Raw genomic sequence first — 72,089 nt, 5'->3', positions numbered from 1 at the left:
GTTGAAAAGGACCACAATGATCATCTAGTTTCAACACACCACTCAGCTTGGTGTCATCTGCAAATTTGCTGAGGGTGCACTCGATGCCATCGTCTATGTCATTGATGAAGATGTTGAAGAGCACCTCCCCTAAAAAGACACACTGAGGAAGCTGGGCTTGTTCAGCCTGACAGAGGTGGCCTCCTTGCCCCCTTCCAGAATTTAAAAGGGAGGGGAATCAACTTTTTATTCAGGTACATAGTAATAGGACATGGAGGAATGGTTTTGAGCTCAAGGAGGGAAGATTTAGATTGGATGTCAGGGGGAAGTTTTTTACAGAGAGAATGGTGAAACGCTGGAACAGGCTGCCCAGATGCCTGATCCTGCTGTGGATGCCCTGTTCCTGGAAGCATTCAAGACCAGGCCCCATCTGGTTCTAGTAACAGACCTGGAAGTTGCTGGCCCTGCCTGTGGTAGGTCAGCTGGAACTCGATTATCCTTGGGGTCCCTTCCAACCCAAGCCATTCTATGATTCTGTGATTCTATGATTCTATGATATACTACTCCAAAGAATCAGATTATATTTTGGGATACCTATGAACTTTTTTTCTTAAAAACAGAGCCAATAAGATGTTACGTTTATGTGATGTGAATTTCTTAGACTTCTAATAATATAAAAAATAGAACTAAGTTAAAGGTACAAAAGTACCAAAAGAGGATTTTTATTTTAGAAGTTAGGACTAGATTATGTTAGACAGCACTGACTTAGTGTATGCAGCAAGTCTGTTCCTTTCATCACTGTTTTCAGTCAAAATGAAGTGGGTCGCAATCTTTAGTTTAGAGCAAAGTAGCAGATCAACATGAGCCTGGTCACAAGTTTAAATGGGCAGAGCTCCCATTCCAGCAGAGAAAGCCAGAAAAGAGTTGAAAGTTGTATCCAAGTGGAGCTCTCAGCTGGGTAAGTGTGGCTGGTTTCCAGGTTCATTTCAATTTGTTTCTCAGAGAGTCTGGAGAATGAGTTTGTGTTGTCAGCATGCTCTGACTTGGACAAGTATGGAAAAATTGGTTTAATCAATTAAAACTAGACTAGAGCCTTCAAAAACTCTTGCTACAATTCTGGGTGTGATTCCAGTTGCAAATTAGCTCTTGTTCCCTACAAAACGCAATTACAGTTTGAGAAGAACCAAATTCCCAAGAAGGTTTACTGAGTGATGAGCAAAATGAAACTCAATAGTTATCTCCCCTTACAGCTGCAGTATCTTAGTCATCCCTGATTGCTGAAAAAGTAGATTGCATTTATTTCTTTGTATTTATTTTTGTATTTATTTCTTTGTATTAATTTTAGTATTTATTTATTTTTGTCTTTGCTTATTTATTTATTTTTGGGATGTTACTGGAGATTTTGGGCCCAATCTTGCATCATTAAATGCTGGAAATGCTGGTGGTGGGCACCTGGGCCACACTAATTCTAGGTAGCAGCCAAGAAAAGTGGAGAGGGATACATTGCAGCTTCAAGGGAGAGTTGCCGTATTTTACTGATCTGCATTGGTCAGGACTGGCATCACTACAGTGGAAAGAGCTTTAGTCATTGATTAGCATCTGTAAAATAACTAGATTGTTACTTTCTAAGCATGCTTTTGGAAAAGTGTCTGTAGTGCCATCTGCTGACTACTAATGGTCAAAATATTTCCCAGATTTTTCTCCAGAGTTAGGGATTGGCTACTACAGTGCACGTTACTGAAGCTCACTGGGAAATCTGGGCTGGTGTGATTTAAAAGCTGAAGGGATTAGAGCTTTTTTGTCTGTTTCATTTTCTGTAATTCAGAGTTTAATATGAAAATCATAACAGGACCTTGAAGTTGAGAATCACATTGAGCACATCCAGTACAATGATCCTGCCCATTTTGTGCCCTTCTTGATTATCTGCATTTCTGAACTTCTTACAACTGCCTTTGAGTTTTACTCTTTAGAACTGAAAATAAGTGAAATCAAAGTAGCCTTGGAGAACTATGGAAAAAATATAGAAGGAAGAAGAAATCTCCAGTATAGAAACACTGAGAAAAGAGACATGGCAAATTTATGAGAGGCTACAAATATGAAATTGAACCATTGACATTTCATTAGCAGAAAGAAATATGAAATTGCTTGCAGTGAATATATTAATATTTTTACTCCTCAGATTAAGACAAACCTGAAAGATAGTTTTGGCCTGTGAAGTTAAACAACAAACTTTTGGCCCAAGATGCACACTCTTATTTGGAAGAGGAAGTAAACTGGGGACACAACATGGGTTTTGACGGATTTGACTCTCAGCTGTTGGCTTCTATCAATCATCAGAATGTAGGTGTGTTATAGATTGTTTCTGTGTCAGCCAGCACTTTTCCAGGAAATGGCTATGCATGTTTAGGACAGCATATCTAGAGTTCATCCAAAAAAAGAACAATTTTATTATTGTTTGAGGGAAAGAGACTTAAACCATGTGGATGTGAAATCTTCTATATCAGGTGGTCATGGGCCAATGAGTGGTCTCTAGACCGTTTTCTAAACAAGTCCAGAACAAAATCTGTTTGTTTTGTTTTTAATTGTATTTGATACAATTGGGACTGTGGATATTTCTAACACTGAGAAATAACTGTCCATGACAGATTTAGAGTGAAAGAAAATATAAAGAATGGAAAGAACTTGGTGACTATTAGTATAGCCTTCTGAGTTTCTCTTGATGGTCTCAAGATGTCTATATTAAGACAAACAAATAAACAAACAAACAAACAAAAATCAACATTTTCTTGGTATCCAGTACATATAATGCAGAGAAAATTCTTTGATGATAAAAAGGAATAAGGAAAGTATTAAAGTTACAGGGTTATTCACTGAAATTTAAACTAAGATGCTGATTAGTGAACAAGTTTATCTTATGTTACATAGTTTATCTACAGTTATATTCTTGAAATAGTTTTGCTACTGTCAGTTTAGTTTGGTGTTATAACTTTATGCTCTTTAGTATTGTCTACCCTAACTGCTCATGACAAGGATAATTAGATAAGAAACCATTGCTGGGCTCCATTTCATGCAGTACACCAGTTTGGGCTTTATATACAACATCCAGAAATAAACCACAGCAGAAAATTAATACCAGATAACTTTAAAGAAGCATAACTAGAAGTAAAGTCTCTCTGGTGTTACCTGCTGTTTGGGGATTCAGGCTGTTCCATATTACATGAGGTTTTATTTTCTTTTTTGCTGATCCCCAGCCTGCTTCACTTTGAAGAAATCTGTTTTTCAGAAGTTTGTTTTCCTTTTTGCTGTTGTTTTATTTTTATTTTATTTGTTTAATGATTACATCTAATAGACCTGAATAACATACGGAAACAACATAGAGTGCTCACTTTTCCAGTACCAGCTGACAATATTGAAGGGTTTTTTTTTCGGAAGGTCTTATTATTCTGTAGACTCAAGTAAGCCTACAGGTTCCATGTGGTTTTGGGGTAGATAAAAAGTGACTCATGGTTAGGCTGTATTGTAGAAATCCAGGGTAGGCTCTTTGCAACTATCTGGATAGCTGGATGCCTTGCCTTGACCTTTCCTAAGCAGAAACTTAAATTCCCTTCTTCAGTATTTATTGAATGTACCCTCTAGAGAGCCTCAAAAGCATGGCTCAGTGTCCATAAAATGCAGATAAGATATGACTGTGGACTAAAGCTCAGGCTTGTAGTGGGAAAATGCTGTAGACAGTCTCACTTTTCTTGATGCCTGTATAAAACAAACTCTTTTAACAATGTGCACTTCTTTGTTCGAGATTTTCTAGATTTATTTATTAATGTTATATTTTTGGAGGTTTCGATTGGTGTTTATTTATTAGATTTTAATGGTCTTGCCAAGGTTATGAGTGCTCCAGCAGGGGGACTCATAAATTATTTTCTTGCTATTGCTGGCTTAGTGTGGCTCAGTTGAATAAATTTGAACATGATAGTGACATCTGGCAATTTTGCAAAATAGAGCCCATTAGAAGTCACTTCTTTTTAAACTCTGCCTCCCCAGAACAAACAATTGCACTATTTAGATCTTTTTAGCATATTCATAAACAAGGTTCACAATAATATTGTAATATTTATCCTAAAATGAGGTGGCATGTGCGTGAACGCATATAGAGTATGCATGCATATTTGTACATTCATAATTTTGTTTGAGGAGTTAGGATAGTTTATTGTCTTCTATTTGTGCTGCAAATATTACTTATTATTTCTTGGTTTCAGATTTTCAAAATTGCTAACATCAGTGCTATACATTATTTGGATAGATTAATATTTCAAACATCCAGAGCCATATTAAAACTAAACGTTCTCCATTATATTGTGACAAATCATGCTTGTATTAAACCAACAATAAAAAGAGGAACTGCACAGCTAATGACATACATGTGCCATGAACTATGACTTAATGTCTTATATAAGGAAATTTGTAAGATACATCTATCAAAACTGGCAAAACACAACCAGAGTATTATGCCAACATTACTTCTATTTCCTTTTTTTTTTTTTTTTTTTTTAATTAAACAAAATGTTTGTTTATTTGCATGATTTTTTTGTTTGTTTGTTTGTTTGTTTGTTTGGGGGGGGAGGGGTGAGGTTGGTGTTCTTTTATAATTCTATTTCATTATTTTTTATTTATTTTTACATCCCGAAATCATCTTCCTGTCCCTTGCAATCAACAGGACTTCTATCTTTCTAGAATTTGGTGTGCAGTTACTCATCAATACCTTTTGAATATCTTTAAGGTTCTTGACCATGCTGTCTCCCTCAGTGTGAAAGAGGACTGTATAACAGCATACCTAAAACCTTTTTCAAGTATACAATTATGCAATCAATACTAAAGAAATGCATAATGGAAGTGATGCTTACACCCAGTTCCTGATCAAAATAAATAATTTTCCTGATCTTGGTAATTTTTACACAGGACTTACTCTAACATCAGCTATAAGTTCAAAGGATCGGAGCCTGTTCTGTTCACTGTCTTTATTGACGACCCAGATTGAGGGCATCATGTGCACCTTCAGTAAGTTTGTCGATGACACAAGTTGGCAGAAAGTGTCCATCTGCTGGGGGAGTAGAAAGGCCCTACAGAGTGATCTGGATGGACTGGATCATTGGGTTGAGGCCAGTGGGATAAGGTTCAACAAGATTGAGTGCTGAGTCTTGCACTTTGGCTTGGGGCTACAGATTTGGGGCAGAGTGGCTGGAAGATGTGCAGAGAAAACAGATTAGGGGTACTGGTCGATGCTTGGCTGAAGATAAGCCAGCAGGGAGGTACAGATTGCCCTTCTGTGCTCAGCACTGGTGAGTACCTCAAGTACTGCGTTCAGTTTCAGGCCCCTTGCTACAAGAAAGACATTGAGGCCCTGGAGTGTGTTCAGAGTAGGGCAACTAAGCCGGTGAGGGCTCTGGAGCACAGGTCTGATGAGTAGCACCTGAGTGAACTGGGATCGTTTAGTCTGGAGAAGAGGAGGCTAAGAGGAGACCTTATTGCCCTCTACAAACACCTGAAGGAAGAATGTGGTGTGGTGTTGATTGGCCTCTTCTCCCACATAACTAGTGATAGGACTAGAAGGAATGGCCTCAAGTTGAGTCACTGAAGATTCAGGTTGGATGTTAGGAAAAACACTAGGCAGGTGCTGGTATACGCTGCCCAGGGAGGTGGTGGAGTCACCATCCCTAGAGGTATAAGAAATGTTTAGGTGTTGTACTGAGGAAAGTGTTTTAGTGGGAAATATTGTTGGTAGATGGAAGATTGGAGTGGATGATTTTGAAGCTCTTTTCCAACCTTGGTGATTCTATGATTCTGTGTGGTGTTTAGCTGCCTACTTTGAAGCTATAATATCCCTTGGGTTTGTGCACAGTAAGAGTAATTTCTAAAATATCTAGCTAAATTAGATATTAGTGCTAGAACTCTATGTTTGCATGAATGCTGTAGATTATCACTTGTCCCCTAATTATACTAACCATAGAACATTGCAGTACTTCTTAGTGAGCTAGATTTAAAAGTTGTACAGGAGGTGCAATGAAATTCTGAATATGAAAACTCAAACTATCCAAGGTAACTGCCCACAGGTTGCAAGCTATTTTCACAGCATCCCAATGGCTAACTGAAAATATAGGTTTTTCTATATGCCATATGTTAAAATCTTCTCAAAATTCTTAAATGCACTTCCTGATCAAAATGATTCAGCTGCAGTTCTCATGTCTTTTCTCTTCTTGACACATATGGGAAAAAGCAGCTAAAATAAAAATTGGCTGGAAATTCTATGCTTCTGTTTTTTTTTTAGCAGAAAAATAAAAAATACTAAAAATGCAAAATGCCATGAATTTGAATGAAACACTGCACTTCGGTGTAAAATTACAGCTTTTCCAGAAATGTATGTGGAACTGTTCAGTCAGTTGAAAGACTGATACATCTACTTGTTCTTTTCTCTGAAACAAAAATAAATGTTGAAATGCTTGAAATACGTTATTTTAGCATAAGATTAACAATGCTAAATACATTTCCTATAAGGATATTATATATTTTCTATATGCTAGCATGATAATGCTAGGAATGCAAGGAAATATCATAAAAAAGAGTATTACTTTGGGGAAAATGAAACTTTTTATAGGAATACAGATATTAGTTCAACAAAAACAGAATCATCACCCAAAAGTAAATCAAGAGGAATAATGCCCCATAGTAACCACTGTCATAAGAGACTGAATATTCCCTTCCAATATAGTGTTAAGACTTTGCTTCATTCCAATAAAATTTTTGACTCTTCATTCCTCTGTCTTTCGGGAGCATGTTATAGTATATAAAAAGTTTTTCTCCTGCTAGGTCCAGGTGGAAAAGTGGCAGTAGGTGGTGCTTGGCTTGACCGTATTGCCATTCATGCATGGAACAATAGCCTAAGGACAGACAGATTTTTCATAAGTTCATTTAGTGCTAGATTTTATAACAAGCTGTTATCTGTCTTTTAAAGATTGGCTGCTGTTTAGAACTCAGACTGTCCTTAGTTTATGGCATAATAAGACAATGGAAAAGGTTGTCTTTAAAAATCATTTTTCTAGGATGTTGATGTAACACTGCAGGTTACCACCTCCAAAAATAATCTTACAACACAGATAATTTTCTAGAAATCATCCCACTTCACCAAAGAGATGTGAATCCACCTTACTGTGCCATGGTTCCAATAGTATATTATTATAAAAGCACAGCTTGCTGTCATTACCTGAGATAGAAGATGGAGAGTCTGATGTTGAATCAGTTTACGCTTGGAGCAACTTTACACAGGCTTCCAAATATTATTAGGACATACATAAACATCAGTATCTAGCTCTTTGCAGTTGTTTTAGGGATTGTTATACTGCTCTGCTATACCTTTTGAATTTCAAGAAAAAAAAATCTGCTAAGCAAGGTTGGAGTTAGTAGAAATGGCACAAATCACACAGCAGTAGGTGAAATCCTACAGTCCTCAAATCTTATGGACAACATATATAGATAGAAGATAATACTCAATATGGAATTACTTAGTACAGAAATTTCTTGAAGGATTATGCTGCACAAAATGTGTATCAGCCAATTATTAGATAGCTTAAATCTAGGTCCTGGAAATCTCTGATGTCCATACAGCAAAAACGAAAAAGTTTCAAATAACATTTCTTCTGTAGATTGTAAAACACCCTTTCCATTTTTTAGTGCTAGTGGTGGCAATGGTGATGAGGAGACGGTTGGACTAGATGATCTTGTAGGTCGTTTCCAACCTTGTGATTCTATGATTCTATGATCGCTGTGCCTTAAGAGAAAACGGAAGCCGAATCAAAAATCGCAAATTTACAACTGCAGCATCATTAAAAAGAATCTCAAAATATGTGATCATTAGGTTTTCCTTGCCTTATTGCTAGGTATCTGCTCTTAATTAATTTCACTGCCCATTCAGAAGTATTTCATTTATACTCCTAAAATAAGATTGAGCCCATTACTACACTCGTAGAAACATGTTGAGCCTCAGCAATCTGATCCATCCTTTAAATTTACAGAATATGGAGTTTTCTTAATGCACTGCGGAGAGTATGGATGGCCTTTCTAGGTATTCTCCTAGCATTAGTGGCAGGCCTTTAATTTTTATTTGGGTACTCTCCTGGGATGAGCTGCCTCAAGCCTGCGTCTTTATTTAGGCTTTCTGTGAAATGTCACTAGAGAAATATTTGCTTGTTGAGAGAATCCATATTTCTTGACATACTCTGAAAGAAGAAAATGAATATAAATTCAGAGGCTTTGACATCTGCACACTTCCATTTGCAGACCACCATTAGTTCAGAGATTTCCTCAGAATACAGGCATCAGTCACTTCCAAAACCCACTTCCAATAACTATATCTCAAAAAGAGATGTGAAATTCACAGAAATGAAAAGTCATTTCCAAGTCTGATAAGATATAGTTTAGACTAAAGTCATATATATAGAATATGTTCTACATATGTATGTCCTTTATATGAATGTGGGTGACACTGCACGATTACGTATGGTGTATTTTACCCTACAGGTTAGGTAAAGCCTCATCACATTTTCCTCTATGTCTTAAATCCCTGAGTGCAGGATTTTTTTTCTCAGCAGAAAATGCTAAAGACAATAGTTGTTTTTGTTTGTTTGTTGTTACTGTTTTGTTCTTGTTGTTGTCATTTGTTTATTTGTTGGTTTAGTGTCTTGTTTCCAACTGTGAATCAGAAGAAATTAAAATTGCAGTATCATACCAGATTGCCCACATTCTGGGCTATTTATTTTCATCACCAGTACAGGTTGGGGGATGAGCTGCTGGAGAGGAGCTCTGCGGAGAGGGACCTGGGTGTCCTGGTGGATGACAGGTTGGCCATGAGCCAGCAGTGTGCCCTTGTGGCCAAGAGGGCCAATGGCATCCTGGGGTGCATTAAAAAGAGCGTGGCCAGCAGGTCGAGGGAGGTGATCCTCCCCCTCTACTCTGCCCTGGTGAGGCCTCATCTGGAGTACTGCGTCCGGTTCTGGGTTCCCCAGTACAAAAAAGACAAGGATCTCTTGGAAAGAGTCCAGCGGAGGGCCACGAAGATGGTGAAGGGCCTGGAGCATCTCCCTTATGAAGAAAGGCTGAGTGAACTGGGTCTGTTCAGCCTTGAGAAAAGGAGACTGAGAGGGGACCTGATCCAGGTCTATAAATATCTAAGGTGTGGGGGACAGAATGGTGAGGCCAGACTGTTTTCGGCAGTGTGTAGAGACAGGACAAGGGGAAACGGCCAGAAACTGCAGCATAGGAAGTTCCGCACAAACATGCGCAAGAACTTCTTTACAGTGAGGTGACGGAGCACTGGAACAGGCTGCCCAGGGAGGTGGTGGAGTCTCCTTCTCTGGAGATGTTCAAGACCTGCCTGGATGCCGACCTGTGCGACCTGGTGTAGGGAACCTGCTTTGGCAGGGGGGTTGGACTCGATGATCTCTGGAGGTCCCTTCCAACCCCTACAGTTCTGTGATTCTATGATTCTGTGATCAGGAAGTACCAGCTGGCTGTCTATGCTACCAGCTACACAATGAAAATGTCCTAGACACAAGTCCATGAGAGGCCCAGATCTAACTTGAGCTTTTCAGTTATAAATGAGATACATGAATTCAATGTGGATCACTCTCAATCCAAGCAATTGCCATGATCATTTCTTAACTGGGGTCACCCACGAGAAACAGCCTTCGTTCCATTGCAAAGAAAAATAATGATGCTTCAAAGGATGGGAAAGACATTTTCTTACTGATCTGCTTTTACAAAAGCTTGATTCTTAATGTTTTTAGTAGTATTTGTTTAAGGTTTGTATTTCTATAAAAATACACATGCAGATATTGTGCCTTTATACTATTTAATCGTAGTATTCCTTCTGTTAACCTGCACTCATATATGTGTATCTTTTGAATAGAAACACACATAACTCTAAACTAATTTTTATTAATTTTATTAATCATGCCATCAACGCACTGCCTAAAAAAAAAAAAAAAATTTTTTTGGAAAAACTGTTTTTGGGACTGTTTCTCAACAGTTTTCCAGCCAGAATCGTATCTGTACAAAAAGTTCATGTGACAGATAGATTGATGTAATAAGTAATAAGTAACTGTAATTAAGTATTTATAATATCATAGAACTACATCAGGAGAGATTTAGATTGGATATGAGGAAAAAGTTCTTCACCAGAGGGTGGTGGGCATGGAGCAGGCTCGTCAGGGCAGTGGGCCCCCAGCTGCTGCAGTTCAAGAAGTGTTTGGACAATGCTCTCAGTCATAGGATTTGATTTTTGTGTGGTCCTTTGTGGGTCCAGGTGTTGGACTCAGTGATCCTTGTGAGGCCTTCCAGCTCAGGCTATTCTATGACTCTGATTCTATGATTCTACATTTTCTATAACCAGCCTCTTCAAAGGTACTTTAAAGCATTCACAAACAGTTCAGCAGCCAAATATTTGCCAATGTTTTACACTGAATTTATCACTTTTGTTTCTTAAATGTGTCTTGGAATGATAACAAAGGAAATTGTGTCAACTGAAGTTACAGCATCCCTACATGCTCCATATTGTTCTGGTTCATATCTTGTTGCTCCGTTGCTGTTCAATGCTGGGGAGTTAGATTAATATGGAGGAAAAACAAAGCAAAACAAAAATGCAGGATATTAAGCTCCTTGGAAGCTCCCTATACCACATTAAACTAATTACCAGTTCAAATGATAATTAATTCCTGATGCCAAACTTTTAATATACAAGTACAAAGCATCTCATGACATAAGAAACATTGTCATGGTAGAACAGACTCAGCTTGGGGCATTTAAATACTAGCATAATTGCTGATTCAGATATTGAGAAACAAAAAAGACAGACTCTTATACACGTGGGGAAAACACCTTTCCTTTCTTTTCCCCACGCTGTACATATCTCTGTACTCTCCTCCTCTCTACTTCCTTGCCTTTACTTAACTTGTCCTCTCTGTAGGCTATGCTCAGGCCCACCAGAGGAGGGGTGCAGGAGGCTGTGGTCAGTACGTATTCCTTCCCCTTTTCTTCCTCTGCCCCTTTCTTCATCCTTCTGCTTTCTAAGTGAATATCCTTAAATAAGAGAAAGTGGGAAGAATTGTTAAGAAGTCCATAACTAACTCTACTAACTGCTGTTGCTAGTCAATATCTTTTGTTGTGCACTTAAAACACGTATGGTGAACAGGAAAACAAAGGATTTTATTAGGCTACAGAAGAAGAATTGGTCGTACTGGGTGGGAAAAAATATTAATATGGTCCGCATTGAAGGTACTGCTTACAGGTTAAAGGTTATCTGGAAGGTGTCTTGTTGTTAACTGATACCTATACACAATATATAAAAATCATAAACATTCAAGTTCTGTTAAACATTTCCCTTTCCAAAAAATAAAAGAAATAAAAAATATATATTAAAAAGGAAAGCAAAATGAACAGGATAATTCTATAAAAATCTGAAAATCTGATCCTTTTGTTTGGTTGCATGAATTGGCTAAATACAAGAAAAACAGATTTTCCCCACTGAGATTTTTAAACACTCTGAAGTTGCATACACAATTTCACAACACAGTGCATCTTCAGGACCTGTGAAATAAATTCCCTAACAGCTGATTTGTGGTAGAATGGATGTATGTTTCAGATAAGAACAACCAAGATTTTTATGACAAACATTAAGTTTTCCAATTGTGGAACAAAAAATGCCAAGTTCCTGTGCTTCTAATTAATGACCAATTAAATGATCATCAGTGTTTACATAGAAAATTCTAAAATGCTGGCATGTATTAGAAATAGAGTGTTCTTTATTCATATATTTTATGCACCCTGGGGGACTTGCGTTGGCATAGTGTAAATAAGGCTCACTGCAGTGTAGCGCTCCAAAGCGCTCGTTTGTGTGGCTGAGACAGGAGCTGCGGGTGGCTGCTCATCCCACAGAGCAGAGCAGGCAGCAGCAGGAGGGAAGGCTACCTTTGTGTGACAGTACCCTTAGCCACATCAACTAGCTTTTTATTGTCTTTATTTCCTCATTTTGAGACCAAAGGTGCCCTCTAAGTACTGAGCCGTTGATTTTTGGCCTCCAGAAGTTTTCCCTGTGGACACAAAGAATTAATGAATGGGAAAGTTCTGTTGAGTAGTCAGATAATAAAGGTTTTCATGAAGACACTTGAGCTGGGGTCATCTTGTGTCACAAGGGACACCACTCAAATTTTTGCCCTGGTTAAATTATTCACAGAAAGATTATTTGCACACGTATTTCAGTATTTTCCATCAGCAGCAGCCCAGTGCTACAGTTTCAGTCAGTATTCTTTTTGTAGATTGCTTGACTTCAGTGTACTTTGGGAAGCATTTAAGCTTATGAATGGAGTTTTATTTTATGATGTTCATCATAGAAAGGTGAAAAGTATGTTGGATAAAGACAGCAAGCAGTTAGAACAGAAAGTTATAGAGGAGGAGTTAGAACATATAACAAGGTATAATTCAGGATCATTGCTCAAGCTGATGATGCTTATGATAAGGTATAATATAATCACTCAGCAGGCTAAATGCAATAATGTAATAACTCAGCAAACCTAAGCATGGAGATCATAATCTTCCTGTTTCATATAGCTAATTGTATTCATAGTGCTATTCACTGTGCTAGTTAATGCACCCTGGACTCCACCGATAGCTGTCCAGACATCCAGACATAAAGTATGTATCTTGAATATTATCCATATATAGATGTCCAGGGAAGAGAAAGAACAGAGCAAGCATATATATTTCCTCCTATGGCTTTTTCAACAAAAATAATTTTAAGCTCAGGTCAGCTGTGAATTTAGGACCTGATACAGAGATCCTAGAGATAAAAAATTCCACTAATTGGAAGTAATACTGCTGAGACTTCTGGAGAATTTTAGTCTCCATTTAATTCTCTTATTCCATTAAAGGTGATTTAGTAATTAATGAGTAGTTCTCGATAACTGTTTTTGTAGGTCCTGATCCTGTAAGTACTTTGAAGGTCAGCATATTTTTAAAAGGCTATTTCAAAGTCCTTTCCCTTGAGAAAGATATTGTTTAAACAGTGATCCATTCTATTAGGCTCAGAGAACAACTTCATTAGATCCTTTGGTAGAGCAGCCACAGAAATATTAACTTAAAAATGCAGTGTATCATAATTATATTTTTATGGGGAACATCCATTAATTTGATATCTTTTCTATGTATTTGTCACATCATTAGGACATCTAGTTCCAAAGCCAGCCACATCTAAGCCAAAGATTTTTTAAAACTTCACATACACTTTAAAGCCATTCCCCCTTGCCCTACTGCTATCAGATCCTGTGGAAAGTTGATCTTCCTCCTGTTTATAACCTCCTTTTAGGTACTGAAAGGCCACGATGAGGCGTCTCTGGAGTCTTCTCTTCCTGAGACTGAATAAGCCCAATGTCCTCAACCTTTCTTCATAGGAGAGGTGCTTCAGCTCTCTGAACATGTTTGTGGCACTCCTCTGGCCTCACTCCAACAGCTCTATCAGCTTTGATGCAATAAATGAGAGCCACGGACCATCACAGTTCTAGTTTCAGAATCCAGGAATTTAACCAGCTGCTTTGCAGGCCACTCTGGTGGCATGAAATATGGAACTAGCTTGAAGCTTCAGATATGTTTCCATATTTTTAGCTGCTTGCTGTAATCACTTTGGTATTATACATCTTACAGCTCAGACAACAAGATTTTCATTCAGAAATGAATTATTTTCAGGCACTCAGTATACAGGTGGTGGGAAGACAGAGGCTGCTCTTGGTGCCATGGATAAACCAGCAGCACTGGACTTTTCAGGGTTCTGGTGCAAGTAGCATTTAGTTTGCACATCCACATGCAGCAAGTTGCCACTCAGTAAGCAGAGAGCTAGGCATTGCTTGAAACAGGGCAGTAAGGCACTATGCCATGGGTGTCCAGCCTTTTGGCTTGCTTGGGCTGCATAGGGTGAAGAAGAATTGTCTTAGGCTGCATACAAAATATATAATGTAATTAATGTATATAAATAAAAGACCATTTTTTATAAAAAAAGTAGTTTTGATTAAAACATAAAAAAAGAGAGCAAGAGAGCATAAAACTAGCAGGTTGAACATGTATGCTACAGTGCTACTCAGTGTGGTTCAAGATCAAAAGTAATTGTTTTGCATTTATAAAACACTGGTTGTGCATTTCAGTGCTGGTTAGGAGGATTATGGTACTTCGTTAAGTATTTTAGCTTTCTTTTTGTCTTTTGGAAATGTAAAGGAAATTAAAACTCCAAAATAAAAAGTATTTCCTTGTACAAAACTTATAACACAACCTTCAGTCATTGTCTTGATAGAAAACATAGATAACACTTGATATAAAGCAGCTGAGAACACTTCCAATCACAGGAAGCAGCAACAAACTGTGCCATCAATTCTGACATGCTGTCATATTATTCTTCCAGTACATTTTAGTAACAAAGTTCTCAGATTATAATTTTTTCTTCTAACCCTGTGAGTGCTGTCTTTCACAAAAATAATTAAGCAGCAGTCTTGTTTGGAACCACTTGTATTATCCTGATTCATTTTCTTCTCAATATCAGTGAAAAGTAAAGACCAGCTGTTAGCTTCATTCTGCAAAGCAGCCAGCCATCTGCCATCTTCACTGTAATAACAAAACTTATCTGCCTCCAGGTACATTTTCCCTAATGAGAAAAATTCAATTGTGGACTTTTACTGTGTGATATCTAAGTCAGGAAGACTATGACCTCATATTGGCTTTGAAGGTGCTGTTACAATTAAATAATAAATACCATCTTAACATCCCTAGTGTACATTTTGCTAAGTAAAAAACAGCCCTATCAGATGGTCCACAGGCTTCGCCCTGAAGAATTTTCTATCTAGAGACATAAAGTAATCATGGATATGGAAGATGACAGAAAACTCAAGCAGTGCTGTTGGGATATGATTTCTTTGGATTTGTTCACTTTGATATTTAAATACAAATACCCCGTGTTTATCCTTATTTTATCTTTATTTATCTAACCCAGATAAACGGAATTTCTTAATCGTAATGGTTCTGATGCTAGTGGTCACATAACAGAGTACTTTCCCTTCATTGTCAACTTTCTTTGACGTTTCCAGAAAATGTCCTTTGTACAATTGTAGCATTAATGAAGTAGTGGAAAAGAGCAAACATCAGGGTTCATATTACTAATTCCATAGGAATTAGATGCTCTTTATGCAGTGGGATCAGACAATTGCTGTGTTATACCAGAATGCTCATAAAATTCACAGTTTCAGAAAGAAATGAAGTACAAAGAAATACCTCATCTATTGCTCCACCAAAAAAGGGTCCTGAATTCTTCATGCTGCAACTCAGATGCATAATGACAAAATTCCAATGTGTAAATGCATAATAATTTTGTTTAGCCAGCTAATTTTTTTTTTTAATGTTTATAAATCAAGTGACAGCAGGAGGCAACAGCACATTCCAGAGAAAATGCAATTGCCACAGATAAATGTTCTCTTCAGAAACTGCCTTTTACCTGAAATGCCAAGACTGTATTTGTAAATTGTGGCAGCTTAATTAAAAAGGTTGGAGTTGAAATCCTTTGCAAACTTATATCTTTTCATATTGACTCAAGTGCATCTTTCATAGAAATCAGTGCAAGTTACATGCCTAAAAACTGTTTCAGGATATGAATCCAAGTCTTAAACATCATAGAAACTTGACTTTTTCCATTACCTACTGAATACTTTCATTTTTACTCCTCTGGCCTAGATGTAATTTCACCCACTACTTCTATCCCTTCTCTAAAAACCTGTGACAGAGCAACCCTGACGTGGTCTGTATGGGCAATTTCAGACGTCTTTTTGCCTTAGCCATGACACAATGCTACTAAAGAAAACAGAAGTCTCTATTATCAAGGGAAACTCATATTTCTCCTATGGAATCACCATTTTGTTCATTTAAAAGTGGACTGAATAATAGGTTTTTTTGGTGCTGAGAAATGTTTTAAATTCTATCGTCTTCAGGTTGGATGCTAGCAAGCCTTAAAGAATTTGCTGCTTAAAGTTAGCGCAGAAATGTTCATTTTCCCCCTCCAATGATTTTCCCACGTTCTAGGAACCTTGATCACTCCTTTTTTCAATACTCTGAGATGTAGCCTTCAACTTTCACTAAGGCTTGTAAAATCATTTATAGCTGGACAATAAGGAATCAGAAAAACATGTATCAAAAAGATACAGCAGTATTAGCCACAAATCTTCAAGGAAATCCACAGAAGTGAAAACATTTTAAAAGTGCTTTGGTTTGCCTAGCTACTTAAAAGTGCAGAATGCTTTGGGTTTCCAAGGAACTTTGAAAGTCATCTCATCATGAGTCATGCTCAAATAAAAAATGATGTTAGACCAGGTTTGTGGGCGTCCTCTCTCTGCTCTCCCCATTCTCCCTCTAGCCCTTAAACTACGCTGATACCTCTATTGCAGTCATTCTAATACGCTGATAGGCTTTTTGCACTTGGGAGCCCCAAAATGCTAGTGTTGTCTTAACTTGACTGCTAATCTATGCGTCAGATATTAAGTAATTAATAACTTTCATCTTCTACTAAAAAAATAAATAATTTTATGCCAATTTCTATTACTTGAACTTCATATTCATAAAGAAAATATCAATTATATTTTGTGAAATAGTTCCTCTTTGTAGGTGAAAAACGGTCTGTTATCACATTTTCCCTCTCTGTGTGGACTGCATGGCGGAAGAAATCTGGAGTATTGTTCTAAACAGATATTAGAAATTAAAAGACAAGATTACTAATGAAGTAGACAAGTAGCGTGACTTAATTTGTGGGACAGATTTTATAGATAGATCACAACAGATGCCAAATTTCTACATGTCTTATAAATCATTCAAGGAACATTCTTAGAGAAATCCAATTAATTTCTAGAAAACAAAAAAAAGCATCACTTTTATAAATGCAAATTAATGAGATTCCTGTAAGCAGAGATCAAATAAAATCATTCCAGTGTAGGAGGCTTCATAAGAAAATCCCACCTGGCAACTGCATTAAAAAGCAGAATGGAGTACTATTTAAAGACAGGTTGTGCAGTGTTGATCTGCCTAGTTGGGTTAAACCACAACATCTACTTGAAAGATGAAGCTGAAGAAGACCTTTCTTCCTTGTTAGCCTCAATTCAAACTATTGTCATGTACCAAGGCAGCAGTTGGGCAGATAGCCCAACTGATAATATTTTGCCCATGGATCATTGGATGTGAAACCATGCTTCAAAATCATTGCTTCAAATATTTGACAATTATGAGCAAAGTGAACAGCACTGCCTATAATGCCATGCAATTCATTTCAATAAAGCTAGTCTCCGTGTGGAGACTTTCATAGTTACTATCTTAAATAAAATGCTCTGTGAAAACTGAAAATTTTTTAACTTGCATTGTTCAACTCACTAAATTTTTGCAGTATGTTGCTGTCACAGGATCTCTTTGTGCATCAATCTAGCTAAGATGTACTGAATTATTTCCTTTATTTATAATCAGTGTCAGAACTGCTGTCACTTATTATCACTTGGAATTTCTCTATGCCATTTTATTTGTTATACCTAGCAGCTTCCCTTAGAATACCCACTGATTATTTTTGTCGTGCCTGCCATTTCTTCAGTACTACAACAATTGTCCTGGTTTTGCAATATTTTATCATAAAATGCTTGTATTTCCCACATTGTTTTTTCCCCTCACAATATTCTTTTTCACTATGAGCTCAGATTTGTAAATGACTATATCTAACACACAATTTATCCACTGTAACATTATATACTCTGCACTCCGATAGAAGTAATTAATGGAGCCAAAACTATCATTAAATTGAGCTGTAGAACCAACATTTGCAAGTGCTGAAATTAACTGTTTTGTACATGGTAGGTAGCTAATGCTGTCTTCTACACTTTTATTCCTCCCAGTCTCAATTTCATTGTTAATAATGTGGACAAGGATCATGGAGAGCCTTTGAGACTGAAGGAAGAACTGAGGTACACACAATGGAGCTCAGTTGGATTTCTGATGCCTTATGCTTGATGGTTTGTCTTATTTGTCTGTCTTTTTCAACAAGAGGTTCAAGCTATACATTGAAAATTATGTCATGAGTGGCTGAAATGCTCAAGGAACCACAAAGCAGACTCATACTCTGCTAGGACGTTCGCCTCTGATGCTGGGCTGGGAAAACATATTAATAGTGTAATACGGATCATGTATGCTAATATAATCTCTTCTCTAGTGCTTGTTTGTGTAAAAATGTTTTGACATTCTCTCCTTCAGATTATGAAATTACCTTGGCGAGATCCAGGATATCAAGGCAAAAACAAAATGTGTATTGATTCATAAATTTCAGCCAGTAGTCAGGTCTTGATTTTCACGTTAAAATTTCCTTCCTAAATTCACCTGGAACAAATCTCTACCACTAGAAACTGAAAGATGAAGCACTGATACAATTTATATCTTAAAATGTCTTCTCTGACAAGCTGGAACCAAATTCATGCCCAATTAAGTCTTTCCATGGGGAGACATAAAAGATTAGTTCTTCTTTTTACACAGCTGGCACCAACTGCTATTGCAGATTACTGGGAACAACTGTACTCTTGTCCAATACCAGTAATTTGTGACCATCTCCCACTGGCCCAAAGACTTTAAAAAAGTTGGTTCTTCAAATATCATTAATTAAGTTAATTCTTCACAGTGTAAGGAAAAAAATCAACAGTCTATTCTAGGGAAGAAAAACAACAACGAAAACAAATGTCAGAAAAATGCATTCAATTCTTTCTTTAATTGATCTTTCTCAGACAAGCCCACATGAAATTCATAGCCTCCATTAATATTGCATTGTTTTTGACTGATTCCACTTAAGCATCTCATTCTATTTTACTTTTACTTTACTTATTACTTTTTTCCCTGAATTAAAATCATCTATCTGTTTTCAATTTCTCCTATAATTTCTCACTAGAAACCACACTTCATTTTCCTACTGTCTGCTATTACAACTACAGAATGAAAAGTCACTGAAGCTGGTCTGGCCTTTCTGTATCCATTGCTTCAGAACAGAATTGGGCCTATAATCCTTCAGGAGCTGCACCAGCACAGGTCCCCAAGGGCTGCAGCTCCGGCCCAGAGCCTGCCACTGTGGGGGCTCTCTCTAGGGTTTGGCTTCCTTCAGGGCACAGCCACTGTTGTACCATGGGCTCCTCCAAAGGATGCACATGATCAACAGGATCATGTTTATTTCTTGTATCTTCTTAATAATTATTCCTGTTTCTCTTTCTTTTTATCCCTTGCTTGAAGGACCTCCTCGGATGTGATATTTCCATTAGTTTGGTGAAAGGCAACTTCCACACAACAAGGAAAAAGCAGAACTCCCTTTAGGATCAAGTCAGTTTAATTAGGTTGCAACTTTAATTATGAATATGATTCAGTGAGCAATTATGAAGATTTTAGGATTAGGTTCCACCCAGAGTCAGGTCTAGGTCAGTGCAGAAGTACCTGAAAGTACCTGACTTGTCATTCCACCTGCCAAGGCACAGACACTGGCAGTGCATGCATGATGCCTAGTAGACCATTTGCAAAAAATAAAAAAAAAATAATAAAAAAAAAAAAATTGAAAATACTGAACATTTTATTATTTTATTTTCAGAATAAATGTGGAGACTATCCTCTAGACATGTTTTTCACAGCAATGCTCTGGTTCAATACATCTCTCACAGAAGATATCCCAGTCCTTGGAAATGTCATTAAAAGTGAGAAAGAGATACAGGCAGAGATCATTCTCTCTTGTTACAGTTTTCTACTCCAACAGAACAAACACCCAGGAGAATAATGGGTGTGGACATAATGATTTGAAGCAGAGTTGCAATTAAAGAAGCAATGAACTGAGTGCTCTGTTAAGAACACATTTTTTGTTTGCTTGTTGGTTTGTGGGTTTGTTTTGTTGTTTTCAATATTTTTTTGTTGATACCAAATGACCATCTATGAAGTAACTTGAGCAGAGGGTTGGCCTCTTCTCCCAAGCAGCAAGAGATAGGACAACAGGGAATGGCCTCAAGTTGTGCCAGGAAGTTCAGGATGTATATTAGAAATAATTTATTCTAGAAAGCATGGTCAGGCATTGGCACAGGCTGCCCAAGGAGGTGGTGGAGTTACCATCTCTGGAGGTGTTTAAGGAAAGGGCAGATGTAGTACTGAGGGACATGTTTTAGTAGGTAATATTGGTGGTACATGGATGGATGATTGGACTAGATGATATTACAGGTCTTTTCCCAACCTTAATGATTCTATGGTTCTATGAACTATGACCATTAACTTTTGATATGAAAGGTCCAAGGTTATAGCAAAATGTATTCTGTAAATTTTTGACGTAGTCTAAAGCAGAAAGTGATTCTTTTTACCTAAAGAATGCTTAATATTTCATTCATAGTACGTCAAATTATGAGATTTGCAAATACAAGGGATCTTGTCCTGCCACACTACTGTTTAGGCATTAGCCCATAGAATCATAGAATGGCTTGGGTTGGAAGGGACCCCAAGGATCATTGAGTTCCAACTCCACTGCCACAGGCAGAGCAGACCTCCAGGTCTGGTACTAGACAAGGCTACTCAGGGCCCCATCCAACCTGGTCTTGAACACCTCCAAGGATGGGGCATCCAGCTTTCTGGGCAGCCTGTTCCAGCACCTCACAATTTTCTCCAGGAAGTACTTCCCCCTAACATCCCATCTAAATGTTCCCTCCTTGAGCTTAAAACCATTCCCCCTCATCCTATTATTTTACCTCTCTTTATATTGCATTTTGCCCAATTTAGTGACAAAAGTCAGAAAAATTTTTTGTATCAGGTTGTAGTAAAAATCCTACAGTGAAATTTCAATTGAGTATTAGGCTCTTCACTTCTCACAAAATAACATTTAAACTAAGCAATATATTGTGATTCAATACATTATTTATGTTTGGTGCCAAATTTTTTTAAAAACAAAATCTTTTGAGCAAATGAGCATTCCCTGTAGTGTAGAAAATACCTCATGAGTACTTTATACTGTCAAAAGTTCAGTACTAAAATTTCATTTTATTTCATAAATTTCCTTAATAACATCTCTCCATCTCAGAATATCTCCAGTCTCAGATATTTGATGCCTTTCTACTCAGCTTTAGTATGGGTCTTGTCTTGTCATTCCTCTGATTTCCCCTCCAGGGACTTGGTAAAAGGAGCTAGAGACAGTGTTTCTCCGTATTTTCCACTAGTCACATAGGCTTTTTTTCTTTTATGTTTTTGGAGTTTTGTTCATTTATTATGTTAATAACTTATGTTAATAAGTTATTAATGTAGAAAGAAACTTTCCTGAAGACAAGTGCAAGTTAGATTTATCAGTAAGGCAAATAGATTTTTATCCTGTTTGCTTTGAAAATGGCAATCATTAATACTAGTTATCATAAAATTATATTGCTGAAAATTGATGTCAAGTAATTCTTTAATTGGAACCATAAAGCATCCTCATAAATCTCAGAGAAAATCAAATTGCAGTCATTGATTTCCATCTCTCTGAAACATAATATTGTAATTCAGCAGATCGTTTTTGATTGTAGAACAGTAGTTAATTTAAATACTATTAAATCTAGGAGTCTTTGTATAATACAGTTAATGTTTCACAAAAGCAAAATCTACTCTAGGAAAGCCATTAACCTCAGAACCATTGTCCTTAAGTGATCAAAGCATATAATTGCAAAGTCTTTTTCACTAATTGTAACATTTTTTCTCTGTAGATGAAGGGGTACTGTTTTATATGACTCCTAGCTGAGGTGAACGCGCTGTCTCTGATAAATATTAATGAATATCCACAATATTTTTCATTTCTTTCACTGTCATTTCACCATATAAACACTGAAGTAGACTATAGATTAATGCCTAATCGTATCTATACCAATAATTTGTAGCATCTGTTTAAAAAAATAAAAACAAAAACAAGAAAAAAAAACCAATAATGATTTAGTAGAGCTTCTAGAAGAATTTAACATTCCATGGAAGATGCATAGGAGAAGAGGGGACAGCATGGCTAAATATAAATCCCCTTGGCACACAGGCCACTGGAGGCTTCACACTGCAGTGTACAGTACTCACTTGTACAGTACAGTCATGTCTTTCCTTCACGCTTTGGGCACTGTGATTCTTCTTTTTCTAGAAGTTTAGAGGTTTGTACAGCTGCAATTTAGCATTTGAGTAATATTTCAGACACACATAAAAGATCCAGGCCCTTAGCTGCCGGAGAAACACGTGCTATTTGAATGAGATCACTGTTGCCCATCAGTAGATGCCAACAGAGGACATCTGGACTATCAGTAGGTTGAAAAGTTGGTGAAAATTCCGTCACTGTTTCAGAAGCCCACCCAGAGTGCTTTATGGAGTAACACATGCCTCTCCATTATGGCAATATCACTGCAGCAGGTCACGAACAGCCATCCAGTGGGACATGATGAAATGCTGGCTTTGCAAATAACAGAAGAAACTGAAAAGCAAATCTGCCTTTCTGCCTTTTTTTTTTTTTTTTTTTTCATGACTATACCAGGAACTAGCCTGTTTGTTTGCCCCATCCTCAGTTTGGTAGTTGACTGTGATCCACAAAAAGCTACAAATCTTTAGAAATCATTTATGAAGACTAGAAAATCCCCATTTCTCTCGGGTACTACTGTGTTTATGTCCCAGCCTCACTGCTGTTTTATGTTTCATGTTCCACTTGGAGCTCATCAGTTATTGATGAGAATAATTTATATCCGTTTTCTGTGCTTACACACAGCACCTCGATTCTGAAATGTACTTGAAGATCTACAGATGAGAAGAAAGCAGTTTCAAAAGTACAAATTAGATTTTACTAGCAGTCATTCATGTGATGAACCAAAGAAGCAGGTTGTTGGATAGCCTGAATTATTGTAAGAAAAAAGTACTATTTTTTCTTACCTCCCTTTATACTTAGGCCTAATCTTATATTTTGCCATGTACTTCTCTGTGCCATATAATTATCAACCAGACAGGGGAACAATATTTAAGTGACACAGGTAACTATCATTAGAGGCACCACAACAATCTGACTTTCAGTTATTTTTATCATTTACACAATTCTGCTGCCTTTTAGTAAGTTAATAACCTTGTGAGCTTTTTAAATTTACCTCTTGCTGTTACCACTGATAGTGAAATGATTATTCTAACCAAATTTATGAAGCTGGGAACTTTGACTTACCTATATGCTGCTTTTCATCATGTCATTGAAATTTTGGTAGCAAGTTTGGCTGTGTGTCAGTTGGCATCAATAGCATAACTCATTCATCAAGCTGCAGAGATTAAGAGAAGTGAAAACATAATTTAAATGTTTAGAAATATAGCAAGAACAGAAAAAGTGTCTGCTTTCATATTCTGGGAACAGTGAGAGATTAAGAACTGTAGGATGATCATTCATGTCAACGACAGATGAGTTACACTCTGGTGACTCCCATGAGATCTATTTCTGCTTCAGAAGCTTTGGAACAAACCAGTTCCTGTGGGCAAACTTGCTTGTTCAATATATATGAAAGCTGAGGGGTCTATTTACTGCTCAGATGAGCTCATGTTGCCTTGGCTTCACTAGAGCAGAAAAAGGAGAATCTATACCTCTATGGCAGCTATTCCAACAGCTTGTTCTGTTATAAATTCTTCTGTAAGTTGCACAAAAAAGCTATTTTGGCATCAGGGCATCTAATAAGTAAATGGGACACATAATAAATAAATGAAACTTTAAACTTTACTTGAGGAAAAGAAGAATTTCTTCAACACAGCCTATTCAGACAGGTAGATAATTCATCTAAATTCATCATGCTGTCAGCTAGTAGAAGACTATTACCTTCTCTCCTAGAAGGTAACACATGGAAATATTTGTTGTTCAAAGGACGCATTAAGGAAAAGAGGTGACTCAGGACATTCTCTCACTTATCACAAGTTAGTCTTGACTAGCCCCTGAGGGTAATAAGCGTCATCACTAGACTCTTTCTACTTGTGTCTCACTCTCAGTGAGCCTCTAAACATCGTGCTTTCTCTTACAAAGTGAGCACTAGACTAAACTCTCTTTCTCATTAAAGTAGGATTTCACTAGAGAGTACTACAGGTAGTGATGCTTGGAAGACAAAGATGTTTTCTACCCCTTTCAAGTATGTTTCTATACAGCTGAGAAACACAGAGAATTAAACTTAGATGTAGAAGCAGAATTTCTATTTTAGACTCTTTTCAGAGTTCATCAAAGTTAAGGAGGTACACTGCTATGACACCAGCGAGATGTATTTTCCACAAGACTTTCACAGTATTTACTCTGTCTACTGGCTGGCAGCTTTATTATGTCAGAACACAGCTTTGATTCTTGAATGGAGTGACTAGCATCAGCCCATGGGCAGCCCAGGCACTCAAAATCCTGCTCAGCAGAGCCAATGGAAATTCACTGCTGCACATCAAAGCAATTTGGCCTGAGGGAGCTGGGTAATATGCTGGCTTATCTTACCTTTTGATGTAATTAAAAATCACACTTCTGAGAATGCATTAATGACACAACAGAGATCCCAAAGGATGGAAGTCATTATACGTATGAATTACGCTCTGTCATCCCCAACTTCAGCTATCATTAAAAAGACTTCTTGGATCTTCAGAAGATTCAGACCACAGTGTGACTCTCTTCAGTCACAATCCATTTCCTAAGCGTGCCCTAAGGAAGGACTTTTCCACAGTAGTCCAAACATTAAGCTAACCATAAAGCAATTATTTTGTACTTGGAGAAGCCAAACATTGCCTTGATTTACAACTTGTTGAACTAAACTAATTTCTCACTAATTTTCATTTTCTATGATGAGATTTTATGGCCAAAGTTGCTGCAGATATACAGTTGGAGAGTAAATAAAAAGGAAGGGAAAATAGGAAATATCTTAAAAACTAATAGAGAATTTTTCTGGAAAGTGAAAGGAAACAGACAAAAACTCAATCAACCAGACCTGCTACCAAAACTGCAGTTGAAAGATACATCAATGATTAGGAGAACAGCTCAAGATCAGAGTCTAAAATTTTATTCTACACACCTAGCCAAGATTATTGTTCTCTGTTTAAATATTCAGAGTTTAATAATTAACCTCTGTTAATTATTTCTAGTGTTTTCCTTCTATCCGCATCCCTCTTTGAATGATTTTATGTCCAGCAGACAGAAAACCCAAACTTCATGTTATGGTTTATTTAGCAGTTTTCTGAACTTCACTAGAAGTTTAGACAAGATTATAAAACAGACTTCCACTTAAGTAACGATGTATATAGAAACCACATTTGGCTCAGAAGGATCCTAAAGTACAAATGTTTGGATACTGAATATGAAGGGTAAGATATATGTCCATGTTTGCATTCTTCCTTAGACAACCAATTCAACCATTATCATTTTTGAATGGACTGATATTTGTCTTGATCTGATAGAACTTTTCTCTGATAACAGGGAGCCCAGAATCACTTTATTAGTAAAGCTATGAACTATAGTGGATGCCTAAATATTGCTATTGAGAGATAGGCCTATTTTAATCTGTTATTTCACTTCAACTCCCTTTGAAAGTTGTCTTTGCCTTAGCATGCATTTAGGCACTACCTGGGAGTCCTAAACAGTATTAAAAAAATGCTAACCAGGAATAATATTTGCCTTAAGCCAACATATATTTAATATCAATCTTTAAATCTAATTGCACAAATATAACATAAAAACATTCTTAATTAAGCATGCAGGCTATAATGCAGTAAAACAAATTTAAAATGGCTTCTTCTGCATGACTCATCAATAATACCTGTTCTGGAGAGGCCGCTGTGCAGGGTCGCCAACCAGCAGACCAGGCTGCCCAGAGTTACATCCAGCCTGGCCTTGAATGCCTCCAGGGATGGGGCATCCACAACCTCCTTGGGCAACCTGATCGAGTGTGTCACCACCCTCTGAGTGAAAAACTTCCTCCTAAACCTTCACTTATAGGCACTGTGATGAGCATAACTGGAGCTGATCACTTTAGCAGTGAGGCCAAGAGTTTAATGGATTGAGAAGATTCCTCTTCAGCCCCTGCCATGATCTGCAAGGCTCATTGAAGAAGACTGCAGTCAGACAACTGCTGCTTTCACTTCCTTCATTCTGAGAACATGCAGAGAATTTCTGTCTCCAGAGATATCCAAGTGACATTAAAAATCAGGACTAAGACAAACAAACTCTGTGTGCCCTCCAGGAATCCAAATTGAGTGATTAAATCTACTGAGAATCTGGACAGACTGTAGATCTGATAGATTTGGGCTTTGAAGGGGATTCAAACAGTGGTCTCTGTAAAACTTGGAAGAGGAGCTGACCAGAAAGAACAATTTATTGTTTTGCTAACTTGAGATCTTGAAGGATAAATCCAAACACACAACACAGTGAGTTGTCAGCTCATCAATATATGTAATAAATCTGGAATGGTTCAGATTCCAGATTTTGCAGGGGAAATGTATTAGCCATTTCTCTGCAGTAAATATGTCAGTGGCACAACAGTGAGAATTAAAAAAGATTCAGTATTTGTCTCAAATAGGAATGATGCTGCCCAAAAAAAAGCAGCACACATCACTCTTCCCTCATGACCAGAACTCACATTATCATTCTGGAGTACCTCAGAGACCCTTGTTTCATTATTCTTTTTTTTTTTTTTTTTTTTTTTTTAATGGGAGGAAGCACAAGAATACAATCATCTCTCATGAATAAGAAATGGCACTTAGAATTAACCTTAAATGATTTACTTCAGTGGAAGTTTTAAAATATTCTTCCCACCCCCCAGCCCCCCCCCAAAAAAAAACAACAACACTTCAAATGCATTTTCTTACAGTGAGTAGAATCACTGAATCACAGAATGGCCAGGGTTGGAAGGGACCTCGAGAATCATGAAGGTCCAACCCCCTGCCACATGCAGGGCCACCAACCTCCACACCAGGCTGCCCAAGGCTCCATCTAACCTGGTCTTGACACACTTGAACACCTCCAGGGACGGGGCATCCACAACCTCTCTGGGCAGCTGTTCCAGCACCTCACCACTCTCTGTAAAGAACTTCCCCTTGACATCCAACTTCCATCTTCCGTCCCTCAACTTAAAATCATTTCCCCTTGTCCTGCAGTTATCAACCCTTTCAAAGAGTTGGTTCCTCTCCTGTTTGTAGGCTCCCTTTATGTACTGAAAGGCTGCAATGAGGTCACCCCGCAGCCTTCTTTTCTCCAGGCTGAATAAGCCCAGCTCCCTCAGCCTGTCTTTGAAGGGGAGGTGCTCCCCTAAACAAATACACAACAGGGATTTAGTGGAACTTATGTGAGCCAGAGCTCACACCTTTTATTTTTTATTTTATTATTACTATTATTTTCTGTTAAGTGATGCAAAGGGTAAATGTAAAATTAGAATTTTCTTACCATGTTTTTAATTCTAACTTCTCCCCCGAGGACAGTATCTCCCATACCTTTTTATTCAGAAATTACTAACTACAACTAAATGACTTTTCCCCTCATCCACCAAACTTGGAATGAAAAAAGAATACTGAAAAACCCATCTAGTGCTGAAAGCATATTTGAAAAGGATGAAACTGAGAGAGCTCTGGAGTGAGAGCTGTATTCTGCTGCCCTCTCCTGTCACTGTATATCATTGCATTATAGGTTAATGGATAAATACATAAATGCATAAAACATCTCTCTGTTTATGGAGCTGTGCAGCTTGTTTCAAAAGGTCCTGTGAAATCAGACCTTTCACAAGGTTATTTTGATTTAAATAGTAGATTAATTAAAGCTATGAATCTGTGTGTGGTTCTATGCTTCTGTATTTTGAAGAGCATTTAGATTATGAAGTCTTTGAAAAACTTCAGGTTAAAAGCCTCTAGATGTAAAGCCTCTTCATAAAAATAAATGGGACTTCTGAAGACTCCAAGGAGTCCACAGTTTAACCTTCTCTGTAAATAGCATCTTAATTACATTAAAAAATGATGAAGTATTCCCATTGATTGATTCTTAAAGAAGCAATGAGAGTCTCTGAATATTGGAAGCCTAAAATATATCACCACTTTAAAATCCTTTCAAGATCCTTTTACCTTGAAGCTAACAAAAGAAAATTGACTTGCTGGTTTTCTGCTAACCACATGAAAAAACTCAATACCTCACCCCCCCAAAATCCTACCAATATACTGTCTGGGAGTCCTCGGTAAAATAACACAACTTAGAATCTGTAAGGTCTCAGATATGGCTGTCTAGATTTTCAAAAAAGAAATGAATTTCTTTATTTTCATTTAAATTCTCTTGTGATATATAAATATATATATATATTGCAGCTCTTTAGTAATGGGAGAAAAACTCAGGAATCACTCTGCTAAGAAACAATCTGTTCTTCTATAAGCTATATTTCTGCTGTATTTCTGATCATAGAATCATAGGATGGTTTGGATTGGAAGGAACCTTGAAGATCATGCAGTTCTAACTATAGCAGGGACACCTCCTGATAGACCAGGTTGCTCACAACCCTATCCAGCCTGGTCTTGAATGCTTCCAGGGAGGGGGCACTTACAGCCTCTCTGGGCAATCTATTCCAGTGTCTCACCACATTCACAATAAAGAATTTCTTCCTGATATTGTCTAAATCTGCTCTCTTCCAGTTTAAAGCTATTTCCCCTCACCGTGTTGCTACGTGCCCTTTAAAAATGTCCCTTCCTAGCTTTCCTGTAGGCCCCCTTCCGGTACTGCAAGGCTACTATAAGGTCTCCGTGGAGTCTTCTGTTCTCCAGGCTGAAGGACCCCAGCTCTCTCAGCCTGTCCTTATAGCAGAGGTGCTCCAGCCTTCTGATCATCTTCATGGTCCTCCTCTGGACCCACTCCAACAGCTCTGTGCCCTTCTTGTGCTGGAGGCTCCTGAAATGGACATAGTATATCAGGTGGGATTCTCACCTGGTAGAGCAAAGTAGAGGAGCAGAATAACTTCCCTCAGCGTTCTGGTCACACTTCTCTTGCTACGACCCAGGACACAGTTGACCTTCTGGGCTTCAACTGCACACTGATGGAGCATGTTGAGTCTTTCATGTACCAGCACCCATAAATCCTTCTCAGGGCTGCTCTCAAGTCATTCTCCATCCAACCTGTATCTGCTTGGGATTGCCCCAGCTGAGGTGCAGGTCCTTGCACTTGGCCCTTGTTGGGCATGAGCCCGCCTCTCAAGCCTGCCCAGGTTCCTCTGCATAGCAACCCTTCCCTCTAGCATGTCAATTGCACCGCTCAGCTTGGTGTTGTCTGCAAATTTGCTGAGAGTGCACTCGATCTCACTGTCCATGTTGCCTACGAAGATGTTAAATAACACTGATCCCAACACCAATCCTTGAGGAACGCCACTCATCACCAGTCTCCACTTGGACATTAAGGCATTGACTGCAACTTTCTGAGTGCAACCATCCAGCCAATTCCTTATCTAGTGAGTAGTCCATCCATCAAATCCATTTTTCTCCAACTTGGCAATGAGAATGTCATGTGAGACCATGTCAAATGGCTTGCACAAGTCTAGGCAGATAATGTCAGTTTCTCTTCCTTTATCTATTGACCCTGTAACTCATAAAGAGCAAATGAACCCCACTTGAACTAGCTTTTTGGTACATGGTTATAGTTAGCTTGACTTTACCCAGAGTGAATTACATACATAGTTTGGCAGTTATCTGTTCTCCAGTGTACATGAGAAAAGAAACTCAGGTTAAGTCTATTAACTTCGGGACTCTGTTCCAGAAGCATAGTAGTAGATAATGACTCAGATTTCAGATTTTGTGCTCAGACTATTGGATTGCAATGACTAATACAATTATCTCCCATGCAAAAGTAGGATAAGAAAAAGGCTTTCCCTTTTCATCATCAAATGTGCTAGTATAGACAACATCTATATTCCTGCATGAAATTCACAGGTTTAAGAAAATAATTATATTTTACATACAATGTGTTATTTACTTGTAATGTAAGCTTTTGGAAAGTACATCCTCTTTAGATTCATAAATTTAATCCACTGATAATCTTAGAGCTTATAAATAATCCTCCTGAAAGTAAACCCCATCATAAACTATGTATATTGCACAAAAAACCCACATGAATAATGAAACCAGCGAGGCTAACAAAACCAAGAAAAGAGTTCATTATGTTTTTACATAATTATTTTTAATCCCACTAAAGGAATTATTCAGAAACAGTAAGTACTGAAAATATCTACAAACTGAAAATGAGAAGAGCATGGGAGGAGTTACACAGCGCAAGACTACCTTTGCTTCTGAATGTCCTTCTTGACTGTGACTTATTCTGACTGTAAGAAGTTGGATAGTGATAGGACAAGGGGGAATGGTCTTAAACTGAGACAGGGGAGATTTAGGTTAGATTTGAGGAGGAAGTTTTTCATACAGAGGGTGGTGACACACTGAAACAAGTTGTCCAAGGAGGTTGTGGATGCCCCATCCCTGGAGGCATTTAAGGCCAGGCTGGATGTGGCTCTGAGCAGCCTGGTCTGGTGGTTGGTGACCCTGCACGTACCAGGGGGTGTTGAAATAGATGATCATTGTGGTCCTTTTCAATCCAGGCCATTCTATGATTCTATGAACCCTCCTCTTTAGTTTGCACCTCATTTTCTGAGTTTTATGAGTGCTCTCACGCTGTGGAATTGAGATGACTTGATTTTCTCCACTACTGTTTATGAAGATTTCTTTACTTCTAGAATAGATAATTCTTTCTCCCTGCATATGAAGAGATTATATAGTTATATTTGTGTAACAGTCATGGAAAAAAAACTGAAGCACTGCATCTTAATTCATAAGAGGAAGGCAGAAAGATATTTATTGATAAAAATAGATATAATATGGTAATCTTAACAACAATGACAGTGACTTAACAAGATTTGAAATGGCCAGATATACTTGGCCATTTGCTACACAGAGGGTGAGGGTACAAAATAAATCAAAGATGAATTCATAGCGAAGCTGGTATGGATTAAAAACAATAAATCACTTACTGAGGATCTGTCAGCAAGGCATCACCACATTCCAGGTGAATTTCTGTGCAGGCATTAAGTAAGAATGTGTCCCTTCTCAAGGGGAGATTCTGGTGTGCAGCCAGCTGCTTGCCAGGAGAACTCTCAAAGGGACTCTGAGGCTGCTTACTATCTATGGGGTAAGATGGCTGACTCATCATCATATGACTTAGAATTAAATCTATTGAACCAGGTGTCTTAGCATCCAGTTTGAGGCAATATGGTGGTCATTAACTGTCTCTGGTGAAAGCCTGATTGCTGTCAATCCCAAGGACAAGGTCTTTTGCACCTCCTTATATATGCTATGCCTGGGGGAAAGCAACCAGTCTGAATGGGGGAGGAAGGAGTGCTCTGTCACAGTAACCAGGATAACTTCTAGTAGCAAAGGATAGATTTTGGTCCTGCTTACCTTAAAGAAAAATCCAGTGGAATTATGTTGGTCATGTTTCCTCTATGCCATGTCATCTGTACAGAAAAGCAGAGAATATTTCCTCCTGTTCCTATTGGCTTCCTATTGTGGAAAAAGAGCTGGACACCCACCTGCAGGATAAAAGTGCTTAATTCATTTAAGGAAATGAAACCCATCCTCTGGTCTCAAGTTTCTGGTTTGTGGACTTCAGAAATACCCACACTACTGAACTTTGTTGCTTTCCAAGCATCCCAACTAATAGAGAATGTCTCTAGCCTATACTGATTTCCAAAATGTGATGAGCCTATGTCTCAGAAGATGCTAACAAATAGGTGAAAGCCAGTGTGCAGAATTAACAGAATTCTCATTCCTACTATGATCTTCAGATGAAGGAAAGCCACATAATACACTGTATCTTCCTTTAATTCTTCTTGCATTTATAATTTGTGCCTTCTAAATAAGACAATTTATTCTGATTAAACTAGATTTACTCATGTGCTGAGTTTCTACATATTAATACCAGTGTAAAAGAGAGAAAAGGCCAGTTTCTCAAACACTTCTTTTTTGGGGAAATCTGCCAGAATTTCCTCTGTGAACTGAAATCAGGATGAGGTCTGTTGAAGGCAATCCAAATACCTCAGTGGGACAGCAGTGGAACATGAGAACAGAGTTTGTTAAATGTGTTTGTTTGTACCTGAAGGGATGCATTGTAATGAGCAGTTTTAGAATGTTAGTTTTCAATTCTTTGAAATGGATTTTTCTTATGTAAGAAAACCTTTCCAGTTGTGCCAGAACGGTTATACTACTGCTAACACTGTCTAACTCATTATTTCTGAATTAGATACAAGAACTTGGGGACTGGCCTATGTACAACCATGGTTTTCAGTCCCTAGTAACAATGGCACACATGTTCAGTACTGAGTATCCATGGAGCGCTTCAACATTGTGATATGAGAGGATTCCCTGCGCTAGAGTCGTTCTGTGTGTGACAAGATCAATGCTGTGAAGTGTGACCAGCCCACTTCCTACAGAAACCCCACTGCTGGCTTGTGGATCTCATAAGAAAAGAGGAGACCCTTGCTCTAAAACTGCACTGCTGTTTCAACTTACACCGTTAGGACTTTGGTAAGAGAACAACCTCAGGCAAACACCACTAGATGGAGATGTTTTCTCACGTTGTCCTCATTTGCTTGCAGTACCAGGGGCTTTGCAATTTCTTAGTGTATTTCTATTTTTCATGGCTGCACGTTGAGAAAGGAAAACGAGTAACTTTTGTATATAAGAAAGCCCCATGTGTTTGAAGTGTTTGCGCATCACATTGCACACAGGAATTAATGATGTCTAAAATGTAGTTGTTTTGTCTGAAGGTACTGAACAGATGTTTTTACACAAGTAGGAAAAAATATATGTGTCAAACTATGAGTTTCTAAAGCTTTAGATTGTCTTGTCATCAGTTAGAAGCAGATATATACACAGGTATACACAGGTATAGTTGTATCTTTGTGACAGAACATCAGAGAACACAATATTCAGTCTTTTTTACGAGTTTTACTGTCTCTCCCAAACTTCAATGTCAGGGCTTGTTTGTGCCAGTAATGAGAAAGAAGGGTGTGTATCTAACTCCACGTGGAGAAATCATCTGCAAATCCTTGCTGGCTCAGAAGCAAATTGGAAGTGTAGACGGCAAATTTGTTTAAATATCTATGGAAAAAGTCTTTATTCAGTAGTAGGTAAAAAGTAGCATTTTACAATGTAGATGCTTCCACTCTCTTCTTAAAAGAACTTGAAACGTCTTTACTACAATGCTGTGGTTGAATTCTCTAATTCTCATTATGACTTTTAAAATACATTCCATTATATTAAAGACTATGAAATAGTAAAACAAAACAAAAAGAGGGACAAGAACTGTATTGTACATTTGCTCATTTGTAATTTTCCTGAAATCAGTTAAATGTTAAGCTACTAAAAACTTGTTTATAATGTGTTGTCCTAAGTCAGCAATTCCAGCTGAGTCAGAGGCTTATAAAGCTGAGCTTAAACACGGGAGAGTAAATCTGGGCAATATATAAAAATTCTGGAGTTAGCACATTCGAAACAGAAGCTTTAAAAGTAAATGTTTATAAATCAACTGTCTAAGTCAAAGCAAAAACAATGATTTTTATTTGCCTTGTAGAACAGGGAAAGTTACTCCCCAACCAACTTGCACAAAGGCAATTTTTTAATATAGGTCATTGTATTTATGCATGGAAAAACTGCAGACCAAAGTTAAGCAAGTAACATAAAAACTCCTAAGTACCAATTCAGAAATACTTTGACACCATGTAGTTTAACAGTTGGATAATTCAGAAGCATGTTTGGACAAACACAAGGTAGGGAATGACCACACAGAGAACAACAACCAGCCAGGGGAATTTTCATCTGCTGTAAATTATGCACAATTTAATTAGAGAAAAATTATGAGGTCTAAAATGAACATTTTGTACCAATTTACACGATGTTTATTAAGCTTTCAGCATCAAAGACTGCACATTCATCTTTTGCAGGGACACTTGTCTTGTTTGTAAGTGTTTATTGAGGTATACGTCTGTGCTGCGATTAAACTCTAGCTTTGCTGAGTCTACTATGGCTTGTATTGCATTAGAGGTCAGGTAAAAATGCAGGGAGTGTCCTGGCAAATGAGGTGTTAGTGTTCAGATGGTACATAAAGGTAAACAACTGACACATCACATTATTTTGCAAATAACTTTCTCCAATTTTGAAAATTCTTTTTAAACTCTCAGTTTTTTAGGGCCAGAAATTTGTTCTGAAAGTAACCAGACTTCCACCTATTGTTAGCATCAGTATCTGAGGAAAATAATTGTGAAAGAAGTATAGAGGGATTGTGGTAAAATGATGTAGCTGATAGGTAGCAACAGGGTAGAAGACATTATTGTAAAGGGTCTCAGAAAAGAAAATCTTTCAGTAGTTCCTTACATTTTATAGTAGCAAGCTGGACAAATACGCTTCTTTTAAATTTGAGTTTAGGTTCCAGGATTGGCTCCATCCCTGAAGAACTGCAATATTTGTAAGGAGTGTATGCATATATATATATACACACACACACATATATATATATATCTAGGTGTGTACATGAGGATATATGTTTATATATATCTGACTACACAGGCCATATATTAATAGGCCAATCTGTTGAAACAACACAAACATTTCAATTCTATTTATATTATACATCAAACTTTATCTTCAGTGTGAATTACTGCCTTTCTGCAGTTCCCAGATGTAACCTTCTTTCTCTCAAAACCAGTGATGAACCAGGTCTAAGCTTCATTTAAGATTGCATTTCCATCAAGGACCCGTTGTGCTTGTCAGAGACCAGGCATATAACGGAGTCCAGAAGGAACCATAAGAGACCAAAGGACAGAGTATACTCATTTGAGTGTATCTGGCTACAGCATGAACTTTCAGAGAAGATTAATTGAATCTGGAATCTGCCTGTCTTTTAGAGGAAAAAAACAACTGCAAACCTTTCCTCTGTGATAAAGACTTTGCTGTAACTGGTGTTATACATACAGTATAAATCACAACTCCACTATACTTTCTTTTTTTTTTTTTAAATCCCATTCCAACATGTTCTGTATCCTAGTAAGGGAGAAGAGCAAATGCCCAAGAAATTCTGTAGACGTTTTGGTATTACCCTGTTTTATATGGCAATTTCTGAGTAGAAGATCGACTTCCATACTACAGAAACTTTGTTTTGTCTGTTTGAAAGCATGTATTGGTCACATACACAAAGGTGTAATGTGAGGCACAACTAAAGCTGTGTATCTGAATCTAATATAGAATAATTTGGCACATTCATTGCTCTGGGAGGAATACTGAATGTCGTTTTAAATTGAGTGACTTGATAGCATAGATATGTATGTGTATATATCCCTAATCTGTAGCACATTATATACAGACTTCGGAATAAAGGTAAAAGATGAAACATGAAAGTGCATTTATAAAATGTAAAAACACAAATACAGAAATAATGCACTTTTTTTTCTTATTATTTTCATCTCACCTATGTTTGAACTGTACAATCTACACAGAAATGATCAGCACAGAACTCCTAAGCTTGAAGATAATTTCCTCAATTCATATCTGGTTAATTTCTCCTCTTTCTACAGAAGGTCACAAAACTGGACGATTGTTTCAAATTGTTCCTCTTGTTATGACCCCATCAGGATACTGAGAATTTGACAAGGCCCCAGATATTCATTTTGGTTAAACTGCCTTTCCTTCTGGCTTGTTCCTTCTCTTGTAATGGATCTGCCCACATTGGCCAACTGTAGCAGAGGTTCAGGATATTAGCTTACCCGCTGGCATGTGATGGATCAGATCAGCTAACTATTTAATGCCCCTTACCAATGTGGTTGACTTTACCATTCCTGCTTCATTCTTTATTTCATTCATTTTATGTACACTATTTTCTACCTTTTCTTTGGATCACGGTTCATTTTCTCATCTGATTAAAAATGTGCATAGCACACTATATTTCATGTTTGACCGAAGATTTTGGACTTCTTCTTCATACAAACAACACTGATCAATTAATTGCTTGTGACACAAGATTACCAGATTGCAAATTAACCTTTGATTGCTGTTTCTGCTTGTTCTGTTTCTCCCATATAATCAGATATAAACTTATTCTCACAGCTATGTAAGAAGTTTCTCTTTTTATGCTTTTTCTAAATAAATGTAGAAGCAGATAAATTTTAATCTCTAAGTAAAGAATATTTGATGACCCTTGAGAAATAGAAAGAAAACATCCTTGACACCAGGACCTGAGTCTATGTCATTGAATGATTTATGGCAAAGGGAATTCACTTCTGGAAACTTTGAATCCATTTCAATGTTCTAAATTTCTACTGTCCCATTGGAGCTGACCTATTAACTTTCCTGCTCCTCTGACATACTTTGGTGCAATCATTCTACTCACCCAGCCAGAGGGAGTCTGGGCAGCACTTTGTTCACCCGGGTACAGCCCTTCTCTACAACTGTACTAGCAGGACTGTTGTTATGTGTCAGAAAAAATTTACTGGGTGGTGAGTGGAAAGAAGACATCAAGCTAAAGAAGTAGAATAATGTAGAAATTTTTTCTTATACTAGTGAATTAAACAGGAACATTTTTTTGGTCTGAAGTTTTTGGACTTGTCTTAGCAACAACTAAATGACCAAATGGGGTTACTCTATTTAAAAATTGGTGTATTCATATGCCATCACAAAATAAATTGACAAGCTATCGAAAAATATTGATGAGTTTCTGAAGAAAAATGTCGCTGAAAGGTTGTTTACTCTTCTGAATAGGATTCAAAAGATGGGATTAAGAAAATGGGATTCTCTTCATCTAGTCTTTAAAGCCTTAACCTGGCCCAAGATTTAAAGGTCTGACTCTAGAAAGGTGCCTCTTCCTCTATCAATCTTGATCCAAAAAGAAGCTACAAAGGAGGGGAAAGCAGGAACTATATAAATCCAGCTAGAATTGCAGTGAACCAGAGATTTCATGTTATGTCTTGTCCACATTAAATTTCCACTTCTATAAACTGAGGACTCAGCAGGTATGTCAGGCAGCCAGATTTCTGAGTGTTTTATCAGAGATGAACATTCAGACATTTGGGGATCCACCCTTCATAACCCAATATACAAAACTGCTGGATGCTATTGTAACCAGAGAAATATATTTTGTACCACTGAAAACAATGCAACTGAAATTAAACCCAGACATTTTTGCTTAGATAATTTATCTTTATGAAGAACAATCAATTTGATGGAATCCAGTGGAAAAAATATCAGCTATATGCACAGACCAGGCCTTTCCAGTCATTTTTGCAGCTGAAACATGATACAGAGTATGAAAATTCTAATCACTTCTAGAAATTTAGATGGAATATAATGTAGCAGAATAAGATGCAAAAAGATACTTGATGTCCTAGAATTTTCCTATTCTGTTCAGCACAAAGAAAAGCTGCCAAAAATGAGTAGAAGAGTTCATAAAACATTCAGGTTGCTAAAAGCACATATGTTATTGATGAATACTCATAAGAGCCTAAAGGAAGATAACAAAGCAAGCTCCCAAGAGGAGACTGGCACAGTGATGATGGCACATGCATTTGAAATACAATTTTCTCTTCTAATTTCTCCAAATGTTTTATTCCACAGTGACTTTTCTTCCACAGGTTTTGCTTTACCAGGCAAAGGTTCTTCTTACAAAAATGCTTATGCTATTAAATGTATCTGATCAGGTAAATATAGATAGATAGATAGATAGATAGATAGATAGATAGATAGATAGATAGATAGATAGATAGATAGATTATCCTGAGGAACATTTCACAGAATCACAGAATAGTTGAGGTTGGAAGGAACCTCTGGAGATCAAGCCCAACCCTCTACTAAAGCAGGCTCCCTACAGCAGGTCGCACAGGAGAGTGTTCAGATGAGTCTTGAACATTTCCAGAGAAGGACACTCCACAACCTTTCTGGACAGTGTACTGCTGTGTTCTGTCACTCTCACAGTAAAGAAGTTCTTCCTTGTGTAAGGAACTTCTGGGAGGGCGAGCAGTAAGGCAGCGCAGTGTGCCTCTGTGGAGGAGGACAGCAGCCTTGTAGCTCCTGGATGGTCTCTGAGAACTTCTTGTAGGAGGCCAGAACCTTCTTTGGTACCACTGTATCTGTATTTTTACCATGTGCTGCTCCAGCTGCCTTTTCACAACCTCATCCAAGAACAGCAGCTTCCGCACCCTGGGCCCCCGCTCCACATGGGGCTCTGATGGTTGCTGAGGCATCTGAGGAGCCGAGCTTTCTTACAGAGGTCCCACTCCACACATTGGAAGGCCCACTTCCTCCTCTGCTTTCCTTCTTGGGATGACAAAGTCCAAGATCTCCTGGACTTTTTGAGGCTCGAGAGCATTGGAAAGAATGCTCTAATGGCTAAGCCATGGCAGCATGATGCAAATCTGCTCCATGCAGACGATTGCTGAGAGTCAGCTGTGAAATGCAGCTGCCTTCATCTGTCTTGTATGCAGAAGCTTTGCCTGGGAGGGGGCAGAAGGGGCCCTCAAAGAGTAGCCAGATTCTGTTGCCACAATGGCAGTACAGGAACACTTTTCCACTGCCACAATGGAAGTGAGAGTTGTCACTCTAAGAGAACAGAGTGGGGATCTCTGGTGATGAGCTGGTCTCCACAGCTTTGTTGGAAGTTAGGGAGTCATTGGCATCCTCCGACATCTCCATGATTGACCTGTGGAAGAAGGAGGTGAGGGAAAACTTTGGTTAAGGACTCCTGAGCAAGTCAGGACTCTTTTTCAAAGGAGATGATAGACTGTGTTACTGAGGAGACTACCTGCTGCAGTCAGAACCTTAGGAGAAATGGGCAGCACTGTGAGGCTCTGCTGCATCTTTGTAGTAAATTCATTGCTTATGCAATGGCATTACCCCATTGCAGACTTCTAGGTCTGCAGATTTTGCCATGCCTGCCCTCATCATTTTCCCTTGTCAGTGCCCCCTGCCCTATTCTCATCTCCATCCCCAACCCAAACCTATCTCCACTGCCATCCTCTCCTCAGTGGTCTCACATTTCCATACATCTGCATCATTCCTTAAGTCTCCTGTCAAGCTGATAGAGTGCTTCATGTGTATCTTCCCTCTTGGATCAGGGAGTACTGCACAGGGGCAGATGGTAGTGTTAGTGGGATCTCCCTGGTGGGAGTCAAGCTCCTGTCTCCAGTCAGCTCATGGGCAAAGTGGCATCCAGCCTCTCTCTATCCTAAATTTGTGGTTTTCCCCTGTGTGATGTGAGTTGCTGAAATTACGGTTGTGATTGCCTGGCTCTGGCTGGGCAGCTATGCACCTATATAGCTCATTCCTCTATATCTTACTCCAGCTGGGGTGTGGGAGAGAGTAAGAATGAATAGAATGAAAAAACTCATGGACTGAAATCGCAGAATCAGAGAACTGTAGTGGTTGGAAGAAACCTGTGGAGATTATCAAGTCCAACTTCCCTGCTAAAGCAGGTTCCCTGCAGTTGCTTATCCAGACGTGAGCAGTGGGGAAGATAGGAAAATGATCTCATTCTTTTCTCTGTAGATTGGTGTATGTGGAACCAGAGTGCTGTGGTAGTGCTGGCACTGGTGATTTTGCTCTGGAATCAATGACGATTATTTTTTGGTGTATTCTCTGCCATGAAGCCCTGATATCTAGGGCTATGTTGTTCTCTTTTGCTAGGCAGGGGAAGTTTAGATATCAGCTACTTTATTCTATTGAGTAGGAAGCCAGAGTGGGAATGTGCAGACAATGACTTGCTCTTCATCTTAGAAAAAAAGGGGGCATCCAGGTGATCCAAACATGTTCTTATAATCTTTGGTGTGATTTGTTATCTTTGGGTCTACATCAGCAGGCTAATGCTGCTTCAGTTTATCAATAATGCTAGAAGGCAATAACTAGAAGTGGAGAGTATGTTTAATGACAAACCACGGAAAGGCAAAATTCAGGGTGATACACATACTACATATACTAGATAGTAAATATATATTTTTTAATATCAATGAAGAAATCTGAAAAGATTTGGATAAACATTACCAAAAAGTTTGGATTGTCATCCTGATCTTATTTGAGTCTTAAGACTTAGCTGGAAATCTCACAAGAATTGGTTTTCTCACAGTATTTCATAAACCTCCAGACAGATCGTAAATACTTATGGTATATCAGCAATTTTAGTTACAGCTCTGGCTTTAACCTGGCATTGTCAGTGTAGAGAGGCACAACATGAAAACTGAGGAGATAGCAGGGGGAAAGAAAAGATATTTTTCCTAAGATTAATAATTCTAAGATATCTAACTCAAGGAAACAGTGGCTGAAAGTGTATTCTAAGGATAAATATGGTTCATTAAAATGGAGTAAATAGGTAGAATCAGTAGGTAAAAAAACTAGATTAAGAATAACAACTTTTAAGAGAAAAATGAGTGCCAGGAAAATAACTTCCTGATAACACTTTCTGTTTAGGTGAAGGGTTTTCTCTCAAAGGAAATAGCAAAGGTTTTACAGATTAGGACTTTCAGGGCATAAACCCAAACCCTTTGAAGTTAACAAAGGTCCCATGATATGTAAATGCAATATATACTGGTTGCTGAATGTAATCAGTGTTGCTTAGTACTAGAGAAACTAGACAGATGGCTTCCTTTAGAGAGCAGACATAATTACATTGCATATTTCTTCCCTGCTTTTAGCAACCAAAGGTATGGTTTTAATGGTTTCCATTCTAACTCCTTGCTTGGAGTCACCGACAGCTGTTATGGGCTGAAATTTACTGTGTTAGCCTCTTATGCAATAAGGTTACTTAGTTGATAGCTGTTAGTTAGAAATTTCCTAACATTCAAATACCAGAATGGTGGGAAGGGTTTTTTTCCTAAATTTCTAGAACAAGAATGACTTGAACAATATACAGGACTGGAGAGATTTTGAGGCTTTCAACTTAAGGCCCATGAAGCACTGTGGCTTTGACCACAGTGGCTTTGCTTTCATTTGTGAGCCTCTAGTCCTGTGGAGTTAAAGAGTCCATCAGGATTTACACTTCAGTTCTGAAGAGCTCCGATCAAGCTGGACCGAGATTTGCCAACACGAGCAGATGCGATGGCTAGCATTAAAAGTGTGCAGATGTCTGTAAATACTGCTGCAGACTCATGCTTTTCCTGACCCTTAGAAAAGTTAATTTTTTATCAGAGTTAACTGTGAGAAAAACATCACACAATTTCAGAAGTTTATTTCCTTCACTCTTTGAAAGCTCTTTTAGGCAAGTAATAGCTCAGCAGTGTGTATGTGTTATCCAAGGGCATTCATTCAGTTAAAGGTATAGCTGAATGGCAACTGATTTACCACTTTTGTTTCTTCATCACACAACTCATCTCCAACTCATCATAAGTCAAATGAGTGGCTTATGGTATGTTCTGCAGATGAATCAGCACTAGTGATCTTACAGCTGGTTCGTGTTTGACATACAGGTACAGCATGTTTGCATGTAATTACTAGCTAGTCAGCCAACAATGCATTTTTGGCGGGAGCTTTATGCAGTTGTTTTATAGTCAGACAGTGGTTTTCATAAATTTAGCTGTCCATATTGCCTTCCAGGTCATTCTTATCTGCTGTGTCTAGCTATAATGGACAGAGACATATTTAAGATACTATGAGCATACAAAAAGGAAAGGGAAAGGGAAAAGGGAGGGAAAAGGGAAAGGGAAAGAGAAAGAAGGGAAAAGGAAAGGGAAAAGGAAAGGGATTCTAGCTATATTTAAAAGATCTCTGTGTCTTGTGTCATGCCACTCAGGAGACAATGTAGGTTATGTCTAATGAACACAAAATAAATATTTTCCTTTAAAATGTTCATTCCATTCTCAAGTAAAGATCTACTTCCATTCTGAGACATTTCTAAAAGGGCAGTTTCTCAGTGACTCTGATGATACTCAGCCAGTTAGTAAGATTACACAGTGAAGATAATGAGATAGCTTAGCCAAACATCATTCCAAAGATGTACAAATAAAACCTCTTTTACAGTTCCAGAGTGATCTTCAAGTTATCTCAGAGAGGAAATCTAGTGCCAGAAGTAAGTTTTATCACCAGAAACATGTTTTAGCTTGCCATTATTAAATGTCTAAATGTCTAAATGTCTACATCTAATCTAGATTCCTAGTTCCCTTCTATAATCCACACGGAGAGACTGATATTCAAAGTTGTATTGAACCAATCTATTTTCAATATTTCCTTCAGAAAAGATGAAAATACCCGATGTTTTTGTTTCTCAATTCACATACATAATTAGGCTATAAGATGAGCTTAGTAAAAGCACTTATTTTTTCAGGAATCTGAGGATGCCCATCAAATTTCTTTATGCACAGGTCAAGAAGGAAGACATGAGAAAGCTCCATCATGTTTGCCTTGCCTGTTAGTCACTTTCACTTTTAAGTAACGACATTGTTGGGAGTTTGAGAGTGTCACAGATTGGTAAATCAAACTCCTACTGTTAGTTCAATACAGAAGATATATGAAGCTTTCTTGCTAATGTATTTTCTCTTTGAAACAACTTATTTCCATTCTTATTTTTGCAAATATCTTATAGAATAACAAGAACCATACTTTTGTGACTGCAGTAGTTTCTGTGGAAGACACTAGAGTAGAGTAATCTGAAGTTCTGACACTATAAATCCTCATGCTTCTGTTGTTCTTGTCCTTCCCAGTAACTGATGTTCCCTGATGTGAAATGGGATGACCGGTGTGCAGCCTGTTTCTAATTTGTCTTGTGCAAGAGTTTCGTGAGTATCAAGGTCAGCATGACAGGAAAAGGTTTCTACATATCCCATGGTGCTTCAGATCTCTTCCAGTATTTACAAGTATGAATCTTTTTTCAGAATTAGCATAAATACCAAATTGGAGCTCAGTCTCTGACAGTACATCATTTCACCCAACTTTTTAATACACTTTTTAAACAGATTTTTTTCTCTTTTTCATTCTTCTGTTTGTTTATTGGGAAAAGTTGGCAACAGCTGAAAGAATTCCAAATGCAATGTGATAGACGTGCAATCAGCCATTTAAATAGTGCTTTCAATAACTGTGGTAACAAGATTATGACCCCATATTTGGTTGGTTTGTTTTAGATCATGCATCACTTTGTTGTGTAAACTTTCAGAGTTCAAAATAGTTTTTATTGAGTTGTTGGGTTTTGTTTGCTTGTTCATTTGTTTTGGAGTGATTTTTGTTGTTGTTGTTTTGTTTTGATTCAAGAAACAAATTTGGAAAGATATCTCTCTTCCTCAAGCTGGATAGACGCAGACTGAAGCATTCTTATTTCATGCAGTTTTATGTCCTGGCTGTTTTTATTTTCATGAACTTCTCTTGCCAAGGTTCAAACAAGCTACAGACATTTAAAGTATGAATACTGTATTTTAGTCACCTTTGAAATGCTCTTATCATTTCAAAACTTTATGAAAATATTTCCCAGACAGGCAGAACAAATATCCTTAATGTCTTTCTGTATTAGAAATTCCAGACAGACCTGAAAGTAGGCAGACCCCTTTGAAAATGGAGGATTCTTTTTTTTTATTATTTTTTTTTTCTGTGAAGAAAATGGAATAATAACTCAGTGAATGAAAAAATAGGTATGTTTGCAGAAAAGGTGCAAACTAAGAGAAACAAACACTGCATTATACTTGCATCTATTTCATATTAATTGTAATGGAGAAGATAATCCTTCTTAAAGAGTAGTAGGCTTTATTTCCTAAAAATTGATTTCAGAGAATTGATTTCGTCTTCCTATGTCTCCATTCTTTATTTTTGAAGTGTGAAATTAAGATGTGAAATGTATATCTCAATATCCATAAAAAGCAAGGCAAATTTTCAACTTCAAAATATGAAAAACATGATTTTTTTAAATTATTTTTTTATGCCAACAATTTGTTGGCATTCATGTTGCAAATTGTCTTCCATTGTACATAATGGAATGGAATGGAGAACTCAGAAATTGTTAATCCTGTATCACTGAGAATCAATAGCATTCATATTAGTAGCGATGCACCAATAGAACTTCCTGAAATGAAACCAATGGATAAGCTGAGGATGTGTGATACTCTACAAATCAGTTCTGCCTTGAATGAATGATAGATATATGGGTTTTTACAGTTCTACTTATATTGTATATCTTACTTAGGTAGTAAGTTTCAGAACACTGTAACACCTACAGAGAATGAAACTTTCAAAAAATAGTAAAATCCAGTAAAATCCAAGAAGGAAAATCAAGCAATGTCAATTATGTATGCTGTAACTATAACTGTAGCATTTTAGTGAGCTTGCTTTGAGTTTCAAAGGCAAGAAAATGCCTCTTTATTTCTGTTAGCATAAGGATACACCTACATCTCAGTGCAGCTAAAGTGAGACCACCCTTTGACACAGTGGAGATGGCACACTTACTGAATGATAATGGAAACGTCACCAGTGGACACACAGTCAATTTGTTATTTATCTAACAGTCAGTACTTTGTCTCTAGTGCCTGCTTTTACCCCAGGGTTGCATGTACATCTTAATAGAAGTAAAAAACTCATACCTTTTAAAAATGAAGACAGAGTCTGAGTGAGTGTTTGGGAAGCAACTACGTTCAACAGATAATTGATGCAATTATTTCTTAGTCCTGTCTAAGGAATGTATGTAAAAATATTGTCAAGAAGCAAATGTTGCAAAAGGTTGCCTTCAAAATCTGTAACAGTAGTTTAAAAAGAATTCCAGTGGTCAAAGTTTCCTCCAGTAACTGTTTTTCATGTTCTAATTTCAACAATACGCCTGAAGAGACTTAAAAAACAACAAACAACGAACAAACCTGCTCATGGACCAATTCATCTGCAATTTACTATACTTTGTATGTTTAAAAGCCCCAACATGCCTAAGCTGCAAAAAACAAACAAACAAAAAACAACTTCTGGACACATCAATAAAAACGGATTACGATTCAAACCATCTGTATAGAACATGCCATAATACGAATGATACCATATTTTACACAGATATATTAATATTACACTATGTAAATCTTCAGTCATGACTGTGAATGTTGTACTCAACGTGTAAATAAAATGCAACATGAATTGTGTTCAAGAATAAAGCTACCTGTAAGTGTACTAAAATGTTGTAACTGTTAGACCATTATTTTATCATAGACCTAATACTTGCATTCTAAAGTGTAGTACAAGTGTTGTCAATATGTTACCCTATAAACATTATGATTGTATATGAGTAAGTTTTTTGTGATTATATTCTGTGATGGTGTGACATTCCCTGTAGATAATGACTTAATCAAATATTTGGTGTTCAAATTATATCAAACATTTCAAGATGTAATATCTTTCCTAAATTACTATTTCTTGAAAAATATCTCCTTCTCTGCAATCTGAGCTATGAATTGATCAAAGACGTATGAGCTAATTATTTGACATAAGAATCCATTTAAACTTTATTATTTATATTCGCCATGATTATTCCAAGCACAAAATTGTACACTACATTTTAGGAAAGCCCTCTTCATGTTCCTATTCAAATCATCTGTGAAATTATGGTCAGCTTCAGGGCTTCAGAATTACAATTTAATGCCCAAGCAAACTTTCTTTCTTGAATAAATGAACTGTGGCTTCTGGACTAAAATCGGCATTTCGTAAACCTTTTACTGTGTATGTATTCAAGAACAGTGAGTCAAAAAAAAAAAAAAAAAAAAAAGAAACACATGGAATTTATTTTTATGATTGATTACATCCTTTATAGAAGTAACTGTAATTGTTTCTGTAACTGGTTTTTAAATCGAAGTTGTTGGCTGCTCAATACAATTATGATTTCATGGGTAACATAATTTGCAATTACCACATTTCCTAACATCAGCATCCTCTTATGACATCAATGTTTTGGAGTTGAAGGTGCAATATCTTTCTGAAGATTGAATTTATTTTATTTGCTGATTTTGATAGATCTATAAGAACTAAGAGCTGGCAGATCTCTTTCTTCAGAAGATCCAATAGAAAGAAAAGGAGGAATACTGTATCTATACTATACTAATTGGAGACAAATTTGTGTCAGCTCAATTTCCCTTCTAGATTCTTCTTACAGAATCTCCTACAACCTCAGTGAATTTCATATCAGGCATGGTTTAACCATGGGTCTCTTCATGGTCTTCAGTGCTCTGCTGAAAATCTTGTATTTCTCAAGACCAGAGGTTCATGAAATATCCTTACAGAGCATCAGGTTTCCTCCTGTATCTTGATCCCATGTCAGACACAGGGAGAAAAGTGAGATATCGTGCCAAACCTCATCTTTTTTGTTTTATCCCCTCATCTGCAATCCCCATCCGAGAGGGATCTTTTCCCCTCTCTTTCTCCTGTCTCTAATCCAATTGCAAATCTCTTCTTGTGTGATGAAATGCAGGCATGTGGTCTCAGCATGTGCCAAGCTGTAAATGGCCTTGTGATGCAGGATGGTCTTGCAGATGATTTGTGCTCATATATAAACCAGGGGACTACATTACAGTGGACTGTGAGAAGGAGGCTCAGTTCTCTGCTCCCCTCATCTCTACTCATATCAAGAAAAAGTTTCCATATTCAATGCCCAACCAAAATGGCACAACCAGACACAGCAAATCCACTGCACAGAGCACTTGGTTATATTCCAGGAGAAAGTTCATTTGTTCTCAGAAGACTATTTGCAGCAGACCATCTGTTGACTCTTATCAGAACACTGTAAAAATGCAATCTAAACAAATATCTGAAAAATAAAACAAAAATAAACAAAAACAAAACATTTAAGTAACTATACATTGATTTTTCCTCTACAAGTATTGGATGCTTGGGGTGGAAGTGTTATACTTACAGCTATATATATATAAAAGTACCTAAGGGAAAAGAGTCCAGCAACTTTAAATCATAATATAGACAAACACTGTACTCAATTTAATCATCACAAACTGGCACAGACTCACATCCTTTTATTCTCTGCTCTCACATACTGAGATGGATCTTATATGGATTTTGTTCACAAGAAATATTAAAGCAGTAAACTTTTTTTCTCCTCCACATTCCTACAGACCCATAAATAGGGTGGCAAGTAAAAGAAGTGTATGTCAGAAATGCTCCAGCTGCTCCCCATGCTCCGTGTTCATTCCTTTTCCAGAGTACTCCTTACACAATTTTCTTTATTCAAAACTTACAATAAGGAGAAGAAAATTTCTCATGGAGGATTATTTGTCTTCATCTGACATGCTTTTTGCTGCTCTGTCTTCATGTGGCCCTTTCCTACTTCATCTCTAGAACCCACACAATACCAATGTACAAGGAGCTGCCCTCTACCAAATACTGCCCTGCACCACTGCCAGCCCATCTTCTGGCCTTCTCGACACACCAAAGACTGGTTTGAAGTGCTCATTTTCTCCTGGCAGCACTGTTTTCATCTTTTAACTCAGTTAGATCTATGAGGACTCTGGCCTTGTTTTCTCACACCCTTGATAAGTATTTTTTCTCCCAGACAAACACTGTTTTTCTGACCACCCCTTCCTCCTCAAATGCCTATATCAACATCTGTGCAAAATGAAAGATACCCAGCAGGACGAATGCCAACTGACACAAACCTTTTTGACATACTCATGAAGAATGGAGATTTAACTTACACTTCTGCATCCTAAACAGATCTGCATTTCTTTTTTGTAAGACTTTGAAACCGGGGGACTTTTCTCAGTGAGGCTCATGGGAATGATTGAAAAATTGTCTTTGGACATGAATAAAACCATCTTACCAAACCCACTTCATTTCAAAATGCTGCTACAAAGATGATTTCTCCACTTTGCTGCTTTTCATTGAAGAAAATAATTTCCCCCCTCCTGTGGCTGTACTTCCAAAGCTCCATTCAGCTTTTTAGGCATTTGCTGCACAAATCCTGGGAGTATCACTGCACCCATGAGTACCTACTAGTACTAGCCTGTAAATGCTCAGGCCACATATTCATGTATGAAAGTAACTTGTGTTGTAACAAGAGATGAGGAAAAGACTGAAAACATGAAAAGGGAACTGTACTTCTTGGTGACAAATAGCTGCACAGGTCACTTACAGCCTTCAAGCACCTGGTAGCTTGGCAGTTGGCACTGTCTTCTTAGCTCTCCCGACCTAGTGCATATGGATCACCTTGCTCCTCCTTCTAGATTCTGCACTAAGAGAACACAGTCATCCTGTGGGTTCCTTTCACGAGCCAAGGTTATAAATATTCCCTCACTTGGAAGAAACCCAAAGGCTTGGCCTGGAATCAAACTGACCAGCAACCAAGGATGTGACTCTAGCTGTCAGGAGGTGAAGAAGAGACTGCTCCTCATGCCTGTGTGCAGTAGAAGTCATGGAGGGGAAGATTTTGCAATTAAAAACTATTCTTAGAGTACTGAATCAGAAGCAAAGCCATGAGCAGTTAAATGACAACATGTTGTCCCAGCAACCATCCAAGCTATTACAGCTGTCCAAGACAAACACTTCTATTTCCTTAGCTAGTCCAGACTCTGGGTAAAAGAGAATATACAGTTAGCTCCAAAGACAGATTTCCCAGTGGTACTTCAGAAGCCACTGGAGAGTCTCTGAGGAGTTTAAAACTGAGAGTATGACAAGGATCTAAGCTGTGGTTGTCTAGGCCTCAGCTGAAGCCTTTTTGAAAAAATCTGTCCATTGCTGGCCACCCCAGAAGGCCATTGAACTTAGACCTCTATCACATGTGGTAAAGCCCCAACCCATTCTACCAGTTTATGCTGATTTTTCTAAGTTTAGATTTATATTTGTCCATCTGGGTAGTTAAGCAAGTGACCTAAATAAAACAATACTAAGCAAAATACTCCCTAAAAAGTATCTCCAAAAGAAAAGAAGAAACAGGTTGTTTTTTTTCCTTCTCCCTTATCCTCCCGGTCATCTTTGAGTTAGCTCATTGAATTAATCTCGAGACATTTTAGAGAAGGCCTTGAAGTTTTCTTCAAAGTGACATGCAACAAACCCCAAGACCTTTGAAATCAATTTTCTTCAAGTAGAAGTGGTGCTGTCCTTAGATTCCTCTTAAGGCCAAAGGTGCTCCCCGTAATTTTTTTTCATAGCCTTCATCATCTGGGAAGTCACGGAGACATCAGAGGTGTCTTATTCTCCAGCAAATCAATACTTAAAGGGATAAGGCATCATTAATATTGATCCAGAAGATAGCTAGATAGGCTTTTCCTGAACTGAAAGAGAGGGATAGGGAATGAAGAAGTTTAAGGAGTGGCAACTTGTCTGCAAGGGTAGCAATCATTCAGGGATACCTCTGTTTCTTTAACCCTTTGGCACCGTATGCTTTATTTTACATGATAATCTGAGAAGTAGTTTTGTTCCAGTGTAATAGACATGCAATAAAGGTGCACACAGAACACTTCTGTGTTACATGACAGTTCCCACCTCTCCACAGACTTCAGTTCTAGTCATGTTACTAGTGGAGTCTTTGTGTTTAAATCTAGAACACTGAGTGAAAGAAAAACTACCATAGGAACGTGTTACAGATATTTCTATACAGCAATTGTGGAAAACATAGGAGACTGAGCACATAGAGTATGACATAGTTTTAATTTATGACATGGCTACAGTGCTCCTTGAGGAAAAATCACTAAAATTTGTAAGGCCTCTTACACTTGGGATCATTCTAACCTACATTTTGATGATGCGCCAAGAGGATGATTCAGGAGCCAGATGATCTTGAGACTGTTGCCTCTCCTTTGCCATTTGTGTTAAATTGAGCTCAGTGTTCCCCCAAAATGCTCATTGTGCCAGCGTAAGTTCAGCAGGCAGCAAAGTTGGCCCACAAATGCTGCACTGTGCAGTAAAGCAGCACAGACCTGCTTCCTGTGCCAGGTCAATGTTCTCTAGCCCTGAGGCCAGCTGGCACCGTGCTACCAAAGTCATAATCTTAAACACACTGTCCAAAGAGTGGCTTCATCCAAATTGCCTATGCAGTACTGTTCCTGGCCAGGTATAATTCTCACAGTACATCCAGGAATTGTTCTGGAAAACTTGTATTTTACATACATCAGAAATGGTTCTGAAAATTTAGCCATGTGGAAGAATGACAAACCTGGGCCTAAGCTTGTGTCCTTAATTTGCTAATGTAAACATAAGATGGTGCTGGGAACAGAGTTGTGCATAGTCACATTCTCCTAGAAATCCTATGTGGCAAACAACTTTCAGGAGGCCTGAGGCTAACAAATTAGGACTGATATGTACAAGCACACTGGCTGAAGGAATGATCCTTATTTTGCTTCTTATTCTGCTATTTCTTCTCTCAAGGGCCCTCTCTCCCTTTTGTTTTGAGTAGAAACCATTCAGAAGTATTTGTACATTTTATTCAGCGCTACTGTAAGGTCATTCTTTATTCCTACCAACACTTCTCTCATTCTACAATTTGCACAGTATTCTAGTACACAGCTTTAAGTCTATTTAAAATACTTCAAATTTCTCCTTGACCTTCTCCTCTGCTGACAAGCAGTGTAAAAACCTAGTGCTAAATAGGATATAAGGAGTTCCCTTCCTTCCCTTGACATCCTGAATGTTGGTTTTGATTGTTCTTCTACCATTAGTGCAGACTTTTTTTCATTTTCCTTTCCTTCTCTGCCTTGCTTTGCCTTGAAAAGAACACGAAAGTTAAGAAATATTAGAAAGAGCTCAACACAAATTCTCTTTCCACGTTCCCATTGTTCATCACTCTCACTAATTTATCTTTTTCTGAGGTATTTGAAGTTACAGTAAGAAAGACTGTATATATTTCTTTCCCTGTGACTCATTTGTGCTTTTCATATATGTCCAAGACAGTCAATGTACTATTGAAAATATACATTGTTCTCTCCTAAAGGTTACTGGGAGTTTAACATGGTGTAATATGGAAAACTCAGCTCTAACTCATGTTCTCTTCACCTCACTCTACCCTCCCAAACAAAACAAAAATCAAATCAGGATAAAGTGAGGTTAGTTTGACATTTCAGCTGGTTTGTTACTGCCTATGTTAAATCTGGGGGAAAAAATGCTGAATATACAGACTTTGATAAAATGCTCATTTATTTCCCTGTCAGATATAATGAAAGTCAAATGAAAGAGTCAGTTGCAAACATACACAAAAAGCACACTCCAAATCTCAGTATGAGGACTCACATGAGAGAGGGTCTGGATAGCAGTAAAGTCACGTAAACTTATGGCAAAAAGTGCTTTAATTTACAACAGATTTTTGTCTTCACCAACAGCTGAGGACATATCAATGATTAACTTACAGACTGGGTGCTCTTAGGTCTGAAGAACTTCAAACTTATTGAAGTATCTGGAAAACATGTCAAACAATTCCCATCCTTCCTATTCCTGAAGGATCCATACAGCTACACAATGTGGTAACACTAAAAATATTGAAAATTCCTGAATGATCTCAAGACTTTGCTTTTGACAGAATAGTGAAAGAAAGAGAGTGCATTTCTATGTGCATGCAGATGTACAGTAGAGAAAATGTTTTATCTTAGCATTAGTTTGGTGGAGAGGTCAGGTTTCAGCTGGGATACGGTTAATCTTCCTAGTAGCTGGTGTGGAGCTGTGTTGTGGAATTAAGACTAGAATAACATTGATAACACATCAGTGTTTTAGTTGTTGCTGAGCAGTTCTGCACAGAGCCAAAAACATTTCAGCTTTTTATGCTGCCTGCCAGTGAGAGGCTGGGGCTGCAAATAGAGCTTTTTTGGGGACAGAACCAGGGCAGCTGACCTAAACTTTCCAAAAGGGATCTTCCATAGCATTTGATGTCATGCTGCATAGTAATATTAGGAGGGGGCAGGTAGGGCTACTTGCATTGTGCATCACTTGTTTTGTATATTCTTTTATCATTATTACTATTATTATTACCCCTTTCTTTTCTGTCCTTTTAAACTGCTGTTATCTGAACTCATAAATTTCACTTTTTCTTTTCTGGTTCTCTCCCCCATCCTACAGGAGAGATGGAGGAGGGAAGAGGGAACAAATGGCTATGTGGTGCTGAGCTACCAAGTGGGCTAAACCACAAGAGGAAAAGGTTGTGTGTGGAATAAATATGCCAGTATGCTGTTTTATATCTTTTGTTTATAGCTATTCAGTATTCAAAATCCTAGCAAGCTCACTGTAGCAGTGACTGCAGCACATAATATATGGTATTAGTAGCACCCATACAGCCAACATAATGTGAGGATTGTCATTTAAGGCTGATGTGGTCTCTGTGGCAAAATACTTGCATACATACATATGTGCATGCCCCTGGGACTCCGTGTTGGTAAGTGAGATGTTCACATGGGATTCATAATCTGGATCTCCTGAGATGTTTGCATGTATCTGGGTGATCACAAATTAGGGCTCAGTCCAGTCTCCCCTTGTATACCTTTGTGTCTTTTCAGTCTTTGAAATGAAGGCTCAGTCAGAATCATGGAGCAAGAGAGTAATCTTTTCAGCATGCTGGTATGCAGGAATCGAAATGCATGCACTTAAATGCAACATAATTAACAAATCCAGAGTTCAACAACTAATAATAATATCTTAGTGTTTATAATAGTTTAATTTTTTGTTGTTGCTGTCATTTTTGTTTTGTTTTCTTTTTCCTTTTTTTTTTTTTTTTTTTTTTTTAAAACACCACTTATCCTTTTAAGGAAAAGTGCCCAGCACTTCCATTTCACTATGCAGACTTAATCTCTTCTGTTGGGCCAACACTAATTCAAAATGACTTCTGAGAAAGGCTCACAATATTCCACAAGCAAAGCAATGAAAGCCCGAAGATTTAAGTTGCATAAGATTTCACTGATAATAGCATCTTTGTTATGTGGTAATGAAAAAAAATCTGAGGCATAAATCGTTGACTTTGTCAACATCTAGTACAGCCTGTTGATTGCAAGAAAAGATAAAAGCTCTGATAAATGTTTTGTTATTTATAAATGTAGTAGGCACGGTTGGGAGTTCTTTAATTAAAGATTTAATGCTCTCAGTCCCAGGCCTCTTGCCCTTCTCCCCAGAGATGTAGATGCATTTAAAACCCATATAAAGTCAAACATCCCTGCTTGCTTTTAGATTTAACATAGCTGCCTACTCAAACTATTGGTCTTTGTCAGATAATGGGTTTCATCCACATTTGCTGAGCTTCCAGATAAAACAACAATGTAATGCTGTAGCCTCCTTAACTACAAAGAATTAGCACACATTAACATTGTTATTTTTAGAATTGGGAAAATATTGGAAATAATTATTGCCCTAAGTTGCTTATTATAAATGGCAGGGTCTAGTTTCTTTCCAGCATGTAGTATTTTAAAAGGAAACCACAAGCATCTGTAAGTATTATCATTAAATACCCCCAGAAAAAGTTTTATACATAGGTTGCTCCAAAAGTAACATCTCCTATTTATTTCCAGGGAAACAACCACAGATACAAAGTGCATTTATAGAGCAAATTCTCATCTATAATACATTATTTTTCAACATAGTCACCACCATTGCATATGCATTTTTGCAAGTCATGAAAAAGAGCCTGCATGCTGTGCTTGTAAAAATCTGCATGGCTGTCCAGAATGTGGCTTGTCTTTCAAGTTGCTGTTGCCACTACTGAGATGCAGCATGCATCACCTCTCTGTACTCACATCCACTGTTTGGGCTCCATAAATGTTCAGCAAGTGTTGATGACTGTCAGTGGTTGCCATTTTTTTCTGCATGGAGGATTTCAGTCACACACCTTTGCTTCATTCACACTTCCATGTTAGATGTCATTTGTCAGTGTAATGCTGTACTGTGATGGAAAACACAGCAATGACGGCAGAGTCCCAGGCTTTAGCAAGTGAGGATAAACACAAGTGCAGCAGCCATGGATGCAGAAACAAAGGAAAAAAGCTGCTTATTCTCAGAAGGCCTCAGATAGACAGGGATCTCCAGCAAGATACCCCAACAACAAATGCATAGTTCAAGGTATCCCATAGCAAGTCCACTGGTAGACCAGAGTAGGGGCCTGTCATGAATCTAACATTGAGTCCTCTCTGATAGGTAGACCTAGGCATGGGGACCTGGGTGAGAAATGCACATCACCTAATTATTGTTACCAATGCAAGCATAAAGCTGCCTGATCCACTGCCACATCCACACTACACTGCTATCAGGAGGTTCCCTGTTTTCCCAACAGATGCTGGATTTCATCTTACCCTGCCTTCAAACAAATTCAACCTCTTCATATACAGATGGTGCCAGCCAGCAACAGCACAAGTGCTGCTGGGACAGCATGGCATTTTCATGCTTCCTGCCCACCATGTCATGCCTCCCATGGCAGGTTACACTGGCAGGATGTAGTTTGAAAGTGAGGTCTCTCAGTTTTGTTACTGTAATGTAGCATTAATATGTGAGTACCTACATTCTAATTATGGCCTGTGGACATTAAGTCAGTAGAGGAAATGGAGACTGGCGGATTTCAGAACTGTAAGTAGAAACCTAGTGTTGTTCTGAGAGGTTTTAACTTAGCAAGATATCTCCCCACTGTCAGAAGTTGCAACACAGTGCCTATGCAAAACCCATATCTTTTAGAGAAGCAGATAGAGATGAGGTTTAATACCCTATGGTATTCAAAGTAAAGAAATATATGCCTATAGTAAGATCAAAACCGGAATTATATACTTCTATTTAACCTGTATAAGAAAATATATTAAAATACATTAAATGTACTCTAAGTGCCTTAATTTCAAACAAAATCCAGTCCAAAGGGCTAGTTCTCTGAGCAGAATAATGTTCTGATTTCAGTCCAACACAGTTCTGTATTATTGATCTATTGAGATGTGCAGGTGAAATCTGGGCACTCAGAAATTTCCTTGCCATAGATGAAGTGTGCTGCAGGTATTTTAAAGCACAGAAGCTGCCTATTATTCAGAAAAAAGAAAAAAAAAATTGTGATGACACACATTGGCTTGAAAGAGGGAAAAAAAATGGATAGAAAATTTTTGCTCAATTAGATTACTTGGATTGTTTGCAAATACTGTTTATGGTTGGTAACAAAGCAAAAGGGTAACCATGCCAACTTGTTAAATGTTGCCATAAATGTGACAAAAGTTTGTCACTGTAGCAAGTAAGAATTACATTTTAATTTCTTAATGTACTTAAAATGGTAGAAAATGAATATGCTAATCAGAAAAATAAAGTGTAAAAGACAAGATAAAGATTGATTCTTCTCAGCTGTCTGCAGCTGTTTCTGAATGATTGTCACAGGCAATGCTGGAACAAATGAATAAAACAGTATTCTGATGTTATTAGCAATAAATAGGGCTCTCCTGCCTGAGAAAACCTCTGAAATCGTTTTAGCAAAATGAGTCAGAAATTTATCCAAGTAAGGATAACAGTTCCAAACAGACAGTGGCTAACATCAGTGTAATTAATGGTGAACAATGTACCCACTGCAATCCCAGAGGTTTTACTCAGGTATGGTGGGAATGAGTCAGCATGACTTATCTTGGTGTGTCTGAGGTCTAGTTCTCTCCTATCTGTCCTGAAGAGCCATAGACTTCCGTACTGTCTTTCTTATACTTTGTCCCCTGTGACTAAACCTGATTTGCTTGCTGTAGGACTGTTGGCTTTGAACTTGTCTGCCATCTGAACATACTGTGACCAAATCCAAGTGCAAGGAAATGTTTCCACCTCAAAGACCTTGAAGAAGCCCTCATATACTTTTTCACGGCCATGCGTAGGGCCACACTTCTGTTTGCTGTTGGTCTTCAGGAATTTAAAACCTATCTCCAGTTAAGTCAGGTTATTACTAAACCAGGCTAAGCCTGTTTAGTTATGTCTTATCAATTTAGTACAGAGAGATTTTCAACAAAAGTATGGGGTTTTCTAGGAATATATTCTCTGTGCAGTGTTTCTCAGTTTCTTCTCCCACTGGAAGCTCAGAGACTGTGGCTGAAAGACTACCAGGTTATCTTATACTCTCTTATACAGTACTGCAGAGGATGGGGATCGTTTCTCCTCAGTAGAGGTAAGATGTTGTATACAGAATAGTATATCAGATGACATAAAGGCAATACTTTTCAGAAAAGTGCAGTTATTGAGAAGATGTCCTATTTTAATTTGTGCTTTGAGGACTATTCATATGGCTACCTGTAAGATAAATATTCTATTTTTTTAAAGGCACTATCTCATTAAAAAATTAGATTTCTAATGAATTAGAAGTGAAAAATAGTTATCCATTTTTGGTACTCAGATCTGTTTCAGAAAGATATTACAAAAAAGGGAAGAAGATGAAGCAAAAGATCAACTTCAGAGGCAGTGACATCTGTCCCTGAAACATGAAGATGTAATTTTATTCACCTTTGGCCACATCTGAGCTGCAGTGAAGGATAATCTCCTTTTGACTTGACAATATTATGAAACCAGAACTATGCAGTCACTGTAGGTTCAGTGGTTCAAAATCAGTTTTCCACTAATAAAATCCCTGAAATTTTCAGGAAGCTCTGGAGTCTTCTGTTCAGGCTCATTCTTAGCTTGAACAGAGACGTAAGTTCAGCATCAATTCAATCAATTTATTAAGAGAGTTACATTACAATCTGACAGTTAAAATTATCCAGATTCATTAATGTAGACAATAATGGCCGGTAACTCAAAGAGGAAGAAAAGCAAAATATCTAGCTTTCTAACTAAGCTGCATTAAGATCTAATAAATACTGCCAAGAAGATATCCAGATTGCTAATCAAAATAAATCTGAGGATTATGCTGCTTTACAGTGTTTTAAAGGAAATAAGCCTGCAATACAAAGTCCATATTAAAACAGTATTTTGTACTGCAACTCACTGTCCTTTGGTTTAACAGGTCACCTACTTCATGGTCTTCCAAGCTATAGCCTGTTGGGAAGGGATGTTGGCAGCTCCTGGCACTGGTAGAGGCAGTTGATGTGAGTTCCCGTGAAACATGTACAGCCAGAGGGCATATATTGCATTCTGTCTTTCCTTTAGAACCTCATGCTCTGTGTTTCCGTAGAGCAGGATGTTACTTTGTGTTTGTATTTAATAGCATCCCCCCTTCCAATCCTCGTGAAGGGAGGTCTTGGGACTAGTACATTATTCTATAGCTCAGGAGGGTTGGATTTAGTTTGCTTGATTCACTACAGGCTTTCTGTTTGACCTGGGGCTAATCACTTTGGACTAAGGCCACAAGGAGATTTAGGTAGAACAGAGATCCTCACCACTGTTGCTTATCCAATACCTAATTTTCTGCTGGTTGGCACGTGCAAAATTGCCTCAACTCTGATTAGAGCCAGGCAACTTTTATGGAAGAATTCTTTGTTTGCTCAAAAATGCACTTTCGTGTTGATGGAAACTATCTGCAAATTTGTACCAGATTTGGCCAATAGTTTCAGCCAAAAAAAAAAAAATTGGAAATGTCAAAATGATTTGTTTGAACATTTTTAGGAAAACATTTTTGAAACTATTCCATTTTGAACAAATAATCAAATATTCAGTGAAGTCTGGAGGGTCTGACTTCCTCTCATCTTAGGTAAGAGCCCCCCAAAGAGTTCCTTTCTTGCTTGCTCTGTTCCATCGAAAGAAATAGAACTTATCTAAAGGAGAGACCAAACATATCCAACTGTGCAGTGACTTAGAGTTCTTTGTGAATAAGGACAAGATTTAAGCTCTTTATAATCCAACAGACAGAACAGTCTGTTATTGTCAGTTAAAACTGACAAGTACCTTCCAGGTAAAACTCTAAAGCATTGGTCCACTAACAGCAAAGCTGATGCTCTTTCATGCCTACCAGACTACGTAGGAACATTATATCCAGTTAATAAAGCAAAATAGAGTTTAGTGTCTATCTGTTTTTTAGAGATAAGAAATGTGGGTAGGGGCACAACTTTTCTCCCAGTGTTTCTTACTGGCCCCTTATTATTATTTTCCAAATAGTTTAATTATCTCATGATCATTCATATTGTTCCCAGTCATGTATGACTTTCTTTTTTAACACTTATACAATATATGGATCACAAATTCAGAGCTACAATGTCCACGAAAGGAAATGTGAAAGTAAATATTGCACTATGCAAAGTCCTTCTGTGTATTTCTGCATTTGGTTAGTTTATTTAGTGCCACAGTTTTCTGCTTGCACATAATGCTTCCCCATCTCCCAGAGGTGCTGCAAGTCTTAAGAAGCTTAAGAAGAATTGTAACTGAGTTGAGAATATATTAAGCATAACTAATTCACCTAAACGTAGGTATTCATTTGTATTTGAGATGACCAGGCATTACTTATTGGCTTCTACCTTCTGCTGGGAAGCTTCCTGTGGGAGCTACACATCTGCCATCCCCATACGGAGGTACTACATTCCCAAGCATGTGTCAAGTAAAATGGAAATGAACCTTAAAAATCTTAAGGGCTTTCCTTCAGTGGGATCCTGGCATTCAAAGAAAAAGTTCTTGCTAGCACTGTGTAACTTCTGAAGTAAAAATAATACCCCTAAATGCTCTGGAGGTCTGCAAACAATCTCTGTGTTAGACAATCTAAGCTCTGTTAGTCAAATAGTTTTAACTCAGTGTAAAAGCCAGAGGTTCGTTGTTTTATCCTTAGGAGACTAACAAGCGATAAAGTGGCGGGGAGAGAGGGGATGAGAAGGAAAACCATACCGTTGCCTTTGGTTTATGAACTATCAGAAAAGTTTCCAGTTTGACACCTGGGTAAAGTGCAGCAGGTTTTTTTTTTTTTCACTCCTGTTCAATAGTTCTTCCATCACTACCGATTTTGAAACTTTGCTATGCAGGATTGTGTTTAGAACTCTTGCGTACTCCATCCAGGGTAACAAACACATTTCTGAAGCTGAGAAACAAAGCAAAGACTTAGACTGAGACTTAAACTTCTTATATCTCAGTGGAAAGTGAGAAATGAAATATGTTGCATAAAGCTAAATTGTTTTCCTCATTCATTTGTTCTTTTATTCTCTTGCATTTTTTTCCATTTCCATGTTCCGCCTCACTTGGATGTCTCCCACTGAAGCAAAAGGAGGTACAGGAGTTTTTGAATTTCCAGTCCCTGTCTCTGGGTGATTTACATTCTAATCGTGACAATTGTGTCCAGCACATGGATCCAATGCAGTGTGAGATGCTCTGCCTATAAACATGCAGGAGTAAAATTTTCCACGTTAATAATGTCCAACAGGTCTTTCTCAGTGACTTCTGTAAGCTCATAAACTTCATTTATCTACACCCAGTGAGCTACCTTCAATGAAATCTTCATTCTGAATGAACCCATTGCAGTTGGTTTTCCGTAGCAGACAAATTCATAATTTCGTTTCTAATTTTAAAAGCATTCAAAACTCCATAAGTTAATCACAGCTTTCTGACTCAAGATAAGGTTTGATGGATGCCTTTTTTCCAGCAAGTAGTAACAATCCTTTAAAATTCAGTTAATTTGCTTTGAATTCACTGAATCATTTAGGTTGTCATAACATAGTCTTTTATAACCTTTTGTATATAAATTGGGAAAATTAATTGCTCCTGGCAACATCAAAGTGTTGTTTCACTACATGTTTAATCATTAGCTTTAAATGCTCCCAAACTAATGTTCCAAGACATTGTGAAGAGGTAATAAGTTCAAAGCAATATGAAACATAAAGCAGGACTCCAGAGCGAGTTGAAAGGATTTTCTTTAAATGCGTAAGAGCTTTCAAACTCATCGTACAAAACTGTGTAGGAATTTTGGCCAGAACTAAAAGAAGAGCCATACTCCCATATTTGAATGAATTACCAGATCTGCTAGATACTGTACGCCTTCTGAACTCGAGCAATCTGTCTCCAAGAAATAAAAAGTACAAAACAAGCTTAATTGGTTCAGATACATGTCAGAAGTTATGCTCGTCACATATTGATGGAGCTGATGAATAGCACAAATGCTTAATATAAGGTTTCACAAAACCTGAGAGTATCACAGTATCATTATATCACTTAAAATGATCAGCTTTCTTCTGTGTGTTCAAATTTCATTTGTTTTCCTTTCAACTAATGCCTAGCTGTCTACAGAGATGCACAATTTTTCTGTAAGTTTAATTGTTTATGAAAATACATATTTTGGTAAAAAAAAAAAAGCTTTATTTTGAAGGAGTTGCTTCTATAATTGATATAATCAAAATATCCTCCCACTTGAACTGCAGGTTCTTTGAATGTTTTTGTCCTGGGGAGATTCACAATGGGTGTAATGCAGTTTTAAGTCATTTAATAATCTTAGATACAACAGTTCAGTAAAGGTGGGGCATAAGAAAACCTGCATTTACTTTGAGGAAATTTAATGCCTGCTATGAAGCCTCTTGTAACCAGTAGGAGACCTTCCTACATGGAATTTGGATCAGGGTCGTAGTGTTGTTCCATACTGCCTCCAATCTATATCCATAAATGGTAAACTGAAAGCAGGAAGATCCAGTCTCTTAGGTTTTTGTTAAGTTCCCATGCAAAACTACACACGCATGGGTTTCATGCTGAAAACATTTAGTGCTGGTACATAAAATGGAGATTTGTGAGTACATATGTGAGCCAGCACTGAAGTGAACACAAATCGTACACGTACACAACAGATTTTTGCTAGCACTTTGGTAAAAACCAATGCCTAAGGACATTGTGGCATAGGGTGAAGTATGGGACCAGAACCTCTGGGAGCACAGCTCTGAGCTTTGCCCTAGCATGAGCTTGTGTGGTGACAAAGAGGGCTACCTAAGCCTCAGTTTCCCTAAGACATTACAACAAATATTTATTCTTCTCAGAGGCTCTTGCATATAGAATTTTTTGGAAATCATCCCTTAAAAAAATCTGCATGATACACCTGTCTTGTAGCACATATGGGCATCTGCAGCAACTAGCTCCATGGAGAACATATTTATCCATTCAGCATACACTCTGGACAATATAATTCCACAATTTTTTATGTGTTTATTTATTTTTAATGTGATCTTCACAAGGTTATTAACATTTTAGCTCAAATGAATATAGGAGCTTATTAACCACCCAAAACACCTCATATTACTGGGCAGAAGTACTGGGGAGAGGATAGGGCAGCTAGGTACATGTTTATAGACTGACTCCAGCTATGAGCATCCCTTATTTAATTCCTACTAGCCTGTTCCCAGAAAATACGGGGCACTGTTTCTGTTTGCAATTCTCCCGAATGCTGCTCACCTTTTGGAAGCTGAATAGCACCTGTTCTTTCATTAGGCAGCCTTTGAAGGTGCAGAGGAGAGGAAATAATTTGTCTGCTGACTTTCAGCTCTTGCATCTTTGATGCATAATGAATACATGCCATAAACACTTTAAAGGAACAGTTTATTATTAATTAAAGAATAATCAGGAGCTAAAGAAAATACTCCTTCCCTTGGCTTAGGCATTCCAGTTCATTTTGTTTTAAATCAAGAAATAAATCTAAACCTAAAAAATTCTCTATATAAATCTGCAGAAGATCATGTGAGATAGACAGCACCACATATGTTTATAGTTGAAAATCTGGCAGCCAGAAGATGTAACAACTGATGGTCAAGATGTTCTGGTTCAGAGTTGGAAAGTAAATAATTCCTGAGAGGAAGGATTCTACAGTTCTGGGCAGCTGATCCGGTAATAAAATAAATAAGCAATAAAATCCACTTCCTGTTTTGAGAGTTCACATTTCATACTGGCAAAATTCTCCTATTAAATTCAATTTCATGCTTCCATAAATAAACCTGGCACCTTTTTAAACACTTTTCCATCTGTTTTACAACTAGAAGTATATTATTTAATGCACTCTTGGGATTCACACCAATGGGAAAAGGACTACTTGTGAAGAACACAACATTTGAGTTGGAGGGAGTACAGAAAAATAATCACTAGCTTCCCTAAATTCTCAAACAATTCTAACAGGACTCTGATGTAATCATTTTTATCAGGAAGAAGAAAGAAAGACTTTTTTTTTTCCTTTTATGTGTGTGTGTAAATGTTATTTTTATTCAACATGAAATGAATTTTAAATCAGAACAGGATATCTACTCTTTGTTCGTGAAGAGACATTTCTCCTTCTTCCAAATTTGGAAAATGGCTCCTACATGAGCCAAGAGTATAAGGAGCTAATCATGCCTGTTAATCCCAGAAACTCTTTCAGTCATAAGCTGTTTTATTGACAGAAGTGTCATACTGGTAATTACCTTTTTTTTTGAGTTGCCACTAATTTTTAGTGCCAAAAGCCCCGTTATCTTTATTTCAAGCACAATAATACGTAAACATCATAAAATAAAAAGGTGAAGTCATTTGCCCCAGTCATCAACAAGACACAGACAGTTAGATTTCTTGAGACCCAGACAAGATAGCGAACATTTGACTCTCCTGTATCTCCATTTGGGAGCAATGCTAACAAGGTAACATTCCCAGGGCTTTTCCATTTGGTCTTAATCTTGGACTGAGACACAGTGCTGGAGATGAGAGAAAGCACTTGAAATTCATGCCTCTGTTCATTACTCACTGAATTTTCTGCTATTATTTCTGGTAAATAAATCAAAAGACATGTGGCTTAGTTGCTTATTTTTAAGTGTGAAAGGTGAAAATGTCAGCATTTAGGGTAGACATCCTCTTAACCTCTGAACCGCTCCAACAAACATCCAAACATCAACTGAGAATAAAAAGCCCCAGCTCATCATACAACTTTCACCGGGTAGAGAGACGAAACTTGAGAAGAAAATGTGTATCTCTGCGAGGACGTGACAGTGTGTCCTATGAAGGCTAAACAAAAGCACTGTCAGAGATGAAGAAATTCTGAAGCCATAGCAGAAGTAATCACAGAACTTTCTCCAGAAAAAAAGCAAATTTGTGGGAAACAACAAAAGAAGAAACTGGATGGATAGAAATAGATGTTTGCCTCGTGTTCGTAAGACTGTACTTAGCTTTAACTAAATGCTATGACATATTCCTCCTGCAGAGAGAAATATGGAATCATCATAGAATCATAGAACTATAGAATGGCTTGCCTTGGAAGGGGCCCAAAAGATCTTCATTTTCCAATCCCCAGCCAGAGGCAGGGCCACCAGCCTCCAGATCTGGTACTACACCAGGTTGCCCAGGGTCCCATCATTTTTCTTGAGGCAGTATGCCACTGCCGTTACTGCTGTGATCACAGCATCCACAGCTATCTACGTATCGGTGACTTGTCCAAAGCCAAGAAGTGTCTTGTTCCTTGTAGATCTTTACTGTCTTTCTCAGAAAATGAAAAGGGCTTGCCAGCCCATTTCATTCTTTTCTTGCCTGCATGCTCATGTATACACATACAAACCAACCACTCATGTAGTTAGACCTATATAAAAACCTGATGAGCCACAGAAGGCATGCAAGGACCCTCAGTCCCAACATGTGCTGTGGATATTCTCATCAGTCAGAGCCCCTAATCCATGTGCTAGAGACTTTGAATGAGTTTGACCCCTTTTGGTCAGACATCTGTAGAGAGGCCTCTTGAAGTTTCAGATATGATGCGTTTCCTTGGCATGCTGGATCCAGATGATTTTCTTATTGCTACACTGTGGAGAATTTTTACCTTTTTAAGCAATAGTTGGGAAAATTGTTTAATACTGCGTTTCTGATTTCCACATTGTCTTTGTTGCTGGGGGCAGATTTACTAGGGGATCAAGGTGCAATAGTACCCCTTGATTACATCTGTACTCATAAATTAAACAGCTCTAGAAAGCATTCCTGGGGTACTGGAAGTCAGTCAGTCGTATATATTGCTAAATTGCCAGCAGAGTACTTGGAGTGGTTTTGACCCAGGTCAACAAGCACTCTCCCATACTATTACCGAGGAGGTGTGGGAGTCACAATGGGACTCCAGACAGTCATTTTGGATGCTGGCACACTGTTTGGTGTAAGAGTGTTCAGTAATGTGAATAGAGGCTGTTCCATGCTAGTTGGTTTCACTGGCATAGAAGAACATTGGGCATGAATTTTATAGACCCTTATGACTTCTGCTTTGTGAGTGGCAGAAGTCAGGATTTAGGATCACACAGCAAGGATATTGCTGAGCTGATTTTCCCTACATCAGCACTGCAGTTGTATCTAGTTGAACACAGAATGAGTTTTAGCTTCAGACTTTTATTTTTCTGCACTTGCCCTTTTGCAGCTGTTATTTAGGTTTTTATGACTCATACAGTATCAGCACGTGCTTTTTATAAATAACTTGTATATTTAAAACCTTTGAGTCTATCTTATTTGAAAGAAGTTCCTTGGTGCTTTCTAATTGCCCAGAGGCAAAATGCAATTTTGAGCTAAGGGAGCATTTCTCATCAGCTTTTCTTTTGTTCTCATTTAGGGACTAACCAAAGCCCAGAAGTATTTCTTGCATTCACAGCTTCTAATCTCTCAATAGGGATTTCAATCGAATAAATCTTTCTGGCTTTTCACATCTAGAGGTTGCTTTCTGGTAATCCCAATAATCAGCTTATTGATTCATATCATTTTCCTGGTCTTTTATGCAGTGTAATAAACACAGAAATTACCTTGGACTCTCGTATGTACGTATATGCGAATACATACACATACAATATATATATAAATATACATATGTATACAACAGGATGATAAACATCATGTAGAAATGATCTGGCTGGAACTGTCCTATGCAAGGAAAGTGTCAGTGCACTTAGTATGCAGATATGCATTCATTTCAAGAGTGTATGATTTCTACTCCTGGTGCAAAGCTGCTCAGGACCTAATGGCTGTAACTGATAAGAATCTACTGAATTCCAGACTGAATTTATTCTGGCACCAATTTATACCTTTCTCTTGTCATGCCAGCACTATCTTTGGTTTGAGTCTCTGTCCTTTTTTCACAGTATTAGCCTCTCTGATTTATTTACAGATTGTAATCGTATTACTTCTAGATTTTGATATGCCAGGATGGAGTAGCTCTCATGACAAAATAAATAAACCCACTTTTTGTGATCTTAGCAGAAGTCCTTTTCTGCATCATTTTCCCCAGTATTGAACACAATATTAATTTAAATATCTAATTACTGCTTTGTAAAATCCATCCGTATTTACCAACCTCTGCACCATTTTGTCAGTAATCTTGCAGAGATTCCCACTGTGAAATTCTTCTCAACAGTTTCCATCTGATAAGGTCCACACCACTCCTCTCCAAAAAATAAAGCTACTTTTGTCTTATCAAATCTCATCTCAATCCTCCAGTTCCCAAGCTCACCCAATTCTTTTTGTGTCTTTCATCTTCACTGTCATCTAATTGTGTGCTTCCGACAGGCTTCAAGGTACAGATCATCTTTTGTATCAAGGCTGTGAATGGGATCTTTTTAACTCCATCTCCAGAATGTTCACTGAGGAATAAACAAAGACATTTACTCCAACTCAAGTGCTCTTCTAGTACCAACTGATTTAGTGCCCTTTCTGGTCAAGCTGTACAAAGCTTTGTGCTTCCTCTGCTGGAGTCCATTTTTGAATTTGGTGATAATTTTTCAATGGCCGCCACATCAGAAGTTTTTACTGATATTCAGAAGGACTGTGCATGTCTATTTTCTTTTTTCTGGAAGTTCTTTATTTTAACAAAGAAGACCAATAAATATTTCATTATTACCTGTCTTAGAAAAACTCTTTTGGTAGTGGATCTCCATGCCTTTAATAATTTTTATTCAAGTGTGTTTTTAAGAGCCGCTTATTGAACTAAAATTTAGCAAGCATATAGCTGCTCTCATCATTTTCACACTTCACCTTCTTTACTGTGTGTGTGACATGTGTTGCTCTCCAAACATTACATGCCATCAAGTCTTTATGGACTCATTAAAAATACCTGATGTTCCGCTTTAAATTTTCTTTTCTAATTCCCTCTTGTGATTATACTTATTTTCCATGTTTTCCCTCCTGTGATACATTACATACTACAAACCTTCCTTTTGCCTTGACTGTGCTGATTTCCACTTCTATACCCTTTTTTCCCTATTCTCGCTTTTTCCCCCATGATCAAAATCTTTGCTGATTTCCTTGAAATGCAAACTAAAGCATAATTCAGTTTTCAGCCTATACTCGATTTAGTATTAATTTATACTCTATTTTCTGGCCCTACTTCTCTTTTCTACTCTTGTTCTTTTTATTCATGTGGCTGCAGAATCTTCTGCTATGTGTTTTAATACCCTTTTCAAGGTCTAACTCAGCTTGACTCTTTGTTATTTTCACTTTATCTCCACGTTTTTCGGTCTCTAAGGCAGTTTTTTTGATGATCAGTCATTTTATCCCTAATCATTATAGGCAGTCTTTTCTTTTTCTTCTTCTTTTTTTTTTTTTTTTTTTTTTCCTTTTTTTTTTCTTCTGTTCTCTGAGACAGAGATTCGTGATAACTTCTGCACTTTGACTTTAAGGCTTCTTCTTCTACATTCAAGTATCAAGTTCAAGCCCAGCCAGGTTAACTGTCTGGTTTCCACTGTTTATCAAAATTTACCCTCTGGAAATTAAGAATATTAGTGTTCCTTTTTCAAATTTCCATTTAATTTTAAATAATCACCTTCAGGACCTTCAGGTAATTCAAATCTTCTTTCATTTTCTATGAAAAAGAGCAGCTCACTTCTGATGTCCTTGAATTCAATCAACAGCAAATGTAACTTCACAGCATCTTGAGTTGTATTAGTGGGTAACTGGTTGGGAGAAAGACTACAATTCAAAGATATTGGCCCAATTTTTTAATTTTTTTTTCCTTGTTTTTTTTCTGTGCTTTTGATTTAGGAACTATTTATTACTTATCTGGGTAGTGACGTGACTGTTGCTATGCTTGTAGAGACTTCTCTGATCTGCTCTTTGCCTTTCAGAACCAGCAAGTATTGCCTGACCATGTCCATACTTGCCAGAATCTGTTCTCAGAACCTGATGTCCACAACTTGACATTGCTGGGATCTTCTGTGCCTATGCAAATTTCTGAATTCAGAACTTTTGTACGCAGCTGAACACCACTGACAAAAATCATGATGAGATCTATTCTGGTAATTTAAAAGCATATTCAGTGGAGTACTAGTGCATGTATCTGTACCTGAACACTATTTAATTTACTATGTAAACTAATTTGTCTGATCTTCTCAGCACTCACAACTGGTGCAGTGGGAAGTGGAATGAAGGTTTCATCTCTCCTGTTTGCTTAGCACTAACTTGAATTGCCACTCTTCAAGTATGCCAGTCTTTCAACTGGGGAAGGAGATAGTGGACTTGAAGAGATCCGAATGCCATTGTTCCAGGAATGGTAGGTTCTCTGCTGCTCTACTGCAAGGCCTACCTCATTTATAAGCTCTGGGCTGCTCATCTGTTAGGCTGGCATCATGTAGAGAAGGACACAACCATTTTACTAGGTTTAGCAGAAGTGTGCTATAAAATAGAAAGACTCAACTGCCTAGGTCCCGTTCCTACTTCTAATGTGCGATGTGATTCAAGATTTAGAGGGCATTTTCATACCTCCAAATCTGAATTTCCTGGATATGAAGTTCTATTTCTTCAGATTTGCTTGAGACATTTTGTAACAAAAATACATTAAGTACTTCATACTACTGAAAATCACCTAATTTTTTAATGCAGGAAATATGGTTGTAATTAATCTGACATAATTATTCTGCAGTTCAAAATGGGAACTTCTCAAGTCAGTTTAAGCAAAATTGTCATCTGCTTTATGTTGGGTGGAACTCTGACAGAAGGATTTTTTTCTTTCTTCCTATTTGTTCTATTTTTTTTAATCTCCAAAGCTTCAGAGTAAAAGTTAGTGGAAAACACTGAAATAACGTTTTATCTTCCAAGCAATCAGTATAGATATATTTCTCAGAGAGCTTCAAATTATTTAAATTTCATGCTGTTCAGTTATTTGAGATTTGGTTTTCTTTGAATACAAGATCTCAGCTTTTAACATACTACACTGCACTATGAGTCAAAACATGCCCAAGTGTCTTTGGGAGACCGTGAGCAATAAACGGGTTCTGAGCAGTGGATGTGCTCAAAGAGTTTTCTTCAAAATTGGACACATTTCTATAAACTGTTTCATTTGTGACTAACATATTACTTCATAAAAATAAAGATCACATCCTCAAATAGTATCTTACAAAAATAGGAAAGATAGTGCTTGCCAGATATTTCATTCATAATTTATAATTCCAAAAGTTTCCTTAAACATTTTTTTGTTAAAATTTTTCACATTTGCAAGATCATATATTCTTTAGAAAACTAAATAATAAAGGTTTGAGATTCAAAGTGTTTAAGATCTGACACAGATGTACCAAAAAATAAAGGTGGATACAGAAGTTAGGAGTCACGGAATCAGGTAGGTTGGAAAGAACCTTTAAGTCCAATCATCCACCTAATTCAAGTCCACTGCTAAGCCATGTCTCTAAGGAAAGTCTGTTTTGCTCATATTGGTCTCTTGGGCTGCTGTGATTGCAGAAGTTGGATTATTTAATATACTGGGTATGGAGTGTGCATCATCTAGTTAAGGGACATATAAAGTGACGAATCTGAAAAAACCAAACCCTCATCCTGAAATGTCATTACCTCTGTAAGAGAAACATGATTGATATGCTCTGAAATTCTCTTATAAAAATTTCTGCAAACACAGCATTAGATCTAATCTTAAAAAGACATATTCTTATTCTGCTTGCATTCTGCCATTCTGTATCCTTCCAGTAGCAATATTCTTTTTACTGATGAAACTATGATCTAAGTGAGAATCTTTTTCTATCAGCTGGAACTTCTGAGACAACAACTTGTACAGCAATACATGAATTGGCTTACAAGGATCTGGAGAGAGAAATGACTTCTCTTGTCAACAGAATTCTTGAAAATAAAAGGAGAAAAGGTTAATGGTTGCAGAAGTTTTTAGTCAACATTGTTGATTTATTTTTTCAGGTATGAAATAACATAGAACCATAGAATATTCTGAGTTGGAAGGGATCCACAAGGATCATCAAATCCAACTTCTGACTTCACAAAGCACGAGGCCAAAAGCATTCTCTATGTCTGAGAGTGTTGTCCAAACACTCCTTGAACTTCTTTCAGCCTGGGGCTCACACTGGGTGCCCACTGCCCTACAGAGTTGTGCCTGTGCCCACCCACCCATTTTGTGAAGAACTTTTTTCTACCACCCACCTTACCCTCCTCTGACACAGCTTTATGACACTGAAATTGGCAAATAACCTTTTCATTACAATTAATGATAGGTACAGACCATAACTGTAGTTCTTTATCTGACATGAGGGAATATTAAATTGATCTGGTAGTATCTGCAGTCAAAAATCCCCTACCAATATCTCAGATGCATCTTCAGACATATAATTAAGAGGATAAAATGTTGTCCAAGACTCAGATTCCTTCCTGAACTGCCATGAAAACTGAAAGCTCTGCTTTGACAGACACCAGAAAATTAACATGATCAGAAAGATAAAGGAAGGGTATATAATGTCCCTTCTGAGGCAAAACAGCACATAAGTATTCAATTCTCATCAGACAGCTGATGTATTTTAAAATCTTTCTGTTTTTGTAGGGCATGGGACTTTCCTGGTTAATATTCACAGCAGGAGTGGTGCACGTTTCTTTTAGGAAAGGCACCATAGCTGATCTTGCTCTAAAAGTTTCCTACTTCATTTGAAATTAGTTTACTGTTTTTGTTCATATTTTCTAAACTTTTTTCCTCCTCTTCTTTTTGAATTCTTTTTGTATTTTTTTCTTTACTTAATCTGTCTCTAAATCTTTCTTTACCACTCTCATACCTTTCAACCCTTATTTTTCTTATTTAATAATTTGTGTTTTACAAGTTATATCTTTTCTGTCTACATCATTCATTATACCAAGCTCTCCTCTTCGTGTCTGATAGATAACCTTGATGTATATCTCATCTGCTTCCTCCAGTTTCTGCAGCTGTTCCAACAATGCCACCTATAATGTTTCCTAATACCACTCATTGTCATACTTAGGATCTTGTTTTTTCCATCAGCCTGGAAATCTTGTGTTTTCTATTTGTCTTTGATCTGTACATTATTTAACTTGTCACTGCAACAAGAATAAGTCTTTTATCTACAAAAGTTGCTTGGCTTTAGATAATCTCTTTAGATGTTTCTCAATTACAAACTTTTTAATGATTACTGCTCTGGTATCACTGATTTGATGATTGGCACAACATGGATTTTTAAATTAAAAGGAGCTGTACAAACAAACTTAGCCTTTTCACTTCTATAGCAAGACTACATGTATTTTGTATCATGTTATCTAGTTCCTCTTTATTAACGGTGCTGAACTGGGTGGACACACTGACAAAATATTGCACTGATTGTAGGATTTTAATGTAAGATCTGCATGTCTACAATGCAAAGGTTTGATTCTTGCTTTTTCTCATTCTTCATATACACATGGAGCACTGTCAGTAGAATTTTACTCTTGTTTGTGGTCTATATGCATTTTTAAAACTTCCTCTTTCACCACTAGCACTCCATTTTATTACCTAAATTATTCTTGCAAACTCTGACAGCCAAGAGAAATTTCAATAATTTTCTCATTGGTGTACTTGATTCTCACATATCTTAGATGGTTTTGGAATGTTTCACAGCAGATGGACTGATGATGAATTGGGGAGATGACTATCATGTTTTTGTATTTTCCAAGAATCATGGGAATTCATCAGAGAGAAAACAAATAGCATCATGCCTTGAAATAGTGACCCACAGCTGCCACTGACGATCGTGCCTTTTGTAATAGGGAGTTTCAACAGCTCAAGGCACTATATGTGACAAAAAAGTACTTTTCTCAACAAACCAATTGAAAATTGAAGTGTGTACATATATATATATAATGTACACAAGCATATTGTGTTTTTGTTGTTTCCTGCTTCTGTGATTTGTCTTTCCCAGGTTGCAGTTTGAGATGTACCAAAATGCATTTCTATTAAGCATGCTTTTCCCTAGAAGCTATAGCCTTTTGTTTTTAATCAGCGTGTGGTAGTGTGCAGTGAAATATTTTTGGCTAATGCATATTTGAGTGAAACTCTTCTCTGTACACATTTTATGCTAAATGTTGTCACAGCAGCTCTCTAACCATTTGTGCAATTTGCAATAAAACTACTAAAAAAAATGACACGAGTTTGCAAGTAACTTCAGGAGTATTTTCATTCCTGACAGTAAACAACAACAAATGCTACTTTTCTGAAAGAGTGGTCAGGCCCTGCAATGGGCTGCCCAGGGAGGTGGTGGAGTCACCGACCCTGGAGGTGTTCAAGGAACATTTGGATTTTGTGTTGAGGGACGTGGTTTAGTGAGAACTATTGGGGATGGGTGGATTGTTGGACTGGATGATCTTGAAGGTCTTTTCCAATCTTGGTTATTCTGTGATTCTGTGAACAACAAAAAGCACACACTGGATGCTTATTTACTAATGTAAATTTATTTTATGAGCTTTAGGTTTGCCATGTCTGACAGATATTCAGAATGGAGCTGAGTTGCATCAAATTTTCAGTCTTTTCCCTAATCTACCAACAGATCTTTTTTGTTTGCAATGTGAGTTATTCCTTTCCACCAACAAATTCTATTTTTCTTTAGAGGCATGTTTGGAGGAGACAGCATTTCAGTATTGTACTTGATTCGTAAAATGAGGAGTTATTCCATACAAAATACTAAATTTTGTGATTTTCATGGATTCTTGAATTTTATCTGAAGATTTTCTGAAACCACAGTAATTGCAAGTGCAAAATCCCCTCTTTCACTTAATGAGGAGAGATGATCTGATTTCCCTAGCTCCTGTGCTATACTTGCTGGAGGAGAAGCATCTCATTCAGACTTTCACTCTGGGGGTGTTCTGTTTTGGATAGGACTTATACAACTTCATAGTTTCTTCAAGACACTAGTATATTAACTTTTTTGAGATTTTTATCATTTTTCATTTTGTCCAGACTAATCACTAACTTTCACTTGGATTCTCAATGTTCATATCAAGTAGAAGAACTGTGGCATTTAAATACTTAC

This window comes from Lagopus muta, chromosome 2 (genome assembly GCF_023343835.1).
Source record: "Lagopus muta isolate bLagMut1 chromosome 2, bLagMut1 primary, whole genome shotgun sequence".
Lineage (NCBI taxonomy): Eukaryota > Metazoa > Chordata > Aves > Galliformes > Phasianidae > Lagopus > Lagopus muta.
The sequence above is the reverse complement of the archived record's forward strand: the minus strand, read 5'-3'. Positions refer to the sequence as shown.